General features: G+C 41.3%; 1 protein-coding gene across 1 annotated transcript; it reads right to left on the reverse strand.

Annotated features, from left to right (window-relative positions):
* Nucleotides 1–9,976: 9,976 nt before the first annotated feature.
* ISM1 (isthmin 1) lies at nt 9,977–50,707 on the reverse strand. Its single transcript, XM_083369797.1, has 6 exons — nt 50,529–50,707; nt 28,221–28,460; nt 19,737–20,010; nt 18,732–18,875; nt 12,328–12,417; nt 9,977–10,596 (listed from the first exon to the last, which is right to left on the reverse strand). The coding sequence occupies exons 1-6, from the start codon at nt 50,649–50,651 to the stop codon at nt 10,079–10,081; spliced, it is 1,389 nt and encodes a 462-aa protein (XP_083225923.1). The 5' UTR covers nt 50,652–50,707; the 3' UTR covers nt 9,977–10,078.
* Nucleotides 50,708–72,089: the final 21,382 nt, after the last annotated feature.

Here is a 72,089-nt window from a genome sequence, read left to right on the forward strand (position 1 = left end):
GACTTATGAATGGAGTGGTTATTTTCTTTCCTTTAAAGGAAGTTCCATCCGGTAGCTGTGCCAGCTTTGTTCTCCTCACGTTCTTGTGTGTATATTCCACTCTTTTGTTCCAGATGGGATTCTACACATTAGTGTAAGCATGCCAAGAAAATCATCAGAAGATACTGATCCTCAAAATGCCAAATTTTTAAGAATGTAGCACTGGGGCCAGGAATGATTTCATCAGAAGTGACTTTCCAGCCACTCCAAAGCCTTTGATGTCTCTTGTGAAATAGGCTCTCTTCAAGCAAATAAATCCAGGGCCAGATTATTGTCATAAATACTCAGAGATTTCTTCAACTTAAAGGGCCTCAAATGTTATCAAAGCAGAGAATGAGATTTTATAACACTTAGGTAAAGGTAAAGGTAAAGGTTCCCCCGCACATGCGTGCTAGTCGTTTCCGACTCTAGGGGCCGGTGCTCATCTCCGTTTCAAAGCCGAAGAGCCAGCGCTTGTCCAAGGACGTCTCCGTGGTCATGTGGCCGGCATGACTGGACGCCAAAGGCGCACGGAACGCTGTTACCTTCCCACCGGAGTGGTCCCTATTTTTCTACTTGCATTTTTACGTGCTTTCGAACTGCTAGGTTGGCAGAAGCTGGGACGAGTAACAGGCACTCACTCTGTTACACGGCACTTGGGATTTGACCCGCCAAACTGCCGACCTTCTGATCGACAAGCTCAGCGTCCTAACCCACTGAGCCACCGCGTCCCTTTTATAACACTTACTGGAGTATAAATACTAGAATGGTCGTCGTGCTGTTTGTTCTTTAACAACGACAATGATCTTAACACTTTCAAAGTTATAATTGAAGGCAAAACCTGAATTATGGGGACCAAAAGTCTTCTGCATAATACTGAGAACAATTTTTTTTTCAAACAGGAAGTTCAGTTTAGATGAATTTTTATTTTTCAGATTTGGGGAGTGCAGGGTTAAGAAAATTGTAGGTGTGGCGTGTGCAAATCTTTGAAAGGAATCATTAAGTTCATGGATAAATGAGAATCATCTTCCTTGTTCGTGAAGGCAATCGGATGAAATTTCAGGAGATCCAGAAAATAAATGAAAAGTTGTGTAATAAATTCTTGGGTCTGTTTGTTTAGAAAAAGGATGGTGTACCTGTGGCCCTCCAGATGTCTCAGAACCATTCTCCCATCAATCCTGGCCAGGGCAACCTGCTTGGTTGGAACTAAACTGTATGTACACCAATCATTTGCTACAAATATGACAAAAGGAATGAACACCGCTAGGGACAGAAAGGAGCATTGTATAGCCACAAAAGGCTAAACCATACAATGCTCTTCCACTTAACCCCATAAATGCAGGGGGTCTTCAATAGATAACATCATCAACAATTTACAATCATGCTTTCCTGCTCTGCTTCAAAGGTTTTCTGACTTGCATTGGCACAAACCTGGCTATGTACTTTTTTTTGGCTATGCCTTAATTCAATCTGGGGGACTTCTGCACTCCCAGGAATCACCAGTGAGGGCTGCTGGCAGGTCCCCTTTTCTCTGCAGCTATGTGTGGCCATTATAAGAGTTTATGGGAAACAAGTCAAAGTAAAACATAAATTCCACTCTGCATTGTAAGGCAACTCTTAGGCATTACATGGACTCCTTCTGTAACTCTCATAAGTGATGGTCTAAAGCTTCAGGTTCATCAGTACCAAGGTTAAGTCGACCAGTAGCAGATCAGAGAAACGGGAACCATTAGACATCTCTCACACACTGGTTGGCCAGCAAATCGGTGGATTTATTTTTAACAATGAAATTGACCAAAGGTTTTCCAATTTTCACTTCTAGCCCAAGAAACGGGAAGAAACAAAACTGTAGAGGTGTGTTACTGTCCTTCAGTGGATGCACCAGTCAGAAAGGTAGCCAGATCAGAAGGGGACCCCTGAAAAAAATTATATCAGTAAAAACCACATATCTTCAAAGAAGAATATTGATCAGCAGGAGATTGGTTTTATCCTTATTGGGATTTGTCATAGATACACAGCTAGAACTTTTTTTTTTTTGTGGGATTCAAACCCTCCACCAAGAATAGATCTCATGGACCATAGCAGGAGAGTGCAAACAGTGTTGGGCTGATGAAGCCCTGAGCTGTTGAGAACTAGATTTTTACCAAGAAAGTAAATGCAAGAGAAGTGATTTCAGTTCTTAAGGCAATAATAGGATTTTGGGTTTTGTTCTAGTCTGGCTAGTATTTCCACGAGTTCAGTTAAACTTGTCCAGTGCAATTCGAGTTTTGCCAATTCTCTTGTTCAGTTTTCCATTCATGCTCCCTTCCCCTCCCCTTCCTCTTTTTTTAGTTGTTATAAAAAAAACTTCCTGAATTGTAGGACACAAACTTTGTCTATACAACCTCTGGAGGCGATTGTTAATGTGTTTGCATAGGTTTGGCAACAACATTATTCATAAATGGAAATAAGGCATAGGACCAATACAATTTATATATAGCAGCAGATGGCATCTGTTAATACTTTGATCCAAGAAACACGGCTTTGATCAGGATGGTAAGGGAATATAGTCCTTCTCCTCTGTGAATGCCTCCTATAACTTAGGAGTGGATGCCTGAGCCCAAATAGTTTGCAAAAGAACTGGCAGGTTAAAAAAAAGAAAGAAACAACCATTTTCCATTGTTTTCCCCTTTTAGTTCTAGTGCTTGTAAATTATTTCCAGGGACAAGAAGTTCAGTTCAGGGAAACAAAGGAACAAAAACAAGTGTCTTGCCTCATGAAAATAGTTGTGAACTATACAAAGTGATGGGAATCATGTCTCTGTGCGTTTTGCTAAAAGGCTGTCTACCATAGAAAGCTGTGATCTGTTTAGCCTCCTAGACATTTTTACAGCATTTTCCAGCTCAAGCATATTAATTTCAAGCATGATCAAAGAAAATTTAAAAATTTAATCCCCTCAAGGAAGGTTTTTTGGCATCACCAAGAGCTTTTGCTTTGACCTAAATTACAGTTGAGCTATAGCACAGAGTATTTGTTTTATTCTAGTAAAGACTTTCAAGATGACACATCAAACTGAGACTGTTTGGAATACAGAGGATCATTTGACTAGGAATACAGACCTTTATTTGGTTAAGTCCCATTCAGCTTAATCATAAATATGTGCCGAGAAGGATGTACAGACTTTAAAGACTCTTCCCAATGGTTTGGGGATTTCAAAAGCAAACCATTATTTCTCTTTTGAAGACGCAAAACCAATGTCAATAGCACTGATTTGTATGTTTGCTCAAGTTACCCCATTAATAGCCACCACCGGTACCTTTCTTTCACCCTTCTGTGATGGGCTACAAAGCTGTAAACCTGGTCTGACTTCTAATGTGATGCTATATGGATTTTTAAAACAACTTTCAGATTCAAAGGAAGATTTCTTCATGCAGGCTGTCTTCTCATTTCCATGTTAGCCTGACATTCAAGCACTTTTGTCAAAAGTGTGGCACTGCTATTCCTTGGAGAATTAAAAAAAAAAGTTGTAGGTGTGGCTACCTTGTGGATTTTCCAAGTGCTGCTAACAGTACTGATGTTTGTGAGAGAACAGAAGAGTGAATGACCAAAAAGATTTCCTGTCTTTATTTACAAATGTGTAGGCACAGACATGGGCAAGTAATTACTATGTCAGCCCCCTAATTTTCCTTGTACTGTGTGGGAATATTAGAATGGAAACTGCCTCAGCAACTTTCCACTGGGGAAAAAATTATAACCAGATACAAATTCACTTAAGTGAATCTTCTTACTCCTCCTCCTCTTTTGGAGATGGGGACAGTGAGGTAGTATACCATTTTTTCTCTGTGCTGAAAAATACTTTCTGCTTTTATCTTTGGCCAGTTAGGGGGTCATTTAATCAGGCCTTCCTTATCCTACTTTTACCTTCAGTATTCAGGCACCAGAGCTCGTCTACGTCAGGGCTTTTCAACCAGTGGTACGGGTACCACCTGTGGTACATTGGCACCTGGCAGGTGGTACGCGCCCATCCAAGAAAAGTAGTAGCGGAGGAGGGGAATGAGCTGAACCGGTGGCAGCACCGCACAAGCCTGAGCGAGAGATGGCTGGAGCTGCAGGGCTGTCAGGGCTCAGCGGAAGCGCCAGGATCAGCGCCAGGCTCCATCTGGAGCCTGGCGCTGATCCTGGTGCTTCCGCTGAGCCCAGAAGAAGCGCCGATCAGCTGGAATGTTGCAGCATCTCCAGGGTCTTGTGATTTACATTCAGATGCTTGGCAACTGATTCATATTTATGACGGTCACAGTGTCCCAGGGTCATGTGAAGTGACCAAAACTTGCTGCAACCACCTAGCAGATGGGGTGGGGAATAAAAACCAACCACCACCACCCACCCCACCCCCGCTGCCAATTCTCAACAGAAATGCTCATAACAATGAAAACCTTGGACAGGAGGAAGAGCGCCGCCGGGTGGGCAGGCAGGTGACTTGCTCGGCTGTGGCTAGGGGGGGCACTTTTTTCAGTGCCATTGTAACTTCGAACAGTCACTAAGTGAACAGTTGTAAGTCGAGGACTACCTGTACTTCATCACTTTTTTCATTTTTTAGGGGGGGGTTGTCATCAAGTCTTTGACACCTTGTTTGTTTTAGGAAAAAAAGTAAGGAAGGAAACATTTTGCTCTAACTTTTGCATCTGCCTACATCTGGATCTAACCCATTGATTCAAGATGCTTATAACAGCCTAATCCACTGGTCTGACCTGGGGGGGGGGGGCGGGGGGGGGTTGGCAAGCATGAAAGCAGGTAATTTGTCTCTCTGTTTCCTTTCCTGCTTCCCTCTTTCTGACATTCCTTTTCAGGCCTCCTTCTCTCCGTTTGTGCGTGCCAGTGTTTGAAGCAATTGCTTGCGAGAAGAACTCTTGGAATTGTCCAAGGGCTGTATATAGCTTTAGAACTGTCCAGCTGCCCAACCTAGCGTATAGTTTACATGTTCAGTAATGTTGGAACTCTCCTTGTTTTCTTCAAAATTCACCTTTTCCTCCCTTCTCACTCTAGCATTGCCTCTTTTGGTAATGGGCCATTCAAATTCCTGCGCGCATTTTGACCTTTCTGCTTCCTACGATGTGGAGATTGAACACACTGAAAAAGGCAGATATTTATAACAAGTGGGAAAAGGCACAAAGCAGGAGGGTGCATTTTGCTGCAGAGGGTTTATAAAGGAAATCCACAACTGATTTAAAATAGTAGGTATATAAACTCAATCATGGTAGAGACAAGTTTAAAACAAAGAGACATAAGAGTTTATTCTGAGCATAAAAATGGCAGGTGAAAATTTTGAGTTAATGATAAATGTGAAAACAATATCCAGCATATAGAATAAACTCACAATTTACAGGAAAGCAGAGGTTGGTGGGTATATCTACTTTTTTTTTCTTTTTCTTTTTTCTCTTTTTGGTGCTCAAGAATAAAGTTAGACGGTGTACTGGAGAAATAAAGAGGAGATAACCCAAGGGAGGAATACAATGGCAATTATTAACAAGATCATGAAAGACCAGGATACTTTTAAAACAACAAATATCAGAATGGTATTATTTTAGTGTTAATATGTAGTTATGGGGGTGGATTTTGAGAAGGGCTAAAAGAAAGATGCTGTTGAATGGTAGATTTGAAGACAATTCCTAAAAGTATTGCTGAATCCAACATGAAGTTAACATTGATTGTTGCCTTTAGGAGGTGAATAGTAAGCAGGGATTAGCATAATTTTGTTGATGGGGTAGAAAAAAATTAGCAAGGTTGAGGGAAGTCAGAGAGGAAGACAGTGCATAAAGGGGAGGTGGATAAATCAATAGGATTGCAAGAATATCTCCACATTTTTAGTTGGAATAGGGCAAGTTGAAAGGCATTTGTTAAAACAGGCAGAATTAAGACCTGACTTGGTGGCACATCACCAACTGCAGTTTCCAGAGAGAGGAGTCAAGGATATTATCCCAGATAAGTCTCCACAAATTCGATGCTACTTGATATTATGGGGTTTCTGATGCACTTACGTAGCAAAAGATCACATTACATTTATACACAGACTCACACTTCATTACGTAAAAAAACCCCAGAGCCTTGGCAGTGAATTTAATCCTGCAAATTGGAGTTAAGAGTGCAAGCAGACTACATTCTGTTACGTTAGTCAATGAGATACTAAAAAATATATATATAGCAGACTAAAATATTTTTCCCAAGCAAAATCAATAACTATGATACTATTTTGAAATATAATCACCAAGGACCACAGATGGAGAAATAGTTTTCTTTTAAAAAATGTTCCAGAACTGGTGTGGAAAAAGCTGCAATGATTTTGAAAATATATCACTACAGACTGCCAAATGATTTTCTTTCTTGGCAGGTTAAATGCCCTTGGATTTCAGATAAATGAAGTGAAAGATATATATTAAAATAATATCCTTTGTCCTTAATGAATCTTGTTACATTAGGTAAAATAGTATATTACAGAATAATTTTTGATTTTTTCTCTTTTGCTGTTTGCTATTAAAACACACACACACACACACACACACACACACACATTAAGAGTAACATTAAAAATGAAGCTATTCTTGCATAGATATAAAATATTCTATCAAGGCGCAGTCAGGGCCGGTTCTCACCAGTTCTTCTGGCTTTCTTCAGTGGATCATTTTTAAAGAAACATTTTAGGACTCACTTTAATGAGAACAAGGGACGCGGTGGCTCAGTGGGTTAGGACGCTGAACTTGTCGATTGGAAGGTCGGCAGTTTGGCGGGTCGAATCCCGAGTGCCGCGTAACAGAGTGAGTGCCTGTTACTCGTCCCAGCTTCTGCCCACCTAGCAGTTCGAAAGCACGTAAAAATGCAAGTAGAAAAATAGGGACCACTACGGTGGGAAGGTAACAGCGTTCCGTGCGCCTTTGGCGTCTAGTCATGCCGGCCACATGACCACGGAGACGTCCTCGGACAAGCGCTGGCTCTTCGGCTATGAAACGGAGATGAGCACCGGCCCCTAGAGTCGGAAACGACTAGCACGCATGTGCGGGGGAACCTTTACCTTTACCTTTACCTTAATGAGAACACAAACTAATGAATGTTTCAGAATTGCTTCATTTGTAAGCTTGCTTTGGATTGTTAAGTAATTACCTTAAGGAATAATCTTGGGCTAAAGGTGAATAAATATGTATGCTACCAATGTAATTTTCTTAAGGAATTGACAATCCCCACGCAGAACTGATTAATCTTTTTTAAAAAATACGAGTTTCTTTCCTAATTAACACACTGCATGTATTTGCAATGTAATAGAAAAGTGAGGGAGGGCAGTATGTTTAAAATCAATTCTCTTCCAGAAAGATATCCTTTCAGACGTGCTTATACATATAATTAAAGCCTCACAAGGATTTTGCTTTAAATTGTTCCCTGCAATAGATCTCTCTAAACCCCAAGCAGTATGTATATGGCAGGTTCTGCAGTGGAATGGGCCTTATTTTTCTGTATGTGTATGAATGCATCAGAATGCAATTTAAATTCCACTGCCAGTGGTACATTTGAATCTACTGAACTCAACTTTGCTGGATTGCATAGCAGTGGCATAGAGAAAATATCCCTGCACTGCTAGCAAAGAGGAATTTAAAGCACCTTTAATGGTGAGGATGAGTATCATGTACACAGACCTCAAACCAGAGGATGAACACAGAAACTGCTTATTTATGAGCAGTTAAGAAAGAGGAAATAAGCCCTATCAGCTACAAAAAGACAAATCATCTTTTAATCAAATATGCAAACACACTTTTGGAGGCCGAAACACATTCAATCTTTTCCCAATTGGCTAGTCAGATTTGTTGTGTATTGCTATTCAAGATCCTTTGGATGTGAACCACAATTTTGTTCCACGCTCTGGGGGCTTCCTCAGAATCTTTGCTCATGAATGCGTCTACCTGCTTCTCAAATAATTGTCCATGCCTTCTGCCCTTTTCTTCTTCCCTTAAATATGTCTGAATAGATTTCTAGAATAAAATAGAGCTGGAAGGGACCTTGGAGGTCTTCTCCTCCAGGCTCCTGCTCAAGCAGGAGAATCTATACCATCTCAGACAAGTGACTGTCCAGTCTCCTCTTAAAAACCTCCAGTGACGAAGCACCCACAATTTCTGAAGGCAGGCTGTTCCACTGGTTAATTGTCCTCACTGCTAGGAAGTTTCTCCTTAATTCCAGGTTGCTTCTCTTCTTGAATAGTTTCCATCCATTGTCTCTTGTCCTGCCCTCAGATGCTTTGTAAAATAAGTTGACCCCTTCTTCTTTGTGGCAGCCCCTCACATGCTGGAATACTGCTATCATGTCTGCCCTATTTCTTCTTTTCTTTAGACTAACCAAACCCAAGTTCTGCAGCCGTTCTTTGTATGTTTTAGTCTCCAGGCCTTTGATCATCTTAGTTGCTCTTCTCTGAACTTTTTCCAAGGTCTCATCTTTTTTGTAGTTTGGTGACCAAAATTGGTTGCAGTATTCCAGGTGTGGTCTCACTAGCGTTTTATAAAGCGGTACTGATACTTTGCGTGATCTTGATTCTATGCCTCTCTCTATACAACCCAGGATTGTATTAGCTTCTGTGTGTGTTGTGTTTATTTATCCATATCTTATCTCTAAAGGTCGGCAGTTTGGCGGGTCGAATCCCGAGTGCCACGTAACAGAGTGAGCGCTTGTTACTCGTCCCAGCTTCTGCCAACCTAGCAGTTCGAAAGCACGTAAAAATGCAAGTAGAAGAATAGGGACCACTACGGTGGGAAGGTAACAGCGTTCCGTGCGCCTTTGGTGTCTAGTCATGCTGGCCACATGACCACGGAGACATCCTCAGACAAGCGCTGGCTCTTTGGCTTTGAAACGGAGATGAGCACCGGCCCCTAGAGTCGGAAACGACTAGCATGCATGTGTGGGGGAACCTTTACCTTTACCCATCTATAAAGAGAGAATTTAAGGAACACATTTGTATGAAATAATTTATGCACTCAGGTTTTATTTCTGCTACTCCCTTAGCAATCCTATCTGGAAGGCACACTTAGGCTTTTTGCAAAATAAGGGACCCCTGTGTCAGAGGTATACTGTGTAGGGGTTTATTAATGGGGGGGGAAACAAAAAAACTACAACCATTCAAACTAGAGTGGGGAGGATTTGCTTGTTTTTTCTTTGGCTCCAGGTTCAGAGACAGAATTGTCATGTTAGAGTGGGTAGTTTGACACTGGATCCTCATTTCCATCACACCACCAACCTCTCTGCTGTTTCCGATATCAGAAAACCACACAGGAAAAGGCTCATGGTGCAGCAGCAGGCTAGTAGGGGCTGAGAACGCAAAGGATCCACAATGCTTTCCATCCTCATCCTGCCTCGTTACAAGCGCTAGAAAAATTACACAGCTTTATAAACAAGTCTTCCTTCTGGTGCTTCCAATAGATGGATTAATAAAAATTAATAATACCTGCAGCAATAATAGCAGCTATTCCTTTCAGACGTGGTCCTGCTAATCTCAAGCACACTTTGATCTGAAGTTAACTTGCATCAACTTGCATCACATCTGCAATGGATCTGGTCACTATTTTCTTAGTGAGCCAAAACGTTACCCTCAAAAGGCACTCCTAGACCACATTTCAATACTAAGAGGTACCTACAATTTCAGTATATGTAGATCTTTCTGATACGGTAGCAAATGTTTCCTGAATGGCTGTAGCCTCGAGAAGCAATTTTCACGTGAAATCCAACGATACTCGCCTCTAACTACAGGTAATATAGTCTCTATGGGAGTACACGAGCGTAAGCTCATCTTAATGGAAGCAGAATGTGTATCACAGTATAAAGGTCTGATGAGACACTTTCGTGTCTGTGCACAAAGGTGAGGGGGACTCTATGCCATATCTATATGCAAACATAAATAAAATACTTTAGAAAAAAATGTATATTTTGTACAACTATGTACAGTGAGTGTCGGGAAAGTGAATCCCATTTTCAAAGGTTCGTTCACTGCAGTGTCCTGTTCGCCACCACCCATCTTTTATTTTGGGAGTTTTCAAAGCTCCTCCCACACCCGTTTTCAGTACTCTCTTGCTTCCTGAAATTGTTTGTAATAGTCCTCCTCCAAAGGATTTTCTGTACATTTCTGACCATTGTTAGGTGGCCGGGCTTCATTGTACCTACTCCAGTCCCCTTTGCAAATGATCCAGGGCAAAACATCCACTTTGTAATGAAGTTCTGCAGAGAACTCGATGCTGATCAAGTTGGGGGTGCCAGCCCCTTTCCCTCGGGTAATCAGCTGCATGCTGTCGTCATAGCAGCAGTGCTGTGCTGCCAAGGTGGTGCTTTGCAAGGACAGCATGGACCGGATGCAGTAGCGGGCGCTAGGCTTATAGATCTCCAGTTTTTCTTTTGGCCCACTTGCATCTTTCCAGCGGAAGTTCTTTCGTTTCAAACGATCATAGATCTCTGCCGTGCTATAAGCTACTTCGGTTGGGTAGGTGCAAAGACAAGCGGGAAGATCGTTGACTACTTTGTGCATGTACTTCTTTAAGAATTCACTTTTGCAACTCATCCACCTTTCACAGCTATCCGTATCTGAAGAAGAAAAAAGAGGGCACAAGGGGGGGGGAATCAAACTCTATTAAAATCGTAAGTGGTATGATTTACTGATTGGTTTGGAATCGGTGGCCCTCTAGATGTTGCTAAACTACAACTCCCAGCACCCTCCCCAATGGATGTGACTGGAGATGCTAAGGTTATGTGACAATATCTGGAAGACCCTTTTTTGTCATACTGTTATCTTTCAAGTGTCAAAAGGCAGGTTTTTACTATGAGTACAATTGTCACATTTTAATAAATAGTTGCTTCACTTTTTAGTAAAGTAATATTTTGCTCAATTTCTTCGCAAGGGCTGTATGTTTATTCCTTTAGTACAGGCTTTAAATCAGCATAAAACAATGCTTTTAGCCAAGAGTCATGGCTGGTTTTTTTATTAATTGATTGATCTTTAACTGTGTCAGTGTTTTTAAAAAGTCATAAGCTGAATTAAATTATTTTATAAAAGTATTCTTTGTTGCAGAAATAATTCTATTAATTGATTGATTGATTGATTGATTGATTAGACACTTTGTAAGGACTTGGCCCCAAAAGGTTATTTAAAATATTTTAAAGTAATCTAATAAACTAATATATAAATCCAGATGCTTTCAATATTATTTTCAAAGGACACATTTCTGAGCCTCAAAGCAAATTTCTTAGAATCAATGTCAGTGACAATGTGCATGTTTGCTATCCTTTCTCCTTGAATGCATATATTCTCAAGTTTTTGTTGTTGCTGTAGTAATCACTAGAAGATAAGTTGTTATTTTTTAAAAAAACAAAAACAAAAACCATTCCTGAGCTGTTCTGGAATTGAAGCAGGAATACTGTAATGCAGAGACACCAGCACATAAAGTTTGGTGTGCTTTCTTATTAATGTGCAAAGTAAAAGTTGAATTTGTTTTTGTCTAATACACTCCTTTTTTTAAAAAGTAGCTGCATTAAGATCTATCATTATTATAATAATACCACTAATAGTATTATTATTCTCTTTTAACTGATGTTATTAAAATAGCTTCTTATAACTGAAGTCAGAAATGGCTTGCATTCCTCTTATAATATTTGGTAAGATAGCAAGAAATCTGGCCAAGTCAGGATGTGCCATTAGTGGAATGGTCATGAGTGATGAGGTGGTGAATACGTCTCTAAAGTTCAAATATTTTGCAAGTTTCAAGGAAATCCTTGGCTTTCATTTGCATTCCTAAGCAATCCTTTGACTTAATGATGTCCTAACCACTGTGGATAGATCTTATAAAGCTATTTATTGTTCAGGAAGACTTACTATATTCAGCTGTACTATTCAGTTCCTGCCTTTTGTCTTGATGTTGTTATTTAACTTGGAATGTCCATGATACAGCTGGAAATAGTCACTTTTGTTAGAAATTTCGCACTGGAAATCACGGGTCTCCTGGAAAAGGTTGATGGAGGTTCCATTCAAAACCCAGAAAATGTTGGCAGGGAGAGATTTCAGAGCGCACTTTGTACTAGGGACTCTTTGTATATAGAGCCACCTCTTGTGGGCATATACAACATACAGTCTGAAGTAGCTGTCTTAAATGTAGCACTCCCCAGATGCTTTCAAACACAACTGTCCCCCTCAGCCACTATGCGGTGGTGTAGATTATGACTGTCAATAGATTCCTGAGGGAGTGAACTTGGGCCTACCTCTGTCATCTAGGATAAGTTTAAAGGGGGGGGACTCCATCCTTTTTGCTATTATCTACTTACCAACTTCAAAGAGCTTTGTGGCATTGAATTCTTCACTTCCTGCAAGCAAGCTGACTTCTGTGGCAGCTGTTCTGAATGTATCCTCGAGTCCTATACACATGATTTGAAAGAAGGAAAACACAAGAGTTGTTTCAATAGTCCCACTCTACTTGGAGAGCAAGAGCAAATGCACCACATGCATTTATTTTCTAAAATTTATTTATTTAACATCATTGACAGCCCCTGGGAAGGGTAAAACAAAGTCAAGAGAAAGCTAGCACGTTAAAAAAAAATCAGACGTGTGTAATAAACTCATGAACAATGATTGCTTGCCAGAGCACAATAAATCAGTTATAAGCTCAGTGTTTGTGTACTCTTGATATTCAGAACTGTCTTGAAATGAGTTCAGGGTTTTGAAACACTTTTCGTTTTGGTATTTTGAAGTCCGTTATTTTCAGGCACCACTGAAGGTTACAACAGTTCGGATGAAGGCAAAAACTACAAAGTAGTAAAGCAGTAAAGCTTTTCATTATTGCATGCTTGAAGCGCTAGCAGATGAAGGCCGTGCATTCCAACGACATTATTAGCAGATCATTATTTAAAAACAGGATGTGCTCTTGATGTTACGGCTTATTAAAACAATGTGACTGAGATGTTTGGCAGGGAAAATATTAGGGCTATTCATCTTCAGCTTTCAAGAAGCCACTGTTGTATGAGGAGCCTGCTCCCGAGGACATACAAATAGAGATGGCGGTGGAGGAGGCCACCTCGGGATCCACACGTGTGGAGGATCCAGATTACCCTCGCCGCCAGTCTTCGCAGCAACAACAGTCCTAGTCATATAAGGTTTAAGCCTAGCGGAGGTTTAATTCCTATTAATTTAAACATTTTTTTTTAAAAAAATGTTTTTATATTTCTGTTTTTATCACATGGTAAGCCACCCAGATTGGATAGTGAGAGGGGCAGCATATTAAATAAATAAACATAGCAGAGAGAGAGAGCATGGAAGGAAGCAAAGAGCGTATCAGGAAGGGAGCAATTTTATCTCCCCTTTTTGTTGCCCTTCTTCAACTTGTCAGCAACCAGAGCAGCAGCCCACGTCCCCTTCATCTTCTCCTTGTTCAGGGATCCAAGGAAGCGAGGCAAACCCCACGTGGGGCTCCGGCCTGCTTTGTGGCAATGCTAAGGAAGACACAGCAGTGGGACTCTTTCTCCTGCTGTGTCTCAATTCTTCCCTCGTGATGGGAATCAGAGAGGTCTGTGTTAGGTCTCAGTCTACGTAAGCAATGGGCTACTTCCCCTCCTAAGAGAACACTGTTCCTCAGCTAGGAAAGGGGGAACTTATGTTTGGCTGGTCCAGCCAGAAAAATTAAAAGGAAGGAGTCACCTTCCTGCTTTACAAGTTTTTTGTCATCGTGTACTTATTTATACACAATATATATGCTACCTACATCCTTGAACCCTGGGTAATTTACAGTCAATCCAAAATATTAAAATATAGCGAATGCCGTGATAGTTTGAAAAAAAAAACCCCTCACTAGTGAACTACAGGTAGTCCTTGACTTATAACCATTCGTTTAGTAACCGTTTGACGTTATAATGACACGGGAAAGAGTGAGTTAGGATCGTTTTTCGCATTTATGACCATTGCAACATCCCCATGGTCACATGATCATAGTTTGAATGCTTGGCAACTTGTTCATATTTGTGTCAGTTGCAGTGTCCCAGAATCATGTGATCACTTTCTGTGACTTTCTGACAGGCAAAGTCAATGGGAAAGCCAGATTCACTTAACAACCGTGATAGTAACTTCACTGCAGTGAGTCACTTAACAACTATTTTTATTTTTATTTTTATTTTAATTCCATTTATATCCCGCCCTTCTCCGAAGACTCAGGGCGGCTTACAAGCTTAGCAGTAGCCTTCATTCTATGTATATGCCTGCTTATTAGGGCTTTCACACTCCTCCCAAGCGGCATTATTACAAAGTCAGCTTAATTGCCCCCAACAATCTGGGTCCTCATTTTACCTACCTCGGAAGGTAAAGGAAGGCTGAGTCAACCTTGAGCCTGGTGGGACTCGAACCTGCACTAATTGCAGGCAGCTGGTGTTACTTAAGGAGGCATTAGCCCACTGCTCCACCAAGGCTATGGCAAGAAAGGCCGTAAAATGAGGCAAAATTCATTTAACAACTATCTTTACTTAGGAGCAGAAATTTTGGGCTTAATTGTGGTCATAAGTCATAAGCATAGCCTCAAGACAATGCTCACACAATTGGCACCCAGAAAAGCAGGGCTTAACATTCACCCTGAAGGCCAGGAGATTCAGAAGAAATAAGGAGTTCCAGAGTACGTGGGCAGCTTCTGAGGAAGCATACCAGCATCTTCCCTCCTCATGCAGGGTGAGAATCATCGATACATACTTCCTACACACACACACACACACACACACACACACACACACAGAGAGAGAGAGAGAGAGAGAGAGAGAGAGAGAGAGAGAGAGAGGGAGAGAGAGATTGCTGGGAAAGAAGTTTTGTAAGTACTCAAGCAATGGAAGGCCGTAAACTAGGTAGTAATGGCCCTGACAAAGATCATGTAGGAGGGAAATCAGTACTGTCATCTTCCATATTCAGGTCTGGAACCTGGCTAGAAGAGATCTGGGATCCTCTGTACCTAAAGCCCCAATGTCTTCTCCAAATTTTTTCTTAAAAGGGAAAGTTGGAGATTGGCTAATAATTGCCTAGGCTAGGGTGTCTGACCCTCTCAATTCCTGGCAAATAGATGGGGAAGAAATGGAGGTAGTGACAGATTTTGTTTTCCTGGGCTCCAAGATCACCGCAGATGAAATTAAAAGACGCTTGCTCCTGGGGAGGAAAGTCATGGCAAATCTAGACAGCACACTAAAAAGCAGAGACATCACCCTGCCAACAAAAGTGCATATAGTCAAGGCTATGGTCTTCCCAGTTGCATTGTATGGCTGTGAAAGTTGGACCATAAGAAAGGCTGAGCGCCAAAGAATTGAGGCCTTTGAACTATGGTGCTGGAGAAGACTCCTGTGAGTCCCTTGGACTGCAAGGCGATCAAACCGGTCAGTCCTAGAGGAGATCAACCCTGACTGTTCTTTAGAAGGGCAGATCCTGAAGCTAAAACTCAAATACTTTGGCCACCTAATGAGAAAAAAGGACTCACTGGAGCCTAATGCTGGGAAAGATTGAGGGCAATAGAAGAAGGGGATGACAGAGAATGAGGTGGCTGGATGGAGTCACTGAAGCAGTAGGCGTGAGCTTAAATGGACTCCAGAAGATGGTAGAGGACAGGAAGGCCTGGAGGAACATTGTCCATGGGGACGCGATGGGTCAGACATGACTTCGCAACTAACAACAACAGGGTGTCTGGATTGAGAGAGATGGTCCCTTCAGAAGGAGGTTTTCCATTGCCTCCTGAAAGATAGATGGCATCCCCCTTCTCCAAAAAGGTGTTAACCACCTCTCAAATCTAATCACGTGACCCACCTAGCTGCATTAATAAGCCAGGTGGAACATGAATCTAGCTTACATGTAGCAGGTTACACATCCGTATCTTTGCTTTCAAAGCTCAAAAATCACTTGTCGTTTACTTCGCTATCCCTTGCCAGTGTGATATTGTACCCATTTCTAAGTAAATGAGAATGATTTTATTTGCAAAGAACTTTGTTAATGTGTCACGTGGGCCTGCAGGAATATCTGCACACTTGTCCTTCTCCAGGAAGGAATATAATCTTGCACAAAGGTGCAGCAGGTATAAATCTGCAAAGGCAGTAACAATGAAGAAATGTGCACACTTCAGAATTCTTATACCCATGATATTCTCTTCAGAAAATGGGAATGCCACCTTGTTTGGTTACATTCACCCTTTGTTTTCTTCCACTATTGCTCTAGGTATCTTCTCACTAAAAACCCTCAGGATTCATGAAGGGAGGCTACGGTCTCCAATGGCAATGCCTTTGCTCCTTTTAATTTCCAAAGTAAGCAAGATGCATGGCAGAACTGCCCACAAGATAGCTGGGTAGTTTTCCACGTGCCTCAGAAAATGCAATGGGTCCATCACCTTTGCAGATAGTCCAGTATACTAACAATGTGTGCCTACATCAGAAAGTAATCTGGCTACAAATTACAACTACAGATTTTAGTGTCTTGCATTTTCAGATTAAGTTGACTCTGCTCTGAAGGAAAGGCAGAATACGATGCATTTATCAGGCGTGAGACTTCTGGGACGGGCCCCTGGTTAACGTGGAGGCCGTGAACCCCTGAGTTCACTCAGATCCATTCCCCAAGAAACAGGATTTAAAGTCCCAGTACTCCCAAGAAGTATGTAACTTTTAAGGTAGTCAAATCCTGTCCCTACTCAATATTTTGCAGCTTAGACTCTTCACAGTGCATTGAGAAATTTGAAGAAACGGAAAAATGATTTCTTATAATTTCAATGCATCGTTCTCATTTTACTTCCTGGGTCTGGCTCATACAAGCCTATTATTTGAAGCGTTTTAGGACAGCCAAATTATAAATAATTTCGGCAAGCTGCTTTATATATAGATATATACAGAAATGTGTAAATATCGTACTTTCTGCCCAACAAGAGAGGAGAATTCACTGTTTGACTACTGCTTGCATTAAATCATAAAATAGGCACAACTATGTTTGCCTAGGACAGGGGTGGGGAACCTTGGCTCTTTTATGACTTGTGGACTTCAACTCCTTGGTGGAGCAGTGGGCTAATGCCTCCTTAAGTAACACCAGCTGCCTGCAATTAGTGCAGGTTCGCATCCCACCAGGCTCAAGGTTGACTCATCCTTCCATCCTTCCAAGGTAGGTAAAATGAGGACCCAGATTGTTGGGGGCAATTAAGCTGACTTTGTAATAATGCCGCTTGGGGGGGGGCGAAAGCCCTAATAAGCAGGCATATACATAGAATGAAGGCTATTGCTAAGCACATTGATTTGTGCTTTAAATTGTAAGCCGCCCTGAGTCTTCAGAGAAGGGCAGGATATAAATGGCATTAAAAAAAAACCTCCCAGAATTCCTGAGCCAGCCATGAAGTCCACAAGTCATAAAAGAGCCAAGGTTCCCCACTCCTGACCTTGGACATTTCAAAATTTTGAATGGTGCTTAAAGGGGCCATCTGAAAACTTGTGTTTGGTTTGCAGGTAAGTATGGAGTGGGGGAAGTCCTGCTCCCTTGGTGGATAGAGAAGCAAGTCCGCAAACCTACCACAGCTGGAATCCCCACCCTACGTTCAAAAGTTGACCCATCCTGCTCCTAATAAGTAAGCAGCATTCTCCTTTGTGAACTGCTGAAAGATGACTACTGTTAGATGTGGGCTACTCTCTGGGAAGGGACGCGGTGGCTCAGTGGGTTAGGACGCTGAGCTTGTCGATTGGAAGGTCGGCAGTTTGGCGGGTCGAATCCCGAGTGCCGCGTAACAGAGTGAGTGCCTGTTACTCGTCCCAGCTTCTGCCAATCTAGCAGTTCGAAACCACGTAAAAATGCAAGTAGAAAAATAGGGACCACTATGGTGGGAAGGTAACAGCGTTCCGTGCACCTTTGGCGTCTAGTCATGCCGGCCACATGACCACGGAGACGTCCTCGAACAAGCGCTGGCTCTTCGGCTTTGAAACGGAGATGAGCACCGGCCCCTAGAGTCGGAAACGACTAGCACGCATGTGCGGGGGAAACTTTACCTTTACTTTACTCTCTGGGAAGCTACTGTTCAGTACAGCAAGTGTTACAGTCTGAGTCGCAGAGGAGGTTCTCTGATTGCATTTCAAGCTGTATGATAGAGGCTTGAGGGGAAAGCATTAGAAAAGGGGCAATCCAGTGGCTGAACTCATCAATGGTTATTAGAATGCTTATTTCAGTTTTAGGAGCCTAAGGCAGTACAAAGGAGGCATGTGCTATCGTGATCTCAGCCACTCTTCCTTGAAAACACTGCAGAGTATAATTTTTCATAGTGCTCTGAAATCTGATTTAACCACACAACCTTCAAGATTTCATATTGGCTTGCTATTAATAAAAGCTCAATAATGGGGGGGGGGGAAGAGGAGGAACAATTAGAAGAGGCATGAGATTCTTAATCCCAGTACCACTCCATCTAGTGCCTTTTGCAAGAAATGCACTTTCTCCCTACCAACTGTCTGTAGATCATACTGAAAAACAGAATATACTTTAAATAAAAAGCGTGATTGCGGAGCCTTTTGTTAGGCAGGGAAACAATTTATGCCATTCTGCGATTTACAAAGATGCAAGCAAGGTAATAATTCCAGATACCTGACCAGCTCCTGCTTGTACTATAAATGATTTGGTCCATATCTACACACACACACACACACACAGAGGTGTCCATGTACATGGCTCATGGCTAGAAGCATTTATGTTTTCTATTTCCTACCTGGGCAGTTTGGTCGATCACATGTCCTCGATTCAGTGGCTGTGCAAGCATATCCACAGGTCCTGGTGCGTTTCTGATTGCCACTTCCACAAGTTGTACTACAAACTGACCACAGACTCCAGTCTCCTTCTCCCTCTATGTAATCTGAAAGGGAAGAGACTAAAAAAATTAAGAAAACAGAAAACACCACTACCACGAAAGCCTGAAAGCTGTTGAAAGTAGACACAATCTGTGCTGCCCTCCGCATCCTGGCTGGAGGCTTATGTATGTTGTAGTCAGCCCTGCAGCAAAACGTTGCAACACAGATTTCTACTAAATGTATTCCAGTCAGCCATGCCCCTTTCTAACCACTTTGTATTGTTTTTCAACCCTTTCTAATAATCCGTGAGTTTATTTATTTATTTATTTATTTATTTATTTTATTTTAATTCCATTTATATCCCTCCCTTCTCCGAAGACTCAGGGCGGCTTACAAGCTTAGCAGTAGCCTTCATTCTATGTTATATGTCTGCTTATTAGGGTTTTCACACACACCCCAAGCGGCATTATTACAAAGTTAGCTTAATTGCCCCCAACAATCTGGGTCCTCATTTTACCTACCTCGGAAGGATGGAAGGCTGAGTCAACCTTGAGCCTGGTGGGACGCGAACCTGCACTAATTTAATTTAGTTTAATTTGTTTTGTTTTGTTTTTGAGCATGGTCCCGTCTTTCTCTTTCTGGAGAAATTCCAGCAACCCTGCTTAACATATCCTTCTTCTGCCTAGGTGGTACCATTTTGACTCTGTAAAGTTCCACTACTTCTAAACGAGTTCATTGTTAGTACGGGAGCCTTGACGATAGTGACTCGAATCATCCCGTCTATTTGCCTTTCTGTTGAGTCTGATTTCTGCCTGATTGTTCCTTCCCCTTCGGTTCACGATCAGAGTGCACAAACATTCTACCCTTGTTATGGACACCTGTTTTGTACACACATTTATTTGCCAGTGAGGCTTTTGTTCACTCACCATATTCTGGCTGCTCCTTTGATTCAAACATCCGATGACTTGATGGATGCCTATCCCAGCCGTCACTCAAGGGATTTAGGAAGTTGCTGTCTTCAGTCGTGCTATCGTATTTGTAATCCTGGTCTCCACTACTCATGCGAGTGATGGAAGGGGCGGATCTTTGCCACCAGTTTCTCCAATTTGGTGATGGGACAGGCCAACTGGTTTTGCTGCTTTCTCTTTGAAGACCTTTCTCCGATTCAGACTCTGTTCCATCAACAACTTCAATAGTCACCTGGGGAATTCAAGAAGAAATGGCATTCAGGCCTCAAAGGCTATCTTCCTTCAGATCAGAAAAACTCTTAATATACTAATAAATCTTACAAAGCCTAAAAAACAGCCACAATCTAGTAAAGAATACATTGGATAAAAAAAAGGTTACTGTTCTGTACCAGCCTGCTACCGGCCCTGCAGAAAAGGCAGGGACAACCCCTTTACAAACGGCAAGAGGCTGGAATTAAGCCTGCCAAATTTATTAACATAAAACAGAGCAAAACAAGACACCAACCATAAAACAGGAGCTATGAAACAGGAACTAATCAAGTGGTTGCCTTCAGCAAACCAGCCCTCCCACGCATTCCCCTTTTATACAGTTCAGGGCGTGGCTTCTCTCTGCCTCCTTCCGAGGTGCCCCATTGCCTTCCTCTGTTTACTCCTGATTGACTGCCTCCTGCGTCGGACGTCCTTGAACAGGGCCAGCTGTGGGTCATCTTCATCCACGCTGTCAGGCTCACACAGCTGGGTCTCCGTCGTGACCAGGTGGGAGGGGCCTGGCTGAGGGCTCTCATCAGCAAGATCTTCAACCCCCTCAGCAAGCTCTTCAACACCCCCCTCCTCTGAGTCGTCCGACCCAACTGCCGAACCCACAGGCTGACCCTGAATCACAACAGTTACGGATCCTATGGCCTGGAACAAATTTATAATTATTTCTGTGATTGCATAACAAGGAAGAGTTTTATATTTTCCACCAATACCCCTTTGCAATTTGTCAGTTAATTTAGCTTTCTTAAAACCATAAAGCAGCGATTCCCAGCTTTTTCCATACCCCATACCCCTAGAATGCTTCTGATACATTCTCGCACTCCTTACAAAATTTTGAAATAACGGCAACGAATTATGCATATACGCTATAATTTTAAAAAGCCAAGTTTTCGCACCCCCTGGAATATCATCTCGCACCCCCGGTTGGGAACCTCTGTAATAAAGGTAGGTGTATTCAGAGATTCACACATTTTACAAAGTGGAAGCATGGCAGAGTGAACAGATTAGGGAGAGGAAGGCACAGAACAGGGACATGCACGAGGCAGCCAAATGAACAAATGAAGACTGGATCCAATGGAAAGTCGAAGAAAATAGGAAATACATACACGATTAATGTTCTTTTTCCATAGGCCAGTAGTTTATAAACTTATTAAAATTGAGGTGTTATTGGACCACAAGGTAGCTCTGAATAAGATATATTGTTTTTACAATTATTTAGCTTACTTTTTTTAAAATTTCTGCTGTAAGGTCCCAGTATTATTTATCAATGGACTATTTAGTATTGTATATTTACACACATTATTATGAATTAAACTGCTGCCTTGGAATACTTGACAAATTATCTTGTATTATATTAGCTCCCTAAAACATTCCGAGTGTGATTTCAGGCTCAGTGATGACATTGTTGATAGGTCCTGGGGCGTTACGGGAGGCAGAGGGCAGGCTGTTAACAGGGGAAGACACCTCTGATGTGTAGCATTGGTGGCATGTTCTGTCAACCTAAGCAAACTCCCAGTCCTTAGATAGCACATCCTTGGAGTCCTGGAATATTGGCTGCTGCCAGTAAATGCCAGGTCAGTCTATAATAAGGCCGCACTTATCCAAGAGCTTATTGATGAGGAGCGAGCCAACCTGGCATGCATGACTGAGACCTGGCAGACTCTGGAAGGGGGGAGGGTCCCTCTCAGACACGTGCCAGCTTGGCTAGGTTTTTATACCAGCTGAGAGCCCAGGGCAGAGAAGGTGGGGTGGCCGTGGTCATCCGAAAATCTGTCTTGGCCTCTAGAGGCCTTGATTTCCAAGTTTCTGCTAGTGAGACATTTATTTCTGAAGCTGGGCTTATGGGATCAGTTGGGATTGTTTCTACTGTATTCGCCTCCCTGTGTGTGGCAACCTCTTTGCCTGATCTGCTGGAGACCATCTCAGGGCTGGCAGTGGAGTTTCCCAAACTTATGGTTCTGGGAGACTTCAACCTGGCATCCTTGGGTTTGGCTTCAAAAGTGACCCAAGAGTTCGTGGCCACCATGGAGGCCGTGGACCTCTCACCTTGGCTCCAATTTGGGACACACACCAGATATGATCTTGTTGGAGCAACAGCAGTGTGATTTGGTAGGGGGATCTATTGATACCCCCCCGGTCATGGTCAGGTCATGCCATGGTATCCCTGAGTCTTATGTCTCCACCACCATAGGGAGGCCATACCCATTTGAGCAGTCTGTCCACAGTGACTGATGAACCCGAATGAGTTACAGAAGGAACTGGGGATATCCCGGAGGCTTTGCTTCATGGTCCTGCCAAAGCTCTGGTCACGTCCAGAAGAAGAGCTTTTTCTGCTATAGCTCCTGCCCTCTGGAGCATCATGCCCTCCCAAGATGATAGGCCTTGAAGACATGACAGTGCCAACTAGCCTCGGGCCCCAATGGGGATGTGGATCTTTGGATGTGGCTAATGGGATAGAGCAGAGGTCCCCAACCTTTGGGGCACCAGGGACCGGTTCCATGGAGAAAGGTTTTTCTGCGGACCGGAGGTGGTGCGGTTTCATGTACTGCCTGCATCCCATGGATGGGATTTCTGGCATGCCATGGCCCAATGCCGGTCCACGGACCGGGGGTTGGGGACCCCTGGAGTAGAGGACAACCCACATCCTCCCTGTGTTCAGTTTGCTCCTACCCTCTCCATCCTGATGAGTTTTGTTTTAGGGTCCAAACTGGGTAGATCAACAGGACCCGAGGTTTTGAACTAGCATTGGAGTCCATCTTATTCCAACTTATATTGTTTTATCCAAGTATAAAATATAAAGGAAAATACAAATAGGAAATTAGGGAAAGGGAAAAAAAGAGGGGGAAAGAAAATATGAGGTACGAGGAGAAAAAAAAAGTGTTGACTTCCAACTCTTTTTAGCACAGTAGAAGGTAACATTACAGCCTCAGCTTTTTGCTTGAACATGTTAGTATATAACTAGACATTCTGATAACAACAAATCTATCTAATTGGCAAAACCAAAGTCAACGTTTCATTATTTTTCATCACAAGCACAAAATCCAGAAATGACTTCCAAATAAAAAAATATAATTAAATATATTCTCCTCTTTGAATAAAGCAATCAGTTTAACTATTCCTACTTTTTCTTCCTTGCTGTGGAAATATATATTTCTATTTGCATTTAATAATGTTTATAAACTATCACCACTTATACTAACAAAATTCACTGTATTCTTTCAGATTGTTTAAACTTAAAGGGAAAAAATATTTTCCCCATCTATTTTAAATCACTAAACTTTTCTTTAAAAACATTTCTAAAATTAAAAAGTTCTAATACATTTTTAAAACTTCCTCTTAACATACATACCTTAAAGTTTACTTTCAGTTAGACCAATAAAGTTCCAACTCACCTCAATTAACTCATTAAATTTAAATCATTCCCTCCAAGTTATCCTCATAAAATGATTTTTTTTCTTCTATACATCATTTTTAAAACTATTAAACTTAAGCTAATATACCTTTTTCTTTAACTTTCTCTTTACATAGATACTTTCAGATACATTTTCAGTAATATTTTACAAGCTTTAAAGAAGAAAAAAAATGCATTTTCAGACCCACTTCACATTAAAACTTTTTTTCAATTACAAATATCAGACCGATAAAAATCCACCCTAATGCCTATTGACTCATTATGTTTAAGTCCTCCTTTTAGTTTATCTTCATGAAACAAAATCTTTTTCTTCTCTGGAATGTTTATCATGTAGTTACCAACTTCTTTTTTTCACGGATTTCTCAACCTTGAAGAAAAAGTCTATTTGAAAGTTGCAGATTTTCTTGGAACTCTTTTTTCAATCATGTTGGGAGATTTATATTTAAACCGTCATAATAAGGATTGGTGTCAGGTTTATATTCCAAAACTGCAATTGACTCCTCTACATCAGGGCTTGCCAACCTTTCTGGGTTGGTGGCCTGGAGGGAAAGGGAGGGACAGACACCTTTATGCATGCATGCGCACACACGCAAATGGGGCTGCTTGCACGTGAACGGGGCCGTGAGCATGCATGCTCCACAAATGGGGCTGCTAGTGCCGGCGCGTGACATGTGGTTTGCCTAGTTTGGCGCATGGCGCACAGTTCACCTAGTGCTGGTGCACGGCTCGCCTAACACCAGCTCAGAGCTCACAGCTCAGCTAGCGCTGGCAAGAGGCTCATGGCTTGTGGCTGAGCTAATGCCGGTGAGAGGCTCGCAGCTCGTGGTTCGGCAAGCACCGGCAAGAGGCTCGCAACTTGCGGTGCAGCTAGCACCAGCAAGAGGCTCATGGCTTGGCTAACACCGGCTCGCAGTTTGGCTAGTGCCAGCGAGAGGCTCACGGCTCACGGCTCGGCTAGTGGCGGTGCAAGGGCAGGGGGGTGAGCGTGTGCACATGTGCACATGCATTGTTCAGCCACTCATGTGGCCCAGTGGCCAAGAGGCCACTATCTGGTAGTGGGCTGCGGCCCATAGGTCGGGGACTTCTACTCTACATTGTCAGCTACTTGTGACATTGTCTCAGTGGTTTTGTAACTTTCTACATGTATTTGCATCTCTTAAGTAGTTTGAGTATTTTTTTTAATATCTTCTTATCTCCCTCTTTAGTCAAAGAATAGCTTTTTTGTAAGTCACTGAAGAATTGCTAGCCAATCAGGAATCATTAAAATCTTAAAAAAGTTTTAACTAACCACAACAAATCAGACCAAGCTACAAATAACTAAAAATAATAAACTTAGAACCACAACTTTCTACTCTTATATTTCTCCATCATTTTTTTTTAAATAGTTACTCCATACTTCTTTATTTTAGCTTGCCTTAGCAGCCTTCTTCTTTGTGGCTTAGCAATGAAGAAATCCCCAAAATGGCATAGATCTTCAAAAAGGAAAAATAGGCTATGGCTAAGGAGAGTTTCCCTTACTTTAATAAAGATTAACAGTCCTTAAAAATGATTTTAAGAAATGAAAGACACAACTATTGCTATTGCTAAGCACATTGTGCTTTAGATTGTAAGCCGCCCTGAGTCTTCGGAGAAGGGTGGGATATAAATGGGATTAAAAAAAAACTCACTGTCCGTTAGAAAAAATAAATTCCAAAAAAGCTGCTTCTTCAACAACAAACTGATTGCAGCCCCGGCCCCCCAGCTGTTGGCATGCAAGGTGCTTCAACGCACAGCCCCTGAAGCTACATACAAACCGTTGCTGTGTGGAGGATCTCGTGGGATGATTCTGGAACTCTCCCTAACCCAGAAGAGTTATGTAAACTAAAGGAATGCCAGTTCCTTCTGTTGGTTGAAAAAGTGACAGCCAAGAAATGCCCTTCAGGGATCTTTTCCTGGGCACGGTCATTTAGTTGGCCATCTTCATTAGAAGTCCACTGGAGTCCATCTTCAGGGAACCTCTCTCCAGCTTGAGATGTAGATCTCATTTAGACATGTATAGTTGCCATCATTCGTGAGTTCTATTTTAACTGAATTTTAAACTTATGACCCTTATTTATTGTTTTAATGTTTTATAGTGAATTCTAATTGAATGTCTGCATGTTACTTGGAGTTGCAAGATGGACAGCACACAAGTTTAATAAACAAACAAACAAACAAACAAATCTTATATCCATAGAATTTTATCGGTACAAACCACTGATCCATTTACTCCAACCTTATCAATACTAGAAGTGACTCTTCCCCAGTCTGTTCAAAATTTGGGAACCGCAGACCCACCAATCCAGAAGGCACCAGACTGGGAAAAAATCCTCAAAATACACTGATGTACCATTGTTTGTATTAACAGTACCTTCCTAATTTCCAAGACCCCATACATTTTTCAGTTCAGCTGTATTTCAGTGCACTACTGTGCACGCCTGTGCACGTTTTCACATGGAATAAAGAAATTTACAGTATATTTAAACATGCACAGACATTTGGTGGGAGAAATTATAGCGTACAGTGAGCTGTATCTCTGCCTAAAGAGGGAACACCTCAAGCATAATTGAAAGAAGGGGACTTTGATTCATGAAATCCTACCTCATACTGTGATTTGGTTGGCCTTCGAGGTGTACCAGGGCATATTTGGTTTTATGGCAAATGGTTATTAGGGCTCCCTCTATGAAAGCATGGGAAATGGTTACTGAAAAACTGGAAGAAAGGGAACGAACATTCAAGTCAAGAAATGAAATGTCGAACCTAATTTCAGGACCTTCAAGCTTAAATAGGCTTGAAAAGCAAAAACATACATCGCACATAAAATAACTTGGCAGCCAAGTCCTTTTGCTTACACATGACTTCACTTTCTTTCGAAGGAGGAGAAAGTGAAACTGTTGCCCGGTGACTAGCCCTGCTATGCCAGCCTGACTGCATGAGTTGGCATGTGTCAAATCAATGCCCATTAACAAAAGAGCTCAGAGGGGGAGGGGAAAAAAATCAATGCTCCTCAAGGAAATATCTTTAAAAGTACCTCGTTTTCAAGAACTTCCTGGGAGTCCCTTTACTGGAGCGCAGCCGTGCATTTGGCTGCTGATTTGGCAATCAGATTAAAAAAAGCAGCTGTGGCACAAAAGTAACAGCTGCTTGGGTTACTCTTTCAAATGATTCCGAGGAGCTGAATACAATATTTTGTTACTGAAACAGATGCAGGCAAACAATCAGCCAACAGATAAGCACTGTGCTCGTTTCCACTGGCAGTAGGTTAATGCAATCCTAGAAAGTCTTTCTCAGCAGTGGATGGTTGCTATTTTAAAGTATAAATGTTGAAGCTGCCCTTCCTCAATCTCCAGATGTGTTTAGAGTGACAGCTTCCCGAATTCCCAGCTGGAATGGTCAATGGGCAAGGCAGGTTTAAATAAATATTTATATTAAGCCTAAAATAGGTAAAGAGAAGACGAAATAGGAAGAAATTGACTACTTTTACATGTATCCACTTGAAAAAATGTGCTGGACTGTCATATACAACATTACATACAGTAGATATACAGTATTCACTTCTATTCACAGGCAAACATTCTATTTTAGAATATTGGAAATATTCTAAATACTCCCAGAAGAAGTTGCTTGAGATCTAATGCTGACTCTAAATTTAAGGTCCCTAACCTGGCCTACAAAAATTCAGATGACCATGAGACAGCAGCAAAGGATACAAAAATCTCTGTTTGCTGCCAATTAATGGTTATCCCATTTTGTTCAATCCAGTTATGATTTAGAATAGAATAGAGCAGGAAGGGACCTTGGAGGTCTTCTAGCCCACCCCCCTGCTCAAGCAGGAGGACTTATACCATCTCAGACAGGTGACTGTCTAGCCCACGGGTCGACAACCCGCGGCTCTTTGAACTGTCTCCTGCGGCTCCCAGCCGCCCGGTGCACGCGCACCTCTCCAAATGGAGAGTGGCACCGCCCGTTTGGAGAGGTGCGCGCAAATATGCAAATTTGATGAGTTCTCCTTTAATTCCCTCATCTAAGTCATTGATGAAGATGTTGAAGAGTACTGGGCCTAAGACAGAACCTTGTGGTACCCCACTGCTTACTTCTCTCCATTTGGATATAGTGCCATTGAGGACTACTCGTTGAGTACGGTTTGCCAGGCAGCTACAGATCCATCTGGTGGTGATGTTGTCTATTCCACCTTTTTCTAACTCCTCAGGGTAAATTACCCTATTTAAATTAAAATTAAAACTATGCCTTTAACTGCATACATTTTACCATATAGATGCTGTGGTAAGATTCCTTTAGTGTTAAAAAAATCATCCAAGGCAAAATTAACCACTCCAACATTAATTTCCACTTTCCTTTTCTGTGTTCACATTACAAGCGAAGTCTGTGAAACATCTGATATTACACCACAGCTAATAATGAGATTTCAAGTCAATTAATCAATAAGATGCATTATTTAATTCAATAATGATTTCAACTACACCACAAAAATTTAACCCTAGAGCAGAAATACAGGAATTTAACAAAGCACCCTTTCCTTGCACCTGCTATTGTCATATTTTTTCACATAGAGCCCAAATATTTAATAGGATTCATGCAATATTATTTATTTCCTTTGTAATATCAAATGCCCAATTATTATCTTGCTTTTCCCCCTTTGTTCCTGTATTTGGAAGTGCTTTTCAAAACAGGTACATGTTAAGTCCACGATCACTTTAAAATAAAATTTAAAGAATAAAACAGAAGACCTTTACCTGGATGTTAGGGTTTTGCCCATTGATATCTGCTTTTGAGAAGTCAGGAAAATTTGGAAGATCGAAAAGGAAAGATCTGGGTCCATCTTTTTGCAAGGATGTATGTCCGTTCTGCTGCCTGAATCGCTGCTTGGCCAATGACCGATGTGCTGCCTGGTGACCAGGATAATTCTGTCGATCTTCTGGGTCTAATGTGAAGCTGCTTTCAAGAGATAAGAGGCTCTCTGTGTGAAGGATTTCCTAGAAGGAAAAAAGGAAAGAAATTCAATTTTTGTAGATCCGAGAAATGATATTAAGCTGGATACCATGAGGTTTTGCAGAAGTAACTCTGTTGTGGACATCTGTGGGTAGAGGAAGGCAAAAGGGGAAATGACAACTTCTGTGTGATCGTTTATAACACAAATTACACAATACGAAAGATCATTGCACCATTTGTATGACATCATGATACCTAAGTCATTATCTGGAACTCACTATGGCTTGTTACACACCTTACTGATTCTGGCAGTGGTGCTTTATGTACATTTCTGCAAAAAAAACAACAACCCCGTGAGATGTGGTACAATGACAGATCTCATGCCTTATGGAATGCTTTGTGACCTTGAATAAGACACTTCATATGGATTTCAGCTCTTTTAGGATACAAAATTTTGGTGTTAAGTTGGAAAAGATCTTTCTGAACACAAAAGAATCCTTCGTTCAAAGAAGAAGGGCTCCAGTGGATCCATCTTATGTTAAAGCTATCAAAACTTTTGCGCTGGTGAAACGAAAAGGCACATGTAGAAAAGAACCAAGCTCATGGCCCTTGCCATGGCATGCCTACAATCAAGAAAACAAGTCCATAACGTTTACAGTATCTATTCAAGGGTACTACATGTTTCAGTTCTATATGCTTCAGTCCTCTATCCTCTACAGCAGGGGTGTCAAACTCGCAACGTCACGTGACGTGTCGCGACGTATTGTGACTTTTTTTTGCCATTGCTGGCAATGGGGTGGGCGCGGTTTCACCATGATGCCTCCGGCCCATGGGCCGGCAGTTTGACACCCCTGCTCTACAGCATAAAGGTCATTAAAACTTTTGCAGTGATGGAAAAATAAAACTACAAACCACACGTCAAACAGTACAACAAGCTTCCCAATCACATACAGTACATGGTCTGGAGGAGGCAAGAGAGGAGAAGTAAAATCTGCATTGTGATGTTGATGGAATAACCTTCCTATTATAATTGATTTATTATGTTGCTTCTAAAACTCAAATACTTTGGCCACCTGATGAGAAGGAAGGACTCACTGGAGAAGAGCCTAATGCTGGGAAAGATCGAGGGCAATAGAAGAAGGGGACGACAGAGAATGAGGTGGTTGGATGGAGTCATTGAAGCAGTAGGCGTGAGCTTAAATGGACTCCAGAAGATGGTAGAGGACAGGAAGGCCTGGAGCAATGTTGTCCATAGGGTCATGATGGGTCGGACACGACTTCGCAGCTAACAACAACATGTTGCTTACAAATCTGTAAGGTGCCAAACTTGCAGTCTTGCTGAGGCATCACAACACACATATGATTTCGATGAAATCCTCTGCAGATATCTCTTACACCACACTACATAGTCTGTGCTGCTCCTCAGTATATCGCAATCCTGTCTCCTCACTTGATGTCTAGCAATACAAGAAAGAAACTGGCAATACATCTATATGACTTTTGCATTCGCAGGGCAAGGAAATAAATAGAAAGTGGGTCACGGATATTCTGCCAGGCCATTTTGACCCTTGCTAGTTTGCTGGTGTAAAAGTTGGAGTTTTTAACAGCTGGACCCAGATGTTTTCAGTTGCCATCTAATGTGAGAGCTACATTCTTGAAATTATGAAGGTTAAATTGAGACTGATGCAGAAAGGGGAACATATGCCAGGCGTTATTAAGAAGCTTTGAAAGCCTTAGTGCTTGCATAAGAAACTTCGGGTTGCTCATTGGAGATGAACACAACTATAATGGGGGGTGCAGAAAAGGAAACAAGAAAATCCGAAGCTTCAAACTCTGTGTCAATATTTCTTTTTTTAAAAAAATAGTTATGTTTTATGGGCACAAACATAACAATCACAATAGGCAATGTCCCATCATTTCTAACAAACATGTTGCATTGTTCCCCTTCTCCACAATTTGGAGCTGAAAAGCAGGCAAGAAAAGACTCTCTATGCTCCAGAAAGTGCCTCCAAGGAGTAGCACGGTTTTGGGGACAATTGCCCTCTTCTAAATTCTGTGTTTGGGTAAAAGCTGTGACTTTAAACATACTCAGAAATCTCAGGAGACCAGTAGAATTACAGAGATGGGCCTAAATCTAGAAGGGCAAAAGTTATAGATAACAGGTTTGTGTTATGTTTTAAAAGATATTTCTAATTACACTAAAAAGCAGCAAAAGGGGGGGAGGTAGGGGGGAGGAGGGAGGGGGAAGGGGGGTTTTTTAAAGGAAAATTGTATCTTAAAACTTTTCAATAAAAAAAATAAAATAAAAAGATGGCTGGCTCAAGATCTGCAAAGGTCTTTTTGACTGAATAAGGCTGAACCTGGATCTCACATGTACTAGTACAATTTAATCTCAACCGTACAGTATCTCTAAATTTCTTATAGATTTTGGACTACAACTCCTGGCTATTGGCTATGTAAAATATAGGTCCCAAAGTTTCCTGTCCTTGCTTTGTGACCCATCAAGCATCCTTATGCAGCCTACGGATGTTTTTTGAAAACTCGGGACTAAATGTTGCTGCTCCAAGGATGGATCTGCTGCTAGATCATTTTTCACAGCCACCTCCTCCCTGAAGACATGCTGGTGAATGTTTGTCACGTCTCCAGGCCTTATTGACATTGCCAGCTTTATTGCTGCCAACATTGCTAGCCACCCAACAGTTGATTGGCAGGCCAGCTATTCCTTTGTGTCCTGCAGTTATCGGTCATGTTGCAATGTGGCACTTTGTTCTCTATGAGTTTTGCTGTCCTGCTCAAGTATACCGTCACTGTCTAGAACAGTCTTTTCCAATCCGGCGCTCTCCAGATATGTAGCACTACAATCCACGTTGGCTACTCTGATTATGGAGGATGAAAGTTATAATTTAATTAATGAGGAAGGCAGGTTTTTTTTTTTGAAGATCTATTCTAGAAGGTCCTTCCCCATGTTGATTTCAGTTGGGCTTTTAATGATGGGCATGAAAGTTAACAATTTGCTTTAAATCCATGTGGCTTATTTGAAAGATTTCACACAGCTGTTTCAGGTTTCCAGCAGACAGATCTTCTGTAATCATTTTCACTTTTCCTGCCTATCGCTTAAAATTTTCAACATCTTGTTCCAGATTTATTTCTGGAATTATCATCTGCCAAATAATATTTTGTAAATAAATTTTTTTGTTTATATGGGTCACGAAAACCAAGAATTCACTATTCATTTAGAAGTTAAAAACAATGTAAGTATGCAATAGGAAAAAAGCTACATTTACAAAAAGAAAGAAAGAAAAGAAAACCAGAAGATCCTGGGACAAGCAACCTATTTAAGCAAAAGATACTTTGCCTGACAAGGAAGTCTCATTGGTGGTATTCTTCATTTAAAGTTTGACATAGTTAAGCCTGGAACTGAAATAAAATAAAAGTTTGTTTCCAAGAACTCTAATTAAGATCTAAGCCAGAGAAAATGTTCCACTTTTCATGTTTAATTCCCAAATGTCACATTAAGAGAAAACAACAACCCATTATGGTGTTGGAGTGAAATGGTTGTTTAGATAGGTAGAGGTAAAGGCAGATAGATAGACAGACAAACAGACAGACAGACAGAATAGGCAGGCAGGCAGGCAGGCATATGGAATAAATGAATAGAATGGAATGGAATAGAATAGAATAGAATAGAATAGAATAGAATAGAATAGAATAGAATAGAATAGAATAGAATAGAATAGAATAGAATAGAATAGAATAGAATTCTTTTATTGGCCAAATGTGTTTTGACACACAAAGAATGTGTCTCCAGTGCATAAGCTCTCATTGTACATACAAGTAATAGTGATAATCATGATTATATACAACATGGAAATACATTCCCCTCCCTTCCAAAGCCTTTATAAAAAAAGGCTTTGAGGACAATTCATTTTGTTGATTTGCATAAGCATAACACAGTTGGGTTGCAAAACTCCAGATGACATTAGAAGGCAATTACAGAGACAGAATTAGTAGCCCTTCTGCTGGTTAGATTTTATGCTTGTTGTTGTACAATGTCATTCTGGTTTTAATTTTCTTTGTATTTTATTTATTAATTTTTTCAGCTGGTTGCATTGACTGTCACGTTTAGTGCAAAAGTTGGATATAAATCTAATGAAAGAAACAAGAAAAAATTTACCACTATTTCATATGGTTGCAGGATTTTCATAAAGTGGTCTCTCCTCTTGCTGTTCAGAGCTTTTCAACTCTTTTTAACTCTTTTTAAAAAATCTTTTTAGCCTTTGCATCAAACTAAATGCTACAGTTCATGCTACAAATTCAAAATACATTAAGGTAGTAATTCTCTATATTCAATAAAGTTTCTAAGAATGATAACTATCCTGCTTTCTGGAATATATAAAATATATAAGAACCATCAAGAATGCCCTATGACCCCTTAGCGTAATTTCTGAGGGTAAGCCTGCATTATCTTTAATAACATATCAATTAATTTAAACTCCCAAAGAAGCCGGCTAGTGAAACAAATATGTCTAGCTTTGAAATTTTGTTACAAGTGCACCTGGATTACTCTTATACCATGTATAGCAGACTATTGGACCATTGAGAGGAGAAACAGTAGACTTGGCCTTTTTTTGAAGCTAATAATGGACTAAGTGATAGTCCAGGTTTCCAGAACACCTGGTTTATAATTAAAAATATTTAACACAGAGGCTTCAGATGAAAGTCTGTAAGAACTGTAATACCCACAGTACACAGTTCCTTCCTGTAAGCAACAAAGCATACATGAATAAAGCTCTGCTACACATTAGGAGTCTCTGGCTTGAAAATTAATGAATGCAGCCTCGTTTCAACATTGTTCAAGCCCTAACCCTCCTCTCTGCCGATGCTCTATTGTTACAACATCAAAGACCAACTGCTGGCTCAGATACAGTCAATATGAAAAGAGAAGAAGGCCCCTTAAATTTACTGCTTGACTGCATTCTCTTTAAACGGATGGCACCACGGTCCTCTTTCAAAGGAGGTATCCCAGACATAGATCATCTTTATAGGACACCATGTACAATAAAACAAAGCTATAATGTTACAAAATGCAAAAAAAAAAAAAAAACAACCCAACCCAACAACAAATAATGTGGAGCACCTTTAAAGACTCCCCATGAGGTGAACATTCAATTTTTTAAAAAAAAAAATCACTGTGGCTACCAGTTTGTTAAATCTTTGGCGTATTCCACCCATGGTTCAAAGCTTATCAATGATATTATTTAACCGTTTTATCTTTTAAAAAAAATCTGAATTATAATTTAGCTGGGTGTGCATTTCCATGTTTGATATTTTGAACTGTTTTTTAATACCAGGCAGCCTTGGTATATTTAAATCTTAGAATCATTTACTTAGGCATTTCCGTAAATTTACTCACTGAAAACATCAAATTATATTAAAAAGATCATTCCCCGATGTCACTATTTTTATCTTTAAATAATTTTAATCATGATATATCTCTGACCGATAAAGTAGAAAGCAAAAAAACTTACCCCCTATTAAACTGTTTTGTTTCCAATCTGAGCAATGAATGTTTTGAAAAATACTTGGTCCAAATAAAGCTTAAGATCGGTTACACATAAAGCCTCCAGAGTCTACTTTTTAATTCACTACAAGAAATTTAACCCATCCTTACTATTGAGCTATTTTAATGTCTGCAGATGCTACAGGTATGTTAAAAATGGGACTGTAGCACCGTATAGGAAGTACAATACTAGATGGATGAAAACCACATCCCCAGTCAGAAAAGGCATAGCAGTCTTGATGGTTTTTTTAATCACAATAAACCAAATAATTAAGTCCATGATCAACTAAAATATCAATCAATAGTGAAGACATCTTCATGTTTTCCAGAAAGTATTTATTCAGGATGTCAAGCAAAATATGGGGAACTCTGGATGGATATGATGCAAGTAGGAAGACAAGTGTAATATTCTAAGAGTTAAAATAAAATACATCAGAAATAGTTTGGATGTAGAGTGCTTGCTTTGGAAAAAAACAACTTTAAATCAAATAAATGATGGTGACATTTCTTCTATCATATGTAATAACTTCACTACATACCCACCATGCAATATTTAGAAGCTTATAAATGTACTTTGAAATATGCTGGTCTCAAGTTAGCAACTTTCTGCAGAGAGAAAGTTGTCTCACATAGCATTGGTATTCTGAGTATGTAAGTGCTGCAGTAATAGGAAAAAAGGAAGAAAAACTAAATGATTTCCAAATATCTCTTAGAGGAACCTGAACTAAACCTTCCATGAATAGTATGGCTGGACTTGAAACAACTTTGCAAAGAGCTGGCAAACATTTGGAATCTTTTCCACACGTGTCCCTATGTCCCCACTAATACTGACTCTTGCCTGGTACTTCAGCCAGAACACCTGAGTCAAGTTTCTGCTCCCTAGACAAAAAGCACGATTTTTTTGTTTGCAACATTTCCTCTGGAGTTATAAGTAGGCTTCCCATTGGCAGGAATTCCCACAATGTCCTGCAATTTCTTCTTTTCTCATGTAACCCAAAAGTTGTTACAATCATTATTTCTCAGAAGACAGCTTTGCTTCTCCCATCACAAAATGGGGAATGATACGTTATTTCTCCCTTTTATTCCCCTTAATTTGAAGGACAGAACAAATGTGGTAAAGAAAAAATGGGAGAGTTGGCGGTTTTTTTTGTGCCCTCCCATTGCCCCAGGAGAACGCTGGTTAGTTCTGTTGGAGAATGAATACAGCAAGGAGGAGATGTACATATGATGCAAAATGATGCAGAGTTTCAGCAGCTGTTTGGGTATATCCTTGGAACAAGCCTCCCCAACTAAACGTCCTTCAAATGTGCCAGCTTTCATGAGAGCTGCTACTGCAACACAAGAGAAGATTTTTGGGACAGCTGTTCCAAAATAATTAGTATTACTAGAAACATGCTGAATGGAGATAATATCACAGCAAGAAACAAAAAATTATTTTTTAAAAAATCAGTTGTTGCAATCTTAAGAAGTCCTGATAGGAACAAATTGTAGCATGTTACTTAAATTTTCTGACATTGATGGCTTAATTCTTGAAGAGATACAAGAAACCTTTTTACTCCCTATACCAGGATTTTTTAAGTGAACTTCCAGGTGATTTAACTCTACTGTCCCAAATACTCGGCTTCAAACATTTCCTGATCAATACACTTCTGATCTTAAAGCATTTATCCCATAATGTTTTATATTGCACACAGTTTCACTATCCTTTGTTTTTTTTTCAACCTGATGGGCATATTCTATTTATATTTTTCCAGCACAATGTTATAATAAAATATAGTAAGACAGTTCAAAGGCAGAGGATGTTCAGCTGCTTTATATACCATTGGGCCCCTTACCAAGGCACAAGATGGGAAAATTCACGTGCACAGGCGCACGGAAACACACACAGTCACTCACTCACTCACTCACACACACACACACACAATCCCACAGGATGCTGGATTTTATAATGAACGATTTGCATTGGACCCAAAAACACTGGGAGCAGCACAACTGTTATGCAAGTGAATCACATAGTTCATAATTACCTGCCCTGGTGAATAATCTGGCCATATCATTTTGAACTAATTGAAGATTCCAAACAGTTTTGAAAGACAGACCTGCATACAGAACGTTATAACAGCTAAAATGGGATACCACTAAGGCAAAGGTTGCTACAGCATTATCATGCATTCCTAGGAATATGTGGATTTGGCCATTAGACTTCTCTGTGCATATATTCTCAATTTCAGGTTCAGGCTGATGCCCACGCTGCAAACCTGCCTATTCCGAAGGAAGCATAAGCTCATTTCAACACAGGTAGTGCTCCTATAATCTGATCTGTGGTTTCAATAACATGAATTCAGTTTTCTGTTGTTTCTCTTACATAAATCCAGCTTTCCGTGCCTTCCTCCAGTCCCTTACTAGACTATGTTTACAGCTTGATTAGCTCCCATGGAAGTGAGATAAAAGCAAGAGCTTTCATCTCAAAATATTGGTGCCATTGAACCCAGCAGAGCCTGTAGCAGTTTCATAAGCATGATGAATACTATGAGAGACTTCGTAAAAATTCAAAAGGGTGCCATCTTGCACCAGTGGTTATTGTGCCAGACTTCAGAAGCACCCATTTCTGAAATTATCCATCTATTCTATGATAGCTGTAAAATGGAATCAGATAATATATCTCTGGCCATGACTTTTCTTTTTCAATTGTTGCCTAATACCTAGGTAATATCTCATAAATACTTAATATTTAGACCCTGCTCTAAATACCTGAAAGAAAGTAGTCCAGGGCACATATCAACGTACCCTCTTTAAATGCATGCAGTAGATTGCTTTAAGGAAGTTCAAACGCTGACATGAAAACTGGCATGATTTCAATGTTTCAGCTTTAATTAGAGGTCAGTACCTTTTGGTAAAGTACAACTCACTGGCTTGGATCAGAAAAGAGCTGCGTTCTGTTTTTAAAAATGAACCAATAATTTTGGTCCAATACATCATTGATAGAGCAAGAGAAGGCAAGAGGGTAGAGAAGTAAGAGAACATTGCCTAGATTAGAGGTCCCCAACCTTTTGGGTACCAGGGACCGGTTCTGTGGAGAGAGGTTTTTCCATGAACCAGAGGATGCGTGGTTTTGTGTGTTGTTTGAATCCCGCAGATGGGGCTTTGCTTGTTTGTGCGGACCGGTTGCTGGCATGCTGCGGCTTGGTACTGCTCCATGGCCCTGGGGTTGGGGACCCCTGGCCTAGATTGCTCAGGTCCTCAGATGTCTGTAGTGTCAAGCACTGAAGCCTCTTGTCTTCTTGTTGCTGGATACCATTTTCTCTCTCTTTCAACCTTCCCACATTATGGACTTTTCAGTACCACTCATGTCGCATTATAACTATTTATATTTATTCTATATTATAACAACATACTTTACATAAGACTTTAATAAGACTTAAGCCTTCCGTTATGGCCTTAAAATAACCCATTTTGTATACATATCACCAAATAAGATAAATGATGTTATTTGCAGAGGCAGGGAAATCTTGTAACCCTTTCCTTCCCCAAACACACACAAAGGTAGCAGTGCTGGTCTGAAAACAAATTCATTGTTGGGAATTATCTTCACTTGAGCCAACAAGGTAAAAGGTAAAGGTTCCCCCGCACATGCATGCTAGTCGTTTCCAACTCTAGGGGCCGGTGCTCATCTCCGTTTCAAAGCCGAAGAGCCAGCGCTTGTCCGAGGACGTCTCCGTGGTCATGTGGCCAGCATGACTAGACGCCAAAGGCGCACGGAACGCTGTTACCTTCCCACCGTAGTGGTCCCTATTTTTCTACTTGCATTTTTTTACGTGCGTTCGAACTGCTAGGTTGGCAGAAGCTGGGACGAGTAACAGGTGCTCACTCTGCTACGCGGCACTCGGGATTCGACCCGCCAAACTGCCGATCTTCTGATCGACAAGCTCAGTGTCCTAACCCAGTGAGCCACCACGTCCCTTGAGCCAACAAACATGATACCATAAAGTGTGCATGATTTCCAATGCTCTTTCTTACGTTAGGTGATACAAATAGAAGCTTTGGAAGAAGAAGCAATTAAGTCCACAAATTAGGTCTGGTACTGTGATATGAATTCTGCAACAATATGAATATATCACGAGCCATGAGCCATGATAATATGAACAAGTAACAAGCCATGAGTCGCATTTATAATTTATACAATACATATACAAATATGCTTATTTTTTTCAATGCAAGAGCAGCAAACCAAATAAGGGAAGGGAATTAGATATACTCCCGTTCCATTTATAATCCAAAAGCAGAATTCCAAATTAATGACAGAGACCAACATAATTGGGAATGTTCACTCACTTGGATCTGGGTTTCATAATTTTTTTTAAAAATAGTGAACGTGAAGTTACTTGTTTGTAAAAACCTTCTCAGGTCTGGTATCCTTCAGGTGCGTTGGGATTACAATTTCAAGGATTCCCAACCATCAGACAGAAGACTGGTTTACATATCTGCTTCATTTCTAGCATCTTTGTATATAAATTTCTGTAACATTATTCTATTCTTTGGGGGGGAGGGGCTTTAATTTGGATTCCTACCCTGAGAAAAGGGTTAGGGGGCCTCAACAGCCCCTTATAATGTTTTGATTCTATGAACTTTGGAAGTTGCTGCCAGAAGAAAAAACATCTCATTGGATTGGTAAGCCAATATTTTATAATGTGATTTGTTTCATCTGAGTTTAAAGTTATGTACGTTGGCCATTATAGTTTTTAAACCATTATCTAAGATTTATACATTGATTGGGACATAATGGCTGTGAGTGCCATGACATTTCTTCTCTCAAATTGTGCAGAACCCAAATTAATTAATTACTTATTTGCTCCTGCATCGCTGCAAAGATCCAGCTCATGCCCACCCTGATATTATTCTGTAAGGGGGATCAAGCTTTGTTTACCTTGTTTAGATGGGTAGGTGTTAAAGCTTGCTTTATTTTTATGTATTTTCTGGTTTAATGTTTCTGTTGTGAGTTTGGTTTTGGTTTTATAATTGTGATTGTTTTAAGACTACAGGTAATCCTCAATATACAATCCATTTAGTCACTATTCAAGGTTACAATGGTACTGAAAAAAAGTAACTTGTGACTGGCCCTGGTATGTACAACCATCACAACATCCTCATGGTTGCATGATCAAAATCTGGACGCTTTGCAACCCGTGCACACATATAATGCTTACAGGGTTTTGGGTTCCTATGGTCATGATTTGTGACCTTCCCGGGGGTCTTCACACAAGCTAAGTCAATGGGGGAAGCTGGATTCGCTTAATGATTACACTATTTGCTTAACGACTAGGGCATAAAATCAGGGGTGACTAATTGAACAATTGCATCATTTCACAGTGGATGTTCTGGTCCCAATTGTGTTTGCAAGCCAAGAATTACCTGCATGTTACCTGAAGATGAAGATGTCAGGCTAGTAACGAAACATTCAGAAACCAACCCACAAGCTCGGGAGAACAAACCTTCACCCTCATTCTACACCCAAGCTACAGATATTCGCCACTATTGCTAAACTATTTGTATCACATTGTAAACTGCTGGGAATCAACCTTGTTTCAGTGATATATTAGCACAGTACATACATAAATGCTACACACACACACACACACACACACACACACACACACACACACACACACACACATATATATATATATATATATATATATATATATATATATATATATATATATATTTGTGTAAATTACTAACAAAGAATTAAAGGGAAACTGAGATGCATTTCTGACTCCTTAGTCGTCATCAGCCAGCTATACCCTTCTGAGATTCGAACCTGGGCTGATTGCATATGAGGCAGTGTTATTTGCCTCTAAGCCACAAGGTCTCTCTCGCTCTGTTAGCTTTTTTTCTGCAAGGGAAGATATGTTTCAAATGTTAACTATTTAGATTACCTTGCTAGGCCCCTATTTAGGTAATCTAAATAGTTAACATTTGAAACATATCTTCCCTTGCAGAAAAAAAGCTAACAGAGCGAGAGAGACCTTGTGGCTTAGAGGCAAATAACACTGCCTCATATGCAATCAGCCCAGGTTCGAATCTCAGAAGGGTATAGCTGGCTGATGACGACTAAGGAGTCAGAAATGCATCTCAGTTTCCCTTTAATTCTTTGTTAGTAATTTACACAAATATATGAATTGTCCGGTGTGACTACTGCCTGTTCGATAGCCTTCAAGATAGGCTGAAAACAGGAAATAAAGATTTGCCCCATGTTTGGGGCCTAGCAAGGTAATCTAAATAGTTAACATTTGAAACATATATATATATATATACATATATATATATATATATATATATATATATATATATATATATATATATATATATATATATATACCGAGTGCCGCGTAACAGAGTGAGCGCCTGTTACTCGTCCCAGCTTCTGCCAATCTAGCAGTTCGAAAGCACGTAAAAATGCAAGTAGAAAAATAGGGACCACTACGGTGGGAAGGTAACAGCATTCTGTGCGCCTTTGGCATCTAGTCATGCCGGCCACATGACCACGGAGACGTCCTCGGACAAGTGCTGGCTCTTCGGCTTTGAAACGGAGATGAGCACCGGCCCCTAGATTTGGAAACGACTAGCACGCATGTGCGGAGGAACCTTTACCTTTATGTGTGTGTGTGTGTGTCTGTAAAATGCATGTATTTATATATATATATTTCACTGTTTTTCTGAAGAACATGTGGAAAGAAAAAATTCAGGTACATACATGCACCAATGATACTGAATGCTTCAGCTTATGTGCATGAGGCCTGGTGTTGCCTAGTTTGGTAATGAAACATTTGGAAGAAAAACCAAACCAAGAACCCCACCACCTTGCCATGGTTTTGTTTATACTTATTACTTGTTAATCTAGTCAATTCTGTATAAACATATATAATTGTTATCATTATTTCCTTTGTTAGTGTGAGTAGAATAAGGTAAACATATCAAGCAGGTGGTTTGGGGTAACACAAATGGCGGCATGTTATTGGTTATTTAGTTTGGGTAATGAAATGTCTGCAAAACAACCCAAAAAACAAACAAACAAACAAAAAACAACCAAGCTCAGAGAGCACCAAGGACCCCTTTTTATAATATATTTACTGTCAGGAAAGCTAAAGTGGTTAGATATCTAAATAAATATTGACGTTATCAAAATTTATTCTGGACTTGGAACTTTCCTACTGTATCTCTATACTTGTGAGATTTTTTTTAAAAAAAATTTGTTTTAAAAAAGAAAGAAAAAATATAGAAAGGTCCATACTACATAGTTCCTCTATGGTTAAAATATAGGCTTTAGGGTTTTGTTTTAAGAACTTCCAAAGAGAATATTTATCTGCCACTTATGGCAGAATGTATTTTTTTTCAGAATTCCAAAATAAGTGTGTATGTGTATGCATGCCTACATTATGTTCACTAAAATTTATGCCAGTGCAAATTAAGTCTGCCAGGTATTACTTTTTTTTAAAAAAAGTTATTTTATTTATTTATTTATTTAAATTGAATGGCCACTCTCAGTGACTATTTAATAATAATAATAATAATAAGAAGAAGAAGAAGAAGAAGAAGAAGAAGAAGAAGAAGAAGAAGAAGAAGAAGAAGAAGAAGAAGAAGAAGAAGAAGAAGAAGAAGAAGAAGTAGTAGTAGTAGTTGTTGTTGGAAGGGACCTTGGAGGTCATCTAGTCCAATCCCCTGCTCAGGCAGGAAACCCTATACCATTTCAGGCAAATGGCTGTCCAGTCTCTTCTTAAAAACCTCCAGTGTTGGAGCATTCACCACTTCTGGAGTCAGGTTGTTCCACTGGTTAGTTGTTCTAACTGTCAGGAAGTTTCTCCTTAGTTCTAGGTTGCTTCTCTCCTTGACTACTTTCCATCCATTGCTTCTTGTCCTGCTTTCAGGTGCTTTGGAGAATAGCTTGGCTCCCTCTTCTTTGTGGCAGCCCCTGAGATATTGGAACACTGCTATCATGTCACCACTAACCCTTCTCTTCATTAAACTACACATACCCAATTCCAGCCGTTCCCTATATGTTTTAGCCTCCAGTCCCCCAATCATCTTTGTTGCTCTTCTCTGTACCCTTTCTAGAGTCTCGACATCTTTTTTACATCGTGGTGACCAAAACTGGATGCAGTATTCCAGGTGTGGCCTTACCAAAGCATTGTAAAGTGGCATTAGTACTTCACTTGATCTTGATTCTATCCCTCTGTTAATGCAGCCTAGCACTGTGTTGGCTTTTTTGGCAGCTGCAGCACACTGCTGGTTCATATTGAAGTGATTGTCCACTAGGACTCCGAGATCCCTCTCACAGTTACTACTATCGAGCAAGGTACCACCTATACTATACCTGTGCATTAGATTTTTCCTGCCTAAATGTAGAACCTTACTTTTTTCACCATTGAATTTCATTTTGTTAGATAGTGCCTAGTGTTCGAGTCTGTCCAGATCCTTCTGTATCTTAAGCCTATCTTCTGGAGTATTGGCTATTCCTGCCAGCTTGGTGTCGTCTGCAAATTTGATGAGTTCCCCATCTATCCCCTCATCCAAATTGTTGATGAAGATATTGAAGAGCACTGGGCCCAGAACAGAGCCCTGGGGCACCCTACTACACACTTCCTGCCATGTAGATGCAGTTCCATTGAGGACCACACGCTGAGTACGGCCTGTCAGCCAGCTACGAATCCATCTGGTGGTGATGCTATCTAACCCACATTTTTCTATCTTATCAAGAAGTAGGTTGTGATCTACTTTATCAAATGCCTTACTGAAGTCCAAGTAAATTATATCTACAGCATTCCTCTGGTCCACTAATTTTGTCACTTGGTCAAAGAATGTGATAAGATTTGTCTGGCATGATCTGTTTTTGACAAACCCATGTTGGCTTTTAGTGATGACTTTGTTTGCATCAAGGTGTTCGCTGATTTGTTGTTTGATTATCTTTTCCAGAATCTTCCCAGGTATTGAGGTCAGGCTGATAGGTGTATAGTTTCCTGGATCTATTTTTTCCACTTTTTTGAAGATGGGAACTACATCAGCTCTTTTCCAGTCCTCTGGTAGTTCCCCAGTGCTCCAGGATATTTGCAAAATATAGCTCAGTGGTTCTGAGATCACGTCTGCCAGTTCCTTGAGAACCTTGGGGTGTAATCCATCTGGTCCTGGTGATTTGAACTCATCTAGGCCGGACAGGTGCTCACTTACCATTTTTTTGCCTATCTTAACTTGCGTTTCTATTCTGTTTTTTATGGCACTGGTTTTGGTAGGTTGGACTGTTTTTTCCCTTTCCCTTAATGTTAATAGGATGAGACACTCAAGATTGTTGGCTATTGGTGCAACTGTGAGAATTTCAGATGGCACCTGAACTAGGTCAAAATTGATATTTACTACCCTAGTTTATTACTAAGGGCCAGAATCTAGTTTTAGTACCAAGATATGCAACTTGTTCAAACATACCCTTTAAATTATATTTCAGCTGAGTAATTCTAGCACTAAGTTCATCATAATGCATAAGAATTGGAGAAATTCAACACTTAAATGGTACTGCCTGAAGAAAAGATACTGACTTAGGATAGCAGAAATCTCAAGACAACTGTGAATCTGTTAATAAAAGCAGTTGAAGTGATTGTGAAAAAATTAGAAGAGATATACAGCACTTGCAGGAACTTGTGGTTTTCCAGATTACAACTCCCAAGTGTTTAGCCAAGATGGTTAATAATAGGAATGTTGGCATAGGTCAGTGATGCCAAACCTTTTATAGATCAAGTACCCAAAACCCGCCCCCGCTCTGCCCCGCCCGCTCTGCCCCCGCCCGCCTGCAGGACCACCCACCGCCTCAATGTCCTGCTGCAGCAGCAGATTGCCCAGGCAGCCCAGCAGCACCATAGCGGTCATGCCCTCAGCCCGCGCCCTGCAGCATCATCTGCGCATGACGGGGTGTGAGGGTGGAGTCTTGTCCGTGCTGCCCATCTGCTGTGTCCTTGGCTGTGCTGCTCCACGTGGGCCACGCTTGGGGGCGACTCTCCTCCGGGGTGCTGCTGGTGAGGAGGGGGCCACAGGGGGAGGCGGGGCTGGGGCAATGGCGCATGTGCCCACAGCGAGGGCTGTGAGTGCTGCCTCTGGCACGTGTGCCATAGGTTCGCCACCACAGGCATAGGTATTCTCAGATAACCAGGGTGATAAAAAGTGATGACAATTTAGTGAATGAATTCCTCTTCTATAATAAACCATGAAGTATCTTAGAGGCAGAAACTTCACAATATCTTGAATACTTAAAGAATGCTAATTTGGGGTTTATGATTTTTTCCCCCTGTACCTTTCAATCAGTTTTGACTCCTGGCAACTGCCTAGATAAGTCACTGCATTTTTCTTGGCAAGCTTTTTCAGAAGTGGCTCCCTCTGAAGGCTGAGGGAGAGTGACTGGTCCAAGGTCAGACAGCACGCTTTGTGATTCAGGCTGGACTAGAACTCGTAGCCTATTGCGTTTGTAGACTAGTGCCTTAACCGCTACATCAAAATGGCTCTCCTTTCCATCTTACTTCTAATAAAGTTAAAATACAGGAACTCTCTCTCACTCTGGCGCTTTTCTCTCTCTCTGTCTCTCTCTCTCTCTCTCTCTGTGTGTGTATAAAATGCAGTTATTTACCATGCACTCATGCTATGCAAAAAGAGCTAGGTCACTACTCTAAGCCTGCCCACAGAATTCTGTATTCATATTTTATTAGACAGATAGCAACATAAACTATGATATCCATTTTGGAAGGTCTGAGGAAAATAATAGATAGTAACATAATTAGTGTCTCCTGAATTAAATAAATGAGTGATGGTTTTTGAGCCTTTAGCCATTTTAGAACTCTGAATTTAAAACCTATTATTATTTGAATAAAATAATCACAAAGAATGGGGAGCATATAGTTGAAATTTATAGTCTCCACTTTAATTGACTAATTACTAATTGTGCCATCAGACATAACTGTATAACCTTTGAAGGTTGCTCGTTCCTACAGGAAGATATATATTAGAATTATGAAGCTATCACTGGAGCTTCTCCTTTAATTAGACATACTAAGAATTAGACAACCTTTTAATTTTATTTTAAAGTTTATTAAAGCCCAAACTGCTTCATTCAGATGCATCAACTCAAAAAAGGAAGGGAGAGCAAGGTCTGCTGTTTTTCCAAACACTTGCTACTCCAGGTTGAGTAATCCCTTCAAAAGGACTGCAAGATACATTCATTTCCCAATATTATGTAAATCAAATTGAATACCATCTCAGGTGGAACATTTGCCAGCCAGCTAAAATCATTACTCATTTGACTTACTGTCTGCAAGATCAAAAATGTTTCTTTCTACAGACATTTTTAAAGAAACATTCCAGATGAGCACACTGTTATGGCATGGAACAAGAAGGTAAAAGGAAAAAAATCAAGAAAGAGTAAAATTCATTTGAGCGTTATCTAAACAACTAAATTAACATTTTCCCCCCAAAAATCATTAATTCATTTTGCATTGTAAAAAATAGATTTAATATAGGTTACTTTTTTTTTTGGCTAAACAACTTTGCCCTTACACTTCCATCTGTTTAACTGCTTATTGTGACATCCAGTATATTTTTTGCCCTTAATGTTTTCAGGTTTCAGCTTTTCCAAAATTCAGAGCTGTAAAATCAATTGGGTTAGGAAGCCTGTAACTCTGAATTGCTACACATGGGCAGAATATATGAAATACGTACACTGGATCAGATGTTCAAAGCTGTTTAAGGGCAGGAAGTCAATTTAATAGAAACTGTTATGAGAAAGTGGAGAGATTTCATGAAGTCAGAAATCTGTGTATGCATCCTTGTGTTAAACAGAACCTGCCTTTAGAACTAGACAGTCAGTTTTCCTAAGCTTCCCTTGTTGACACTTATAAGTAATTCCTTCAGGAAGTCACTTTATTTGGACTTTTCATTAGTTCAGCTGCTTCCCTCTACTAAGAAAGGTAAATTCAGAAATAACCCAAATACCTCATTAAAACAATGCACAATCATCTTTAGCTCACTCTTTTATAAACATTCATAAATATAACAAATAAATAAATGCTACACATTATAGGAAGAAAATTCTTAAATCAGGAATATTCGATGCTACACAATGGCAAGAGGTCCTTCAAATGGTTGTTGCTCAATATTCCTATCCCTGAAGTAAACACACCTTAAAAATCAATCACGGGGTAAAGGAAATATTCTAGGCCACTAAGAGGACAGAAAATTCTATTTCTGAATCAGAAGATCATACATAATGGAGCGGGTCCAGATTTTGCAAGAAGTAAATCTGATAAAGTCACTCCAAATACAGCAGGTGTTTCTCAGATTTTCTCCATAAATGCCCTTTCTTTATATAACATATGAAACAAATGTCTGGTCTGTTAAAAATATGACAAACTTTATTCCATAGCCTAGTCTCCATAAAAAAAATTTGCAGTAATTATACTGTATATGCGTGCATTAAGAATTTCTTTCAAATCAATCAAAAATAAGATTTACTTTTAATTTTGTATGGGGTTTGTTTTATATTGTATTTCTCCACATGAGTTACTGAAATATGTTTTAGGTGGATACAAATATGTTTAATAATTAAAAACTTTCCAGCTACTTTCTTCAATCTGCTTAAACAATTTGTTGGGAGTGGATTTTTACAGATTTCTTTGTTTCTTACGGGTGCACCTGATTGGTAGATTCCCTTTCCTCTGTTCATCATCTTCTATATACAACAAAGAGTTTTGAAAAAAGTGTTCTCCAATCTTGTTTCCTTTAGAATTTTGGGTTTACTAGTTTCACACATTCACCCATCATGGTCAGTGGTTTGAAATTATGGAAGCTTTCAACCAAGACACCTGGAAAGTCACAGCTTGAAAAACCCTGGCAATAAAAGATCTTGTGCCTATGAACTCCGCCTCCCCCCACCCCCCCACCCCCAGTTCACACTCCTTGTACGTTGTTTCTGTTATGGAAATACACTAAGATTATCTGGAACAAGCTAGGAAAAAAGTAACTTATTTTCATTCATATTAATTTGCAGCCTTAAATTTGTCTATGTGTTTCAATAGCCAAAGATCTGTCGTAAATGTGCAGATAACATTTTCTGGCTACACAGTTTACTCAGGAGGAGAGACATTCTGTTGTACTGATGCACAGTAAAGTCACCCATACATTCCTTTTACATCATAAAAATTAAAACCTCCATGAAGGCCAGCAAGCTTGCTTTTGTAGCTTGGATTATGGTGGGCAACAGTAGCTTAGAAATTTGCAAAGTGTTGGGCTCCTTAAGCTCAGCTCCCCAATATTTCAGTCACTATCACGGGCCTCTTACACATTTTATCCAATAATACCAATTATCTAGAGAACTTGATGCAGAACGCAACTTAAGTTGGATTGGTATTTCTTTGCATATACAAATAATCAATTCTATCAATCGTTGAATTGTTCAGTACGTCATGAGAAAACAATGCATGTCAAGGAAGTGGTTTGCAGACATATAGCTGTATGCATAAGGGCATTCAATGAATGTCCTTTAATACAGAGGTCCCCAAACTTTTGGGCACCAAGAACAGGTTCCATGGAGAGAGGTTTTTCCGCGGACCGGAGGGTGTGTGGTTTTGTGTGCTGCCTGCATTCCATGGATGGGGCTTTGCTTGTTTGTGTGGACCAGTTGCTGGCATGCCGTGGCCTGGTACTGGTCCACAGCCCGGGGGTTGGGGACCTGTCCTAATGAATGTGGGAAGGTTGGGGAGACACCTGTCATATCCATAAGTGTTCAGTGCTCTATGCATCCATGGGGGAATAGGTTTTAAAAAGTCAATTTAGTGATCCCACCTATATGACCAAAGCCTCATCCATTTTGTACATGCATCATCACACACACACACATACAGGGCTCTAGAGCCGTTAACAGTCACAACTGTAGACTTTTTGACACCCTCGACCCTGTCCCACCCACAGATGCCACTGCTTGTTGCCCATCTATCATCCATGGATGTTCCTGCAATGCTGCACTTTGCAGTCAGAGGCACTAAGATGTTCCAGAGTGCCTGACATTCTGACATTATTTGCAACTTTTTCAAGAGTTATCTCTTTTCCCTTGATTGTGTAGCTGCCCTCTGAACTCCTGCATGCTCTGAAGTAGCTATTGGACTTTAAATCCAAACTGCTGAACAGCTCAAGAGATACTGAACAACTAAGAAGGAACTCATGTTCACTGCAAAATGGATATTTTCTACCACTTTTGCTTTTCTTAATTTTATATTATACAGTAGCTGAACTCGGACCCTGTCTTCTGGGTTCATTTCTTGGCCATAAGTCAAAAACATAGAACTACTACTGCAATCTGAACTCTGGAAAAGCTCCTTTTCTCTTCTCAAATATATCTATAATGTCACCAGATTAAATGTGTGATTTTTGAATGTGTTATAACTAGAACAAAGACTGATATCAACTATCCATCTGCTATGTGCTTAGCAGAGATAACAAGGGTAAATGTCTATGAAAGAAAATAGAAAGTCATTTTGTCTAGGGATTGTATCTTTGAGAGGAATCTATTCCTAACCAAGCACATTATCTGAAGTTAATTCCCTTCAGATTCTTAATCTGAAGTTAATTCCTTTCAGAATAAACACTTTTGCAGCAAAAATGTAATCTTACTTAATATTTCTCCAAATGTTTCTATGTGTAGAAGAGACCAGAGGATATTTGGGGTGGGGAGTTTAGGCACAGAATAAATATATATTATGTATAAAATGTATTGGCCACCTATCTTACCTCAGGATAACTCTGGGTGGCTTACAATCATAAAAAAACAAATGATTGACTGGAACCACAATTCCCAGAATTCCAAACAGAAGGGGTCAAAACAGGTCTCCTTGGAATTCTGTGACCTTTAACCCCAACAACTTAGAAGCTTTGAGAACACTAATGTAAACAAGGAAGCAAGTAAACAGACAAGTATAATATGGCATGATAGGACATCTAAATTTATAATCTCTTATTTGTCCAAACAACCCCCAATCACAACTTCAAACCAGGGTATATTCTTGATCCATAAATAGTAGCACAGCTAACCATAATAAATCATGACCTCACATTTGTGCATCATGCAAAGTTACGCCTGCCTGGTTTCCTCATTCTGATGGTACAAAGAATGGTGGAAATAATCACCATGCTCATTCGTGTCCTAATATAAATACTCTTTTTGGCTTATTGTTAAATGTGAATTTGGCCATTATTTCATTAGGTCATTTGGTCTATACTGGATTAGTAATGCCATTTACTCATAAAGTACGTAATCTGTTTACATTGCAATGAGTAAAAAGCATTAATCAAAAAGTGCTTTAAAAAATATACTGGGTCCTTTTCATTCATCCATTGACGGGTTATGGGGCAGCAGGGCAGGGAAAGAATTTACTTCAAAGAAGACTAGGAAAGTTGTGAACACAGCCTTCAGCGAGTGAAAGAAATCTCAGGCAAATAGGTTTTAAAATCAGGGAAACCTGAAGGTGACTCTAGATGGGCCAACAGCATGTGAGAAGTGCCAATTCTCCACCCCAAGAAAGGTCCACATCCAGACTCGGAAATAAGCATGTGGAGGTCAGATACAGGGCCAAGAAACAAAATGCTCTTTGAGCATTCAATGCAAGGGTGAACAAACTGAAACATACCTGGCAAACTAATGTAAGAAAAGAGAAATACACAGGACAGAAAATCGGTAAGGTTTCCGTACACAGCGCTGGGTGTAAGGTACAATCCTCAAGAATCGCAGTTTAATGGCACAAAAAGAAGACAGGCAAGATTCTAGAGGACTTCAACCTCAATTCTTTCCAACCTGCACAAACATTGGGGGGGCGGGGGGGGGCGGGAAGAGGAAACCTTGCCTTCAATTCTTGGCAAATTCCAATTCAACAGAGCCCTTAATGGGGGAAAACTCCAGAGTGAGTTTCATTTCATTTCATTTCATTATTTCACTTCATTTATTATATTTGTATACCGCCCTTTTTTCCCGAAGGACTCAGGGCGGTGAACAGGGCACATAAAAAAATACAGAATACAAAAATGAAAAAAGAATTAAATAAGAGCCCGAGCTAAAAACAGTAGAGTAATTAAAAAAAAATCCCCAATAAAAACCCCAGCACATCCCCCATCAGGCCAGGCCGGCTTTGGTGTCTAGCTTCCAGATTTCCCAAACGCAGCCCTCCACGGATGGGGAATTTCTGGGGGGCTCAAGCTGAGAAGTATCCTCAAGCGAAGCCTGCCGCTTCAGGCGAGCCCGGCTGGAGGAATTGTACGAAGTGGGTCAAAGGCGGCTTCCCTCCAAGGCGCGCTTTACCAACGCTTTCGCCAGCTGGACGCCCTGAGGTGATTTTGGTTTGTTGTTTTTTGCCGGTGGCGGGATGGCTCCAAGGGAAATGAAGGACCGGGAGGAGCTGGGTTGGTGTGGGGGGGGGGGGGAGGAAAGAGCTGAAGAGCCCCTTGGCTTTCCCAGCACAGCCTCGCTCCGCGCTCTCACCTGCTGACGCTGGCTGCGGTTGCCCGGCGGCGCTTCGGGATCGCTGCTTCGCAGCACCGTGATGTGCAAGGTAAGCAGGAGGAGCCCCAGCAGCAGCAGCAGCTCGGCCGCTAGACGCACCATCCTCCTGCAGAGGACGGCTTTAGGGCTCCGCGGCGCCGGCGGCAATTGAGCAGCAGGAGGAAGAGGAGGAGGAAGAACAGCAAGAGCAGCGACCGCCGCCGCCGGCCCGGCCGCTAAGGAGTCGAGAGCAGGAGTTCCCGCGCCAGGAGAGCCGCTCTCGGGATCGACTGGGCCAGCAGGAAAGGAAGCGTTGTCGCAGGCAGCGCCGCCGCCGCGCCACCGCCGCCACCACGGCGGAGCCACTTCGGGATGAGAGGAGGTCTCCGAGCCGGCGGAGAAAGAGGACTGAGGACGCTCGTCCGACGGCGGCGGCGGCGGGTCGGGCTGCAGGGGTCGCTGCTGCTGCGCTTGCAGCCCGCCGCTCGCATGGGGTCTTGCCCGCCTGCAAAAGCGGCCGCACGCCGGGGAAGCGGGGAGGGGGGCGGCTGCTGCGGACTTCTCTCTGTCTCTCTTTCTCCCCCGCCTCCGAGCGCGCCAAGAGACGTGGCCGGACAGCCCTCGGGTTGTGTGTGTGTGTGTGTGTGTGTGTGTGTGTGTGTGTGTGAGGGGGGGAGTAGCAGAGGCCCGCTGGGCCGACACTTAGGGACAAATCGGGGTGCTGGGGGGTTGTAGATGCCCGGCCTGTCTGCAGAGGCACGGTGAAAGGGGCAGGCGGCGTCCGCCCCTGCTGGCGGCGAGCGGGAGAGCCTCGCTTGGAGGAGTCGGTTCCCCTTCCGCCAAGTCCGCGCCAGAAAGGCTTATTTCTGCTCTTCCCCGCCTCGCCTCCGGGATGAATTCGCCCCACTGTCTCTCAGGAGAGCCAGACCCGCCACCGGGGTCCTTCAGAGAGGCGTCCGCCCGCCCCCAGCAGCCTTCGGAAGGCGCTGCGCTGCTCTGCTCTGCTCTTGCTCGCCCTTTCCCAGGTTGCGCTTTCAGTGGCGGGCCGCTTTTCTCCTCAGCTTTTCTCCTCAGCCCGTTAGCCCTGAGAGCGGCTGGCTGTCAGAGCAGGCTGGGCTCGTGTCGACTTAGGAGCCCCGCGCAAAGTTTTTTTCCCGCCTTGCCTCCGCTCCGCTCGAGGGCGAGTCCCGAGCCTCCTTTTAATGCTCCCGGACCTACTTTCACCCCCCTCGGGTCTCCCGGTCTTCCCTTCCCTGCTGCTCCTAAGGCCGCGGCCGGCCCGAAGCTATTTCCCCAGGGAGATGCCGCGGCTCCTCTCAGCCTCTTAGTCCCCGCGGATGAGCCGCCGCCGAGACGGAAATCCAGTCCTGAAGGGAAAGATCGCGAAATCTTCGGGTGGGAGCCTGGGAGAAAGTCGAACCCCAGCCTGTTCCCTGACCGGCTGGTGCTGGGATGGCGAACTGAGGGAGCAGCGCTGGTGCCCGCACCGAAAGGCGGGCTCCCCCTTTACCCTTCTCCGTCCAGCCTGGCTTTCTCGTTGCGTGTGTCTCATGCTTTTATATGAGGCTCTTTCCCTTCTCTGCTGAGCTGTTGTTCCCCCCCTCACACACTCTCCCTCCCCTCCCTTTTAAACTTTTCTTTCTTCTGATCTCGTCACAGCAAGTTTTCTCCCCTCCCTTCCGCGTTTTTATTCCATGTGGCTAACTTCTTATTTGCCCCTCACTGCCAATCTGGAGAGTTACAAGCGAGAGGACATCATCGGCGGGAACTGTGCTCCTCCGAGTTCCCTTGAATTCTTTTAATATTTATTTATTTTATTTTTTTTAAATTCCATTTATATCCCGCCCTTCTCCGAAGACTCAGGGCGGCTTACAAGCTTAGCGGTAGCCTTCATTCTATGTATATGCCTGCTTATTAGGGCTTTCAGACACACACACCCAAGCGGCATTATTACAAAGTCAGCTTAATTGCCCCCAACAATCTGGGTCCTCATTTTACCTACCTCGGAAGGATGGAAGGCTGAGTCAACCTTGAGCCTGGTGGGATGCGAACCTGCACTAATTGCAGGCAGCTGGTGTTACTTAAGGAGGCATCAGCCCACTGCTCCACCAAGGCTCCTTGTGGCCCCAGGGTAGGCCTTCCTGAATGGAGCCAACCCTTGCCATTAGACACTCAACAGATATTTTTTTTCCTCCTTAAGGGAAGGAAATTCTTCCCCCCTCCAAAGGAAAAGACATTTCCTTCCGCAGGTTAATTCTTTAGTTGAGTTTTCCATCCATTTTTGCTCAGCACTGTTGAAGGCAGACTCTTATTTTCTAAATAAATCCCATATTGTTTCCATCCAGTATATGGATGAGCAGAAAGTCCATTACAGATTTGTTTCAAATACAAATCAGAGACACACCATGTATGTAGGTTCCGTGAAAGAATCAGAGGTCCGTAATCTGTCTGTAGATTTCTGATTACCACATGAATGGCTGTGGTGAAAACAAGGGTGAACTAGGTAGGCTTTTCATCTGTCTAGCTCTTTTATGTTTTCTGTTCATTCCACAGTACAAGATTTTGGGGAATGGGCAGGTTACAAGTTTTCTTTACCAAGTAAAATTAGTACTTGGATTGATTCTCTAGAGCTTCTCCCAGACTTTTAACTGAAGACCCTCAGTCAGGGGTGGGCAACTATGGCTCCCTTTATGACCTGTGGACTTCAACTCCCAGAAATCTCTAGCCAGCCATGCTGGCTCAAGAATTCTGGGCGTTGAAATCCACAGATTGTAAAAGGGCCATAGTTGCTGAACAACATTTATGGGGCCTGAAGTATGCATGCTGAGTACTGAGCCCTCCTAATATGCATGTTTCCAAACAGCAATCCTAGGTGCAATAGGCAGGGATGAATTGTGCTGATTGCCTGTTGCTTTCATTTATGTAAAAAGGAAGAATTGAGTCCAATAATTTTTACAATATTGCCTGGTTTAATCTTCCTGCAGAGCATCCCATACATTTTTCCCTGCTGTACAGCTGAGAAATGGGGGCAGCCCACCTATCTGAAAACAAATACCATTTAAATCAGCAGATTTTAATTCTGAGCAAATATGAACAAGATTCCTAGCCCAGCAGTAAAACACAATGTGCCATGCTACTTAAAATCTATAAACCGTGCTGATTACAGCATATATGAATGCTTTTGACAGCTTTGATATGGGTGATTTTAAAAAAAATCCATTTCATGGCTAATATCTAATGCAACACCACAGATGTATATTTGTGAACTAGCAATAGTGAACATTGTTGACAGTGAACTACAGTCAAGCAGAACTGGGTACTTTTTATAACTGAATCAGATGAAATCTTTCCATTCTCCCAGGAATGTTACAAGATATTCCTGCTGCTTTTGTTTCTGGAAAAGCCACTTTTAAGGGCGGCAAGCAATAGGTTAAAATGTCAGGGAGAACTGAAAAAAAATAGCATTGCAATTAAAAGTCATTTCCCATTAAGGGAGCAATGACCCAGACTTAAGAGGTGAAGTCCAATATATGCAAGTGCTCATAGTCCACATACACTCCAGAGGATTCCCAATTTGTCAGCAATGTTTCTTCTGCTAGTAGAAAGATCCCTATTGGATATACGTCTTACGGAGAGGCAATCTGCTCATTCCAGAAATGACGGACAAGAATTTCAGTAATGCACAATTCCTTAAAGAAAATCTGTTGGCGATTCTGGCTGAGGCTCATGGGAGTTGTAATCCAAACCATATGTAAAGTACTGGCTGCTCCGTGTGCCTTACAGATAAGAACGATTATGTAATAGGTTGAGCTGTGATAATCCTTGACATAAAGCACCAACCAGTTTTGCAAAGGAGCCCAATAACTTTGCAACCTCCTTTGAATTCAGCTGATCTCCTGGTGGTGACGTTTTCTTGGCCAAGGGTTTGGACCTGCCCTAGGAAGACAGAGGGTCGAGACCCGCCTTACCCTCAGAGTTCCCAGGATGACTGTGGACCGGTCACTCCCTCTCTTAGCCCAACGTACCTTACACGGTTGCTGAAAATAGTGGAATGTGGGAATGTTGGGATATACAGTACATCTATCACAACAAACTGAAGATAGCATGGAAAATTTTCCATTGCCCTCTTGGAATTTTGCTTGATTACCCAGTCAAAGCTGTAGCTCTAGATGTCCCTCATCATTTCCCACTAGTACCGATCAAACAGTATCTTTTATATCCTTGAAATGCTCATACCGAGGGCACATCCAGACACTTGATTTCATATGCTTTCTTCCTCTCCATAAGGGCACACACACACACACTCACACCATCCTTTTCTCCATCAGCCCTCTGGCTCCATTACCTACTCAGGTGCTCTTTTCACTCTACTGCTTGCCTCATCTCTCCCAGGTTCTCACCTCTGTTCTCTCCTGCTCATCTGTCTCACACACTGCTCTTTTATCTCTTCTTTTTCTTTCTTTTTCTTTTTTTTGCTGACTGCACCACTTTTTTGTTCTCTTGCTTTTTCTCAGGGATGCTGGGAGAGCCTGCTGGGTAAATTCTCCTACTCTTCTCCGCAAGTGGCTTGATCAGGTAGTTGCAGCTACCTAGGTTAATGAGAAGCCAGCATTTTGTATCCAGTTTTTGGGTGTTCCTGTTGCTAAGATGAAATGGCCATGGAGGGAATTCACCACCAGGGATTGGAGAGGAAGAGGTGTGCTCTGAAGCTAAAAGGAGCTGGGTAGACCCCAATCCCTGATCCGTCATCTCCGGATGGCTCCCGACCTTCGCTCCTTCCGACACGACCTAAAAACATATCTCTTTGAGCAATCCGGTCTGGTCTGACGGGTTCTTTTACAATTACTGTTTTAAGGTAACTATCTTCTGCATTTGGGCAAAATTAGGGTTTAATTTGTTTTCAATATCTGTATTTGTGCATTCTGTTATTTATGTCACTGTTAACCGCCCTGAGTCCTTAGGGAGAAGGGCGGTATACAAATCAAATAAATAAATAAATACATAAATACATAAATACATAAATAACAAAACACAACAGTTTGTGTCTACAGCAATATTTGTACTGGGAAAAGATGGGAAAGGCCACTTTAATCAGGTCAGTGAAATATGCTTAGGTGGCCTCAGCTATGGTCTATGGATGAGACCAGTGTTTTTTTTTGTAAAAGAAAAAGGTGCCGGAACTCACACATGTCATACAACCTGCCTTGACTACCCTACAAGGTTCCATTCAAAAAAGGTGCCGGAACTCCGTTCTGAGCGTTCTATGAGAAAAAAAAAGCCCTGGATGAGACCAAAAATGTGCAAGAGTGGCACATCCTTTAAAAAAGTGAGGTCCCAGTGAGGGGCAGGGGGGGGGAAATGTGTAGATTGATCCCCAAGAAGAAAATCTTGGTGAATCCTTTCTCTGGAACGTCCAGGTTTGATCTATAATCTCCGGGTGGAAGTGAATGTGAAATTTTGGAGAAATGCTGGGTATGTTAACGATTTATTTAAAGGCTACAGATTGATTGCTAGGACGATGGAAATATCATAATATATACCAGATTAAGGGACAGTGTGGTCAAAGGAATTTCTTGCACATAAGATCTGCAGCTGGTTTCTGGGTAATGTAAATTCACTAGATCCTACGGATCAAAAAAAACATATTTAATCCATCTGAGTCAAGCTTGTATTTGGCATGCATTTCCGGATACACTGTTAATTTTTGTGTGTCAAGATGTTGTGCAAAGGGCTGTAAAAAAACACTAATATTGGCAGTTAGAAGCTAGATCCTCTTATTATAGGAAAATATGTCTGAGCTGACATTGCTTTACAAAAAAAGCTTCTCTGGTATAGATTCAGTGCCAGTGGCACTGCAAGGATGATTGAGTAGAAATGGAAAAGGATAGGAGACGGCATAAACTGTACAGTCTTGCTCTGTTGTCTATGGGGCAGCCCACACAGGGTGACTTTTGACTTGGAATCAAAAGCAGCACGCAAGATGAGTTCATTGACACAAAGCAGTGGATCAGAGAGCATTGCTTCAGAGAGCTGTGCCCCCCCTTTTTTTCTTGCAAAAACAAACAGGCAAAGCAAAGAGAACTGGTTAAAGTCTCAGCTTCAATTCAGCTGATTCTTTGTGGCTGCAACCTGTCTGCGCTCCAGTTTAAAATGGAGGAATAGATTAAAACAGATTCGTTGCGAATATCCAGTTTAGGAATGGGATATGGAAAGCTCCCTTAGTCGGGAGTCCAATTTTCATTTCACCAGATGTTCCCAGTGGCCCTCTGTGATGGAGGTTGGGTGATCCTTTCCCAGCCAACAGCCACACCGTTAGGTTTTTAAATCCCAGAGACCTGCAGTGGGTGCAGCATCATCAGAAGGGAGTGGCCAAGATTTTGGTCTTCTAAGTAAACATGCCTTTAACTGAGCGACATAATAGGTACCCTGAACAAGGGAGCTTTCATGGTAGAAAGTCCTAAATGGTGTAGTTGTTTCATCCAGTTTCTACTACTTTATGATGTGTGAATAGGTATGTTTATATGGCGTCCTTTCCCCTCTGCCTGCTAGTTTACTGCATACATGGAATTTCTTACATGGCAGCATTGAAAGTTTAGCACTTCTGTCTGCACTCTGAAGTAATACAGTCCAGAATTCTTTACTATGTATCATATGGAAAATACCTGTAGGAGGATCTTTCTTCGTGTGATTAATATCCCTGGGTAATAGATTCTGAAATGGAGCCTGTTAGGCTCAGGTTGTATTTATTGCCTCTTTCTTCATGAAAGAAGAGATAAATAAAAACCAGACCAAGTCTTTGCAACTCAGTGGACAACTGTCTGCGAGGCCTGTTTTGGGAAGGCTAAGCAGCTTTTTTTCATAAGCCCTTTAAAGGTGTTGAAGCTGCAACGCCCAGTGTTCCCACTTAGGTTGGGAAAGGGAACAGAGGTTTACTGTTGCCAAAGAAAGACAGACAGCCATAACATAACATTGATTTGTTAAATGGGGGTGGGGGGGTGCGTTGCTGCTACTTCCACACCACCAGTAGTGAAAACTTTGAACAATTTCACTCAAGGATGAAAGATTACAGGTTTTCTCCATCTTTGGAAGATTGAAAAAGGAGGCTTTTACAGCCACTTCTCAGGGAAGGTTCAAAATGGTTTTCTTATATGCTGCAGAAGGTCCGACTAAATGCCCCTTGGGATCCCTTTCACCTCTGTGGAGATTCACAATATCCTCCCTTCGTTTCCCTTCAGGAAATGGGTTAGGGTAGGCTAGGGGTAGGCAACCTTGGCTCTTTTATGACTCGTGGACTTCAACTTCCAGAATTCCTGACCCAGCCACGCTGAGGGGAAAAGGAGAGATTTCCAAGCTGAGTCATGCTGGCTCAGGAATTCTGGGAGTTGAAGTCCACGAGTCATAAAAGAGCCAAGGTTGCCTACCCCTGGCTAGGCCATTTTTCCCCCACAGCTTTCTCATCACATTTCTCCTTCCATTCCCAGCTCTTTTTGCTTATTTTGAGGCCAGCTTATCCTGAGGTATCTACAACACAGCTAAGACTCTTGTTCCTTTACCTGGGCAAAATAGTGCATCACAGGGCAACAGTTTTTGAACCAAGCTAAATTACAAAATCTGGGACCCATGACTTCTGAAGGAATGAAATTTTGAAAAGGGCTGCTGCTATGGCCATGTCATGTTCACTGTGACCATTTGTGATTGCTTCCCAGGCACTCGCAATCGCTTGCGCCTGCCCTACTCGTCAGCAGCCACCTGCCTGCCTGATGGGAAGGCCAGGTGAAAGGAAGGGGAGGGGAGGGGAGGGTGGGAGAAAGGAACCCCTGCACAGCCTTCCTTGCCCACGCTGATATGTGGGCACCCTCTCAACCCTTGCTGACCCCCTACGTGCCTTACCTGACCCACATAGCATCTCATATACACATCCACACACACACTCCCCTATCCCCCATGCCTTCTGCAACCCTCGCCCCATGGGCACCCACACCCATCTTTCTCAATCCACATCATGCCCCTGTGTAAAATCCCTGACCTGAACAGCACCTCCCGCCACACAACCCATGCACCTCACCCAACCCTGTGGCACCTCTCATATGCCCTGATGACTCCCACATTCCCTTCTGGATCTACACTACCCACTCATCTGCCTCCTGACCTATGTGGCACCTCTCCCATGCCCCCATTCGTTCGTCCTGACCCATGGTCTACCCATGTGCCCTCCCTGATCCGTCTCTTAAGCACACCTGCACACCTTTCCTGACCCACACATCACCTCTCGTGCACTTCCACATACCAATGTACCAATTTCGATCTGTGTTCCCACACAGCCCCTCACTACCCTTACCTGCCACTTACCTGCCTACTGGCCGTGGACTTATTTGCAACTTGAACTTCCCAACTTTCTTCCTGCAAGCTTCCCACAAGTGAAGTAGATGGGGAAGCTGTCAAGAATTCAAGGGAGGTAGGAAGGAGGGAAGGCTAGAAAGGAGGAGAAGGTGGTGGGGGGGAGGAAGATAGGAGATGAAAAGAAGGTAAAGACAGAATGACAGAGAGAAAGGGAAGGTGGAAGGAGGGAAAAGTGGAAAGGAGGGAAGGAAGGGAAAGAGAGGAAGGAAAAAACGGAAAGAGGGAGGGAGGAAAGAAGGGGGAGGGACACTGTTATGTATTAGGCTTTTAGGAACACCTAAAGCTGTGTATAGGGATGTCGTGGCTCAGTGGGTTAGGACGCTGAGCTTGTCAATCAGAAGGTCGGCAGTTTGGCAGGTCGAATCCCGAGTGCCGCGTAACAGAGTGAGCGCCTGTTACTCATCCCAGCTTCTGCCAACCTAGCAGTTCGAAAGCACATAAAAATGCAAGTAGAAAAATAGGGACCACTACGGTGGGAAGGTAACAGCGTTCCGTGCGCCTTTGGCGTCCAGTCATGCCGGCCACATGACCACGGAGACATCCTCGGACAAGTGCTGGCTCTTCGGCTTTGAAACAGAGATGAGCACCGGCCCCTAGAGTCGGAAATGACTAGCAAGCATGTGCGGGGGAACCTTTACCTTTACCTAAAGCTGTGTATAAGAGTCACCACCAGGAGGCTTTGAACTGTAACTGTTTTGGCGGGAAGCAGTTCAGTCCAATTGGTTGGTTGTGTATATAAGGAGTGCAGGTAGCCCCTATTCCCCAGTACAGTCACTTCCACCAAATAAAGAGCTGTTATGTTGTACTCATCATCTCGGCGTCCTTCCGGCTCTCCAGAACCCACTACACAACAGACACTACTTTGCCACTTGTTGAAATTCTGTTTCTCTGTTTACCTCTGAAATGATGACCAATGGGACACTGGCTGTCTAGTTTCATGTAAAAAGAAGCCTGGAGTTGGAGCCTGGGAGAGGTTCCCTGCCTGCTCCTTCTCTGCCCATAGGCTGTTGAAGATCTGTAAGAGAAAAGGGGATGCCCATACATATGCCAGAGGATGTTGCTTCCTGTGTTTGTGAGAAAAAGGATGGCCATGGGAACCATTGTGATGTAGGCGCTGCCACAGTGAAATAAAACAGAGCAAGGGATTGGCTGTTGTGAATCAGAATTTATGTAGACCAGGCACGCTGGCTGAGGAATTCTGGGAGTTGAAGTACACATCATAAAAGAGCCAAGTATGAAGACCCCTGATAATGTAGATCATCCAAGGGAACTCTTATTGTTTTTGGCTGCATAAAAGAGAGAGCTAGTCCTGTACATATAAATTTATTTATTTATTTTATTTTAATTCCATTTATATCCCGCCTTCTCCGAAGACTCAGGGTGGCTTACAAGCTTAGCAGTAGCCTTCATTCTATGTATATGCCTGCTTATTAGGGCTTTCATACATGAGAAATGGACTTGCCTCTCCCTAGACCAGCTCAATGTTTCTCGTTCTCTCAATTAAGGTTTTATTTTCCTCCAGATTAAAAGGCGTGTCTCACTTTCCACTGGTTGTATATGAGATACAGGATGGCTGCCATCCCGCCAAGAGTCTGTTTCTTGTATTATGTGGCCTTTCTATTATTTGCCTAATAATCCATGTTTGTGAGAGAGAAAGTATCTGAAAGCCAACTTGACTATGACTAATTGCTATAGTTAAAACTAAAATTAAATTAGAACAGAATGTAGTTTAAAAACAGTTAACCAACAATTCATTCATTCCTTTATTCATCACATTTCCATAGCCACCCATCTCATGAATGTGACTGGGCGGTGTAAACAAAAAGCAGTCTATTAGAAAAACATTAAAATGTATTCCATAATAAAAAATATTAAAATTATTTTAAAATATTTTTGTTTGTGTGCACTAATCAAATCTTTGCTGTCTATTATCTTTAAAACTCAAAAGAAACTCTGTCTTCCCCCCTCTTAATGTTCTTGCTAATACTCTTGGTAATATACAGTTGTCTGCAAAGTTGTCACAAATCAATTTTTAGGATTGAAACTTTAGCTTTAGTACTGTGTGGAGCTACTGACATTGATTTTTATGTCTCAGCTTCTTGGATTCTGGAACAGATTATCCATAGTAAGATTTCCGGCTGCTTTGAGAAATAGAATACAATGGGAAAGAAAAAGATCCAGACAAAATTTATGTTTTGCTGCTTATAATTTAAAATTAGCTCGGTGGCTAGGAAGCCTTTTAGCTCAATGGTAAGCAAGAAGTGGGGGAAATGCCTAGAAAATCATAGGTTTGGTGGCTACTTCCTCTGCCTAGCATTCTGCAGAATATTCCCACGATTAGACCACATGAAGCTGGAGAAAGTAGGCAGTTAGCAGTGTAATCTCAATGCCTGCCTCCCCCCTCATTACCCTTTGTTAGTAAAGGTAAAGGTTTCCCCGCACATGTGTGCTAGTCGTTTCCAACTCTAGGGGCCGGTGCTCATCTCCGTTTCAAAGCCGAAGAGCCAGCGCTTGTCCCAGGAAGTCTCCGTGGTCATGTGGCCGGCATGACAAGATGCCAAAGGTGCACAGAATGCTGTTACCTTCCCACCGTAGTGGTCCCTATTTTTCTACTTGCATTTTTAACGTTCTGGGACGAGTAACAGGCACTCACTCTGTTACGCGGCACTCGGGATTCGACCCGCCAAACTGCCAACCATCTGATCGACAAGCTCAGCGTCCTAACCCACTGAGCCACCGCGTCCCTTTGTTGGAGAATAGTAATTATAGCTTGTCCAGCTTTCACTATTGCTCTACCTAGATGGAGTGAGAACTCCATCTATCCTACATTCAGCAAGCGGTAAAATTCAAGTCCAAATCCAGTCAGAAAAGGCTTACTTGTGGCCTCTATGGGACACCAAGAATTCCAAGAAGGAATCTTCATACTGCCAAGGGACAAAAACATTATGAGTGATTTTAACACAGATGTGTTGTAACTTAGTCTTCGAGAGATAATACCCAGAAATACAGCAAGGAATTCTTTCTCTTCTTATAGCGTAGCAGGCCAGTTCTCGATACTTTTCACAGTAAAATACTACTTGGTTGACTTACTTATGTGAAATTTAATTCCTATCACCTGTCTCCTCCCTCCGACAAGTAGGAAATGGACAGATTAATGCCAAGCCTCTTCAAGCCGTATAGCTGTTGACATACAAACATGTGTACACAAACATCACAAGCAGACACAGAGGCACTTGAACAGTAACCTGATCTTGGATGTAACAAAGCTTACTTGTGCTGTCTGGTTTCAATATTAACAACCAGAGGTTTTCTTAACTTGTATCTTTTTGGTGCCATGGAAACTGACCATTATTAGAAAGAGGGAGGTGGATAGCTCAGGCAGATACTCCTGGTGGGAAATGGCATGGAGATATCAGGGACAAATGGAAGATGTGGTGAAGCTACCATTTTGAAGTAAGATATTGTTCATTCCCTGGAGTCACTGGTTTGAGATGGGCAGCTATACAAATTGAATGAATGAATGAATGAATGAATGAATGAATGAATGAATGAATGAATGAATGATTCACCTGGACTTTGTAGAAGGAAACTAATTTGAACCAGGAATGAATTATATGTTGATTAATGGCAAACAAATTATGTGTTTTAGATTTATAGCAATTGAAAAAATATGGGGACTGGAAAAGCAGGAAAGTATATAAATAAAAAAGAGATAGAAAGCATTTTTCAAAGTATCAATTATAACCAGAGGTTCAGATTTTATTACATTCAAAATAAAGTCATACTTACTATATGTTATTTGGCTGTGTAACAATCACAAGTTTTATCACAAAGATCCATAAAAACTTCAACAGATTATCATTTCTTGAACCTTTGCTAATTGTTGTAAGTCAAAGGCTTATCACCACAGTTGAATTCAGCAGATATTTAAATTACATTAAATTACTATTACCTCTCATGGAAGGGATTATCAACTCTACATTTTAAAGATACCCATTTTTATTATTTCTATTCTTCAGAAAGTCAGCAAATGTAAATGCATATAATAATTGCTGATTGGTAACTTTCTCAAACTGCAATGAATGGTATTTTTGAATTTTACAAAATTCAAGTACAAAATTTTTAGTTGTTTGTTGGTTAAACATCCTATATTTAATTTAATTTAATTTATTGAATTTATATACCGCCCTTTCCCGAAGGACTCAGGGTGGTTTACAGGGTATAATTTTAAAACATTAATACAAAAATTAAGACCAATTTAAAAAAAGATTAAACTAAGTCCCTGCAACATGTAAAACCCCAATTAAAACCCAATTAAAAACCAATTAAAATTAAATTCTGTACTGAATTCCAAATGGCCCTTCATAAGAGTATTAATAGATCTGCAACATGTAGGATATACATATGTAATGAAAAAAGGACTGTAATTGTATTGCGTATAATAACAGTATGCATTTGTAACTTGGCGTTATTTGAAGAGCGAACAATTGTGTCTGACCATACAAGTCGACCATACCTGCTAATTGTTGACTTGCAGAATAATAAACTTGGGAAGAAGCTTGTCTCAGCACTAGATATTTGTTGGTGATGTCTAGGAAGGTTAGATTCCATTATAAGCCTTTCGGTATCTAGTAAAAATGGAATTTGGCTGCTATAGTTTTGGTGATGAATGTTTTCTTTGGAAATTATTCTTTATTATATGCCTTGATTCTGTTATGTAAATATATTTGTTCTTTTACAATATAATAGTAAACTGCTTGAGGCATCACTAAGTGGAGACGTGGTTTTAAAATGCATGAAATAAACGAAAAGAACTTGTGAGAAAGAGAGAGAGAAAACTATGCAGGATCATTTTAGGTATTGCCTTCCTAAGAATGCTTTTAAGGCAATAGACTAGCATACAAAATAATTCATTATGAGGGGTTTTTTTTAATAAAAAACAGTTTGCCATTCCTCCCATTTCCCTTCACTATGACCAATATTAGCGCAACTTACTTTTGTTCAATATGGGCTAGTTCTTAAATAGGAAAATACAGAATGAGGAGAAATGCAGAAAAAGGGATACTATATTGAGGGGAGCCTTGGTGCTCACTGAATTTCATTCTTTTCCTGCAGATGCTTCATTACCCAAACTAGGTTAACGTCATCAGTGCACTAATGATGTTACCTAATTTGGTTCTACTGGTAGGTAACATCAATGCTCTGATGAGCTTACCTAGCTTGGGTAACAAAACTTCTGCAACAAAACAACCAAAGAGCACCAAGGACCCCCCTCAATATAGGTGGCCTTTTCCTGCATTTTTCCTCATTCTGTATTTTCCTATCTAAGAAATCATGAAATTGATTTTTAATATTAGTCATAAAAAGGTAAAGGTAAAGGTTCCCCCGCACATGTGTGCTAGTCGTTTCTGACTCTAGGGGTCGGTGCTCATCTCCGTTTCAAAGCTGAAGAGCCAGCGTTTGTTTGAGGACATCTTCCGTGGTCATGTGGCCGGCATGACTAGACGCCAAAGGCGCACGGAACGCTGTTACCTTCCCAGCGTAGTGGTCCCTATTTTTCTACTTGCATTTTTCACGTGCTTTCGAACTGCTAGGTTGGCAGAAGCTGGGACGAGTAACAGGCGCTCACTCTGTTACACGGCACTTGGGATTCGATCCACCAAACTGCCGACCTTCTGATCGACAAGCTCAGCGTCCTAACCCACTGAGCCACCGCGTCCCTAATATTAGTCATAGTGTCACCTAAATTCAGACATTATCTCATGTAAGAGGGAAGAAAAAAAAAGCTCAGAGAGGACCAAGAAGACTTCATTTCAACCTTGAGCTACAAAGAATAAATATCCTATTACTGTGGAAGGGGAAATAGTTATAGTTTGGACCTGGTTGAAAAGGAAATTATTTTCAAGCAATTGCAACAAAAATTAATTCAATCCATAGTATGGATTGTTATGACAAAGAAACAATGAGAAAAACAGAAAAGGGAAATATTGCAAGAAAAGGAAAATGAATTGGCTCTATTTAAATAATTTCTGTCTGAGAATGATTACAATGAATTAGGCAAATTGAATTTGGGGTGTCACGGATGTGGGTGTGATTGGGATTTTCTCTTTTTCTCTCTCTCAGCTGAGAGGATATGGAGAGGATTTCTTTTTCTTTTTAAGCTACATTTCATTCTAACACACTATATATTTTTTTATCTATAGCTTGCTTTAAAATTGCTGTTTGAAGCAGTTATAGTTAAACTTGGGATAGGTACAGAAAAGAGGTTCAACATTGTAGACACCTGATTTGTGCATCACAAACTGGTTTAAAACAAAATAGATGTAAAAATGGAAATCAGCTTGCAGGATATGAAGTGAATTTAGCATTTGAACAGCAAACTAAGCCCACAGCATATTTGGCCCATATTCATGTGCTATATGGAGAAATATTGCATTTTATTTCAATTATTTGAACTGTGGTGGCACAGTGGTTAGAATGCAGTATTGCAGGCTAACTCACTGCTTACTCCAGAAATTCGATCCTGACCAGCTCAAGGTTGACTCAGCCTTCCATCCTTCCGAGGTCGGTAAAATGAGGACTCAGATTGCTGGGGCAATAGGCTGTAAACCACTTAGAGAATGCTATAAATCACTTTGTATATACGCCTAAGTCAGGGGTGTCAAACTGCTGGCCTGCGGGCCGGACACATCACATGTAAGCCGCGCCCACCCCATTGCTGGCAATGGCAAAACCGTCCCAATATGTTGCGTGACATCACATGACGTCGTGACTTTGACATGTCTGGTCTAAGTGCTATAGCTATTTTTTAAATGAAGAAATAGTTTCTAAATGCATATCTATGCCTGTGAATTTCATATACAAGCTTTATTCCCTTCCTTTTTATTATGGATTTGGAAATGTCCACGCATCCATCAAAAGCTAAAAATTAAAGTATCTTTCACATTGGCTCTTGAAACTGAAATTAAACTCTTGTCCTGCAACAGTAGATTCTGAGAGATTTTGTAATAAAGAATCTAATAGTTTTAAGTTTCCATTTGCCCACCAGATGTTTGCAATGACAAGATTCCCTATGTTAAAACTAACAAAGATGATGAAAGTGTAAGCAGCAAGGGGAGAGCAAAGGAGGGAAATGGGTGTTGTGAGTGTATGAAGGAAGTGATTTTAAAGTTTTCATATAACTGGTGATGTTTTGTAAATATTTTCCTGTGCTTGTTTCAAGTCTAACAAAGTGATGAATGCCGTCTGTTAAAAGATTAGAAGATTAAGTAGTTGTACTGGTCTAACAAAATGAAAATGACACTCCTTAGATACAACCACAATTCCTGATAAACAGTCAAGATTCCAAAGTTTTTGTATATACTGTAATTCAACATTACATTAATATCTTTAACATTCCAAGCTTTCCCCATAAATATACTAATGCACATTAGTACACTATCTCCAAAAGATAATAAATAATCACCAAAAGATAATAAATAATCACATAACCATATCATATACACCTCCAGCACAAAAAAACAAAACACCCTGATGTCCATTGTCTGAAATACATTCTTTGGAAAGTCCAATCTATATATCTTTATATCTCGTTCTCATTTAACTGTGTGAAACGGTGCATAACAAGGTCACAGTTTTTGACCCAACATACTGCCAAATGGGCCAATTAACAGTAAATGTCAAAAATCCATAACTCCCATGGAATTGAAATTTGGCATATTTTATAAAACATTTTGTGAGATAAAATTATCATTAAACAGTTTATGACATAATATAAAATGTCATAAATCATTTCCTGTCCTATGTTTGACTGTCCTATACAGTTCAACATGCTCTAGGAGCTCTCAAACATCTCGTTTAATGGTTCTGAGATCACATCTGCCAGCTACTTCATTACCCTGGGGGTGTAAACCATCAGCTCCAGGAGACCTGAACTTGTTAAGAGCAGGTAGGTGTTTTCTAACCAATTCCTTACCTATTTTGACCTGCATTCCTCTCTGTCTCCCACAATGCAGCTTTTGATAGGTTGGACTATTTTTTTCCTTTTGCATATTTTTATTTCTGCAGTATGGTTTTTATTTGGGTCTTTGTTATCTTGTTTTTCAGTTTCCCAAGCATGCTGATCTTGTTTTCTCTCTAGGATTTCTATCCATGGAATCCTACATGTTCTTTCTCTTAGTTTGTTGAAGCCAGCTGTCTTAAAATCTAGAACAGGGGTCCCCAAACCCTGGTCTGTGGACCAGCACCGGTCTGCAGCATGCCGGCAACTGATTTGCACAAACAAGGAAAGCCCCATCTGTGGGATGCAGGCAGCACATGAAACCTCGCCCCCTCTGGTCCATGGAAAAACCTTTCTCCACAGCACCCATCCTTGGTGCTCAAAAGGTTGGGGGCCTCTGATCTAGAACACCAGTCTGATCTTGTTCAGTTACCCTTGCCTGCTTTGTAGTGACTAGTAGTATGGCATGGACACTCTCTCCCAAAGTTCCTACTGCTTCCATTTCCTTAACCACTTCATCCTTATTAATAAGTATCATGTTCAGTAAAGCTGACCCTCTAGTTCCTGCCTCCATCTTTTGGATGCTATGCATTTGGGAACCTGTTCCATCTTCCACTTGTGCAGAGCTTGTTTCCCAGTTGTTGTCAGGGTAGCTAAAGTCCACCCTTACCACACTGTTGTGTTTCCTAGACATCTCAGTTAACTCTGCTTGGTTAGGTGGTCTCTCTACATAAACTATAAGATTATCATCCCCGCCTTAATATTTACCCAAATGCTTTCAAGGAGGCTTTCATTCTTGGTAACATGTATTTCTCTGCAGGTGTAGTATTTTTTTTTACATACAATGCAGTTCCTCCTCCTCTTTAGCTAGGTCTGTTTCTTTTGAACAAATTACGTCCTTCTAGTTGCAGGGACGCGGTGGCTCAGTGGGTTAGGACAATGAGCTTGTCGATCAGAATAAATAAATAATAAATAAACCTTTATTGTCAAAGTACAACATGTGTACATTGAGATTAGCTGAGCCACCCCCCCGTGCTCTCTCCCCCCAACACACAGTGACAACAAACCCTCCATCCTACCACACCATGTGAACCAACTACACCACACACCGGCCTCCCAAGTCAATTCTGCATAAGTTCACAGAGATTATATCCCATTTAAAAGCCTAACAGCCCACGGATAAAAGCTATTTTTCAGCCTGTTGGTACAGCTGGCTATACTCCTATATCTCCTACTGGATGGTAGGAGAGTAAAGAGGTCGGCATTTTGGCGGGTCGAATCCCGAGTGCCGCGTAACAGAGTGAGCACCTGTTACTCGTCCCAGCTTCTGCCAACCTAGCAGTTCGAAAGCACGTAAAAATGCAAGTAGAAAAATAGGGACGACTACGGTGGGAAGGTAACAGCATTCTGTGCGCCTTTGGCATCTAGTCATGCCAGCCACATGACCACAGAGACGTCCTCGGACAAGCGCTGGCTCTTTGGCTTTGAAACGGAGATGAGCACCAGCCCCTAGAGTCGGAAACGACTAGCACACATGTGTGGGGGAACCTTTAGTGTAGTTCAGTTTGAGGAGGAAGGGAAGGTGATACCTGAACTTCCAGTCTGCTAGTTGTCCTCCTGGTGATGTCTTTTTATTATGGTTGGCCTCTCCTTTGCATTTAGTTTTTTTTTTAAAAAAAATACATGAGCTAGAGAGGCAAATCTAGCCCCTTTCAACAGTAACTTAGCTATCTCTATCCAATTCTCCACACCTGTCCCTACAAACAGCTGAAGACATGTTGTGCCGCCGATGCTGTGCATGCCATTTGGTGCAATTTCATGTCACTATGCATGCATTAGTCTTTAGGATGTTTTTTTAAAAGCCTAAAGCCTCACCTTGTCTTAATCTGCTTACTGCCCAGAATTACTGAAGGGGGAATAAAAAACAGAGCGAAAAACCCAGCAGGATTTCTGTTTACAAGGGTCTCAAGACCAGGCGTAAAGGGTCTACTGCTCTCCTAGTGGCTTTCATCTCTCTTTGCATGGTGCCTGCAAGGAAGTCTGGGCACAGCCATGGAGAGTTCAGTGGGCTTCCCTGAAAGGCTACTTAACCCCCCCCCACAGACCTGATGATTTATGGATATTTTTTTAAAAAAAAAACAGCAGCAAGATTATTTGCTCTCTTAATTGATGCCCAAATTGTTTTAGCATTTTCTTCATACAAGCCCATCCATATTTCATGTTTAATGCAGCATTTGACAAAAGGAACAATGCCCAGTAAAGAACGTAAATATCCAGCTTGGAATTGTTTAAATATGCTTGTGGGTTGCAAGGGCATTAGAGAAGGCTGCAGAGAACTTTTGGGAGAATATGAAGGGATTTTAATTCCTCTTTGAATTCCAGAGTTGGTTTCAGAGTGGGAGGATGAAAAAAAGGGGAATGTTGAAAACGTCTTTATTTGGCATACTTGTTGGCTGAATTCTTAAAGTTTGATGCTATGTAATAGAAAAGAAAATTAAGGATCATTCAGAAATATTTTTACGGTTTATTGGAAACAGAACCGTTTGATCTGTTTGACCAAGCTTGATTGAAAAAAAAAGAAAAGAAATCAAAAGAGCAATATGAATAGGTGGCACTACAAAGTTTGAGATTCCATTGTTTTTAATCCAGATTTTTAAAGGAATAATTGGGGTCAGTATACCAGCCTTGTTGGGACTTGGAAGTTAAGCAGAGCTGTGCCTGATTATTATTTGGACAGGGGGCTTTTAGGGGACACCATGGCTGTGCATGAGACCACAAAGTTAAAAAAAGAAGAATACCTCAAAGCAATGCCAAACCACTTATGTATTGCTGCCAAGAAAAATGAATTTATTTATTATACAATAAATTATAATCAGCCTCCTTCAGCAAGGGACTCAAGAGAGTTTATAACTGAAACAAATGATTAAGTTACTAGTCAAAGCCTAACTGATTATTAGCCCAGCAACCTTTACAGTATTTGCACTCTTTTTTAAATTAGTTTTCCAATATTACAATAGCATTTTAAAAAGCAATGTGGTGTCTGGGTTGCAATAGTTCCATTTCAGACAAATATATATTATTACATATCTCCAAATTGTTGTAACCAATACTTCCTCTCTCTTGTTTCCTTTAATACATATTATCTCTTATCTAAATTAACATACTTCTCATTGCTATCCATCAGTCATTTAATAGTTGTCTTATATTTGTCAATACTTTGGTATATTTTATATTTTAACATTCCATCTTTAAAATATCAAACACCTTATATATTTTTCCAGCTTTAATTTTACATTGATATGTTTAAAATTTCTCATTTTCATATTGCTAAATAACCTCCTTTCCCTTTACACAATTTTCTCCAATACCTAGTAATGTAAATACACTTCTTTATCTCATTTCCATATCAATGTTAGTAGTACAATATTAGAATGGTAGTCATTAGGATAGCAATTGCAAGGAGGAGAAAGAGGAGGAAGATATTATAATATTCTTATTTCTCATTTATAAAAAAGGTAAAAAGGTAAAGGTTCCCCCGCACATGCGTGCTAGTCGTTTCCAACTCTAGGGGCCGGTGCTCATCTCCGTTTCAAAGCCAAAGAGCCAGCGTTTGTCCGAGGACGTCTCCGTGGTCATGTGGCCGGCATGACTAGATGCCAAAGGTGTTCTGAACCAGCCCTCTTCTGGCCTTGAGTAAGGCAAACCCCTATTCAGAAAGAAGAGACTGGAGAGCGTCCAAGGCTAAAAGGCATCTGCCAAGATTTAATTACGCAGTTAACAAAAACACTAGAGCTTGTCTTCTCAAGCGGAAAAGTTGCTTTCAGCAACCAGCCCCTCCCCAAACACTCCTTTTATAGAGAGCTCAGGGCGTGGTCTCCCTGTGCCTCCTCCCGAGGAGTCCCACAACCTTTCTTTGTTTGTTCCTGCTCGACTGCCTCCTGCGTCGGGCGTCCTTGAACAGGGCCAGCTGTGGGTCATCTTCCTCCGCACTCTCGGGCTCACGCAGCTGAGAAGAGGTCCCCGGCTGAGGGCTCTGCAAAGCCTCCGAACCATCATCAGCCGGTTCGTTTCCCTCCTCCCCCTCGTCTGAGTCATCCGATACATCGGAGCCGACTGTCGGACCCACAGGCTGGCCCTGAGTCACAACAAAAGGCGCACGGAACACTGTTACATTCCCACCGTAGTGGTCCCTATTTTTCTACTTGCATTTTTACGTGCTTTCGAACTGCTAGGTTGGCAGAAGCTGGGACGAGTAACAGGCGCTCACTGCTAGGTTGGCAGAAGCTGGGACGAGTAACAGGCGCTCACTCTGTTATGCAGCACTCGGGATTCAACCCGCCAAAGAATTCAGCCAACCATCTGATCAACAAGCTGAGCGTCCTAACCCACTGAGCCACCGTGTCCCATTTATAGTTTCCACATATTAAAAATTAATCAAAATTTCTTCCGTTTCAACATTTAATACATCCTTTCATGTCACTACATCCAAGTATATTAGTTAGATTCTATCATTCTTAACATATATACATCTTAATCCATGTCATTTAAAGAGCTAAATATTTCAATGTTAGTATTTATACATATATGTTTTATTTTTTTAATTATTTAGTATTTTTATCTACTCATCAGAACAATCTCTCGTAATCCAAGTACAATCCTGTCTATTTTGGTATCTATTTCAGGCCTCTTAAGAATGTCCATATTTCTTCAATCTTATTCTTGCTTTCTTCCTTTGCCATGTCATTTTTCGCTTTATTGCCTCAGGATCATCAAAGCACTCTTGTGTTGTTATATCATATTGAAGTAGCCCTCCATTTTTGAAGGATTGAGTAGTCTGTTAACAGCACCAAATCTTCTCATTATTTTCACCTCTTGATATAATTGTCCTGGACTGAATAAATTTTTCCCACCTGTTTCCCATTATGGTCTTCAAAAGTCTGTATTTGTTGAATAATTAATTCTTCTGCCAATGTATTGGATTGTTCAATTTCTTCTGTTAAGTTCTGTCCCAATAAAATATTAGTTGTAGTCACAGTTTGAGTTTGTTTCTTCAATATGCTTTCTAATTCTTTTCCAAAAGCTCTTATTTCATCACCAGCTGTAGAAAGGAACTGATAAGTTTGGTAAGATATTTCCCACATAGCATAGATTTGTTTTTGAAA

Source organism: Vipera ursinii (assembly GCF_947247035.1).
Source record: "Vipera ursinii genome assembly, chromosome: 1".
Classification (NCBI taxonomy): Eukaryota; Metazoa; Chordata; class Lepidosauria; order Squamata; family Viperidae; genus Vipera; species Vipera ursinii.

Coding starts and splice junctions, on each gene's coding strand:
- ISM1 (XM_083369797.1), bottom strand. CDS start 50,651: ATGGTGCGTCTAGCGGCCGAGCTGCTGCTGCTGCTGGGGCTCCTCCTG. Junction 28,461..50,528: donor ACCGCAGCCAGCGTCAGCAG/GTGAGAGCGCGG, acceptor TTTTCCTTCTAG/GAAATCCTTCACACAGAGAG. Junction 18,876..19,736: donor AAAGGAGCAGCCAGAATATG/GTGAGTGAACAA, acceptor CTTCCCTTTCAG/ATTACATAGAGGGAGAAGGA.